Raw genomic sequence first — 72089 nt, 5'->3', positions numbered from 1 at the left:
AACTCCTTGAAAAACAGCCAGCTAATCTGTATCCTGATAAAGAAAGCCTCTGAATTGTCAAATTATTTAAGTGGTGCTTTGATCAGAAATTTCTTCCTCAAATTAAGGCCTACGTTTGATACTAGTAGACTTGTCTTGACCAGAAATGATTTTTCTTCCAGTGCTAGTCTGCTTTTGATGTCCTTACTTCATCCGTCATTGGTTATTTTACTGCCCACGTAGGAGAATTCCTGAACTTTGTCAACATCATTACCATCAATCCTGATATTAAGTTTCTCGCTGTTCTCATTTCTGCTACTTCTCATTATTTTCGTCTTTCTTAAAAAAAATGGTTCAAATGGCTCTGAGCACTATGGGACGTAATTTCTAAGGTCATCTGTCCCCTAGAACGTAGAACTACTTATACCTAACTAACCTAAGGACATCACACACATCCATGCCCGAGGCAGGATTCGAACCTGCAACCGCGGCGGTCGCGCGGTTCCAGACTGAAGCGCATAGAACCGCTCGTCCACCCCTGCCGCCCGTCTTTCTTAAATTTGCTCTCAATCCACATTCTGTACTCATTACATTGTTCATTCCATTCAGCAGATCATGTAATTCTTCTTCACTTTCACTCAGTATAGCAATCTCATCACTAGACCGCGGATTTATAGGTCGTAAAAAAGTGTGTTTTAGACACCTAAAATGGGCTCCTTCAGTAGTTCATTTAGGCTATATAAAACCTAAAATAGGCTCTAATTAAAATGATGCAGAGAAAATAAAAATAAATTAAAATACACAGTTGTTGACAGTATGAACATCTTATTAGTCATTAAAACAAGGAGAATGAATATTTACACAGTTACAGAGCACAGCAATCTACAAGATTAATGTTGAACATAACTCCAATCATTTTTGAGTTCCTGCAAGATAATGATCTCCTTTAAAAATATGTGCCAATGGTTTCATTAACACATTCGTAGTTTCACATATTCTGACCACAGTTGGCTTCACAATAAATAACCAAAATATTTTCTTGTTTTTCTAGTCAAAAACTGTGGCGCTTGTCAGTCTGAATCAGTTTATAAGCTGAAAAAGAACGTTGTACATCAATAGATGTGACAGGGGCGTTCTTCATTTTCGGCACATGTTGGACAGGAAAGCTGCAGTCAGGAGTGCTGGATTTTCCACTAAGTATGTCGGCAGCTGCACACAACTCCTTCAGGCCAGTGTTCTTCTGCAAAACCGTTTGCAGTTTTGCCCGTACTTTCTCCCCTTCTTCGCCTGGCGCCTCATTAATTTTCATTTTGACTTCTTCAAGCAAAGAAATATTGTCGTAGATAGGTCTCCCTGAGCCTTCTAATTGTGAAATTATTCTTGCCATAAATGTGTAGTGGGCCCTAATGTAAAATAAGTCCCGTTTTAAAGAAGAATCTTTGAGTAACTTCGTTGCTGTAGTTACGGATGCAGCATCCTCCGGTATATTTTCAAGTACCTTCTGGACAGCTGAGAGATGCGTACTACAGTATTCTGCTGCTATCAGCCACGTGCCCCAGCGGGTGACAACAGGCTCTGGCGGCAATGGGACATCTGGAAGCTGTTCTTTGAATGCCTGTATTCTTGATGGTGCCTTAACAAAAATTTTCTTCACCATAGATATTACATTTTTGCAAGCTGTTTTGAGTAAATCAACTGAGCCCTGGATGGAGCATCTGGATCTAGCTTGCCAATAATCAGGTTTGCAATGTAATGGCCAATACTGTCAGTAGTTTCATCCACAGAAATCCATATACAAGATCCTCCAACATCTTCTCGTGTTCTGTGCAATTCAGCATTGTAAGCTGAATCCACGTAATTCTTACGTAAAGTTGACTCTGCAGGAATAGACTGAAGGCAGTACTTCTAAAGAAAACCTCTGAAAATAGGGGTTCTATTTTCCGAAAGGGGATGTTTGCTGCCACAAGTGCATAACACTAATCATTGCAGAACTTGTTTTTTTCGGAGGATTCACCAGATTTATTGGTTAAAAGTGTTTGCTTCAATTTTGACTTTCGCTCAACATTAGCTTTACGTGCGATTCCATCTGCATGCTGAGTTAACATCGAAACCTAATACGAGAGAAAAGGGAAATGCAGTTTAGAATCGCATATAAAGAGTATCTCGTATTACTAAAGGATAGCGATAAAAAAGAATCCTAAGTGGCAGGAAAATAAGAAGTCTAAGAAAAACGTCAACTAACCTCCTTGTTGCATGCTTGGCGGAAAATAATTTTCCCATCTATTGTATAATGCGGAAAATCTTGCAGCCACTGCCTTATATGAGCTGACATTGAACTAGCTGTTTTCGGCATGGCGTAGCATTCTTACACAGAAACTAGAATTTATTTTGCACTTAGAACGTCAGTAACACTTAACACGTCGGTCGCTACACAATGTACTGTTTTGTTTTCGCTGGGAAAAAGTGAACGATGACCTATTTTTTTTTCTTTTTGTTTCCTTTTACTGGGGTGCATGGGGAAGTACCGTACTCGTTGCTGGACATATGGCACCTGACAGATGGCCGCCCCTTCTGAACAAGCGAATGGAATCTACCGGTGCTTCAGATTGAAACATCTCACTACTGGCAAATTATTTTTCGAACCGGAAAATTCACGTATAATACCTTTCACGAAACAGTAGTTTGATAGGGCTGCCTGTAGACAGCAGCGAGAAAATGCGCGAAGGGCCGTAATTTAGCTATAGAGGGCGTCTACGATTAACATTGTGATTTTTTAATCCGTGCTCAGCTTAAGGCCTATGAAACCGTTTCTTTGGGAAAATTCACAGCTGGCCAGAATCCTACGAACGAAATATTTTCAAATATAACATTTACTACTACTACGTTCGATTCTAATGTGTAACTCAAATCTTTGACCGGTTCCCATTCGCTCACCGAAGTTAAGCACTGTCGCCGTCGGCGCGTATTTGAATGGATGACCATTCAACCGTGCCGAGTGCTGTTGGTAGTAAGGCAAGCAAAGGAATTGTAAACAGTTTCTAACGACCTTCGCCTTCGACGAGACGTACTGCCCTAAGTTTACTTCCATTTTATAATCTTTGAAAACACAGGAACTCTATGTCAGATTAACGAAATAGGTACTTTTTAGGATTTTGATGCCGAAATAGGCTAAAATTAGGCGTCAACGTCGAAATACGCAATTTTAAGTCCTATAGAATTAACGGTATTCAGTTTAGTTAGTCATGAAACGCATAAGTACCAACTTATATGCAAATTGGAGCTTAGGAAAAAAAATAGTTTTTAACCTAAAGATCCGTGATCTATTTTTTACATATGAATAACAAAACACCTATAAAGAGTATTTGGTATTAACAGGGATAGCGATATAAAAAAATAAAAAAAGACCGAAGTGTTAGGCAAATACGAAGCATGAGCGCATATCAACCAGCCACCGCCGGCCACGGTGGCCGTGCGGTTCTGGCGCTGCAGTCCGGAACCGCGAGGCTGCTACGGTCGCAGGTTCGAATCCTGCCTCGGGCATGGGTGTGTGTGACGTTCTTAGGTTAGTTAGGTTTAAGTAGTTCTAAGTTCTAGGGGACTTATGACATAAGATGTTGAGTCCCATAGTGCTCAGAGCCATTTGAACCATTTTTTGAACTAGCCACCTTGCTGCACGCTGGGCAGAAAATATTTTTGTCCATCTGTCGTGTAGTGTGGAAAAACTTGGAGCCACTGTCTTATATGATGAAATAGGCGCTTTTTAGGATATTAAAGCCTAAATAGGCAAAAATAGGCACTAACGTCGAAATAGTCTTTTTTAGGTCCTACAGAATTAACGCTATTAAGTGTAAATAGTCATGAAACGATTAAGTGCAAATTTTTATGCAAATAGGAACTCAGGAACAAAATAGGTTTTTACCTAAAATCCGCGGTCTACTCATTACCTTTCTTTTATTTCCATCATTGCTTCTTCGATGTACAGATTGAACAGTAGAGACGAAAGACTACATCCCTGTCTTACACCATTTTTAATCCGAGTATTCGATCTTGGTCGTCCATTCTTATTATTCCCTCTTGGCTCTTGTACGTATTGTATACTAACCTTCTCTCCCTATAGGTTTCACATATTTGTCTCAGAATTTCTAACATCTTGCGCCATTTTATATTGTCAAATGCTTTTTCTAGATCGACAAATCCTATGAATGGGTCTTGATTTTTCTTTAGTCTTGCTTCCATTATCAACCGCAACGTTAGATTGCCTCTCTGGTCTTTCCCAAAGCCAAACCGATCGTCATCTAACACATCCTAAATTTTCTTTTCGAGGCTTCTGTATATGACTCTTGTCAGTAACTTTGATGGGTGAGCAGTTCAGCTGATTGTGCGATAATTCTCGCACTTGTCAGCTCCAGCAGTCTTCGGAATTGTGTGGATGATATTTTTCCGAAAGTGAGACGGTATATGGCCACACTCATACATTCTACACACCAACATGAATAGTCGTTTTGTTTCCGGTTCCCCTAATGATTTTAGAAATTCTGATGAAATGTTATCGATCCATTCTGCCTTATTTTATCTTAAGCCCCCCAAAGCCCTCTTAAATTCTGATTCTAATACTGGATCCACTGTCTAAATCGACTCCTGTGTCGTCTTCTATCACATCAGACAAATCTTCCCCCTCTTAGAGGCCTTCAATGGACCCATTACACCTATCCACTCTCTCCTCTGCATTTAACGGTGGAGTTCCCGCTGCATTACCTATGTTACGAACCTTGTTTTTAATTTCACCGAAGGTTGTTTTGACTTTGGCGTGTGCCGAGTCTGTCCTTCCGACAATCATTTCTTTTTCGATGTCTTCACATTTTTCCTGCAGCCATTTCGTCTTAGCTTCCCTGAACTTCCTATTTATTTCATTCCTCAGCGACTTGTATTTCTCTATTCCTGAGTCTGCCGGAATATTTTTGTACATGTTCCTTCCATCGATCAGTTGAAGTATTTCTTCTGTTACCCATGGTTTCTTCGCATTTACCTTCCTTGTAGCTATATTTTCCTTCCCAAATCATTTGATGGCCCTTTTAAGAGATTTCCATTCCTCTTGAACTGTACTGCCTACTGAGATATTGATTATTGTTGTATCTATAGCCTTAGAGAACAACCGTATCCCGTAATTCCTTACTACTTCCGTATCCTACTTCTTTGCGTACAGATTCTTCCTGACTAATGTCTTAAACTTCAGCCTATTCTTCATCACTACATCATTGTGATATGAGTCCATATTTGCTCCTTGGTACGCCTTACAATCCAGAAACTGATTTCGGAATCTCTGTCTGAATATGAAGCAAACTAACTGAAATCTTCCCGTATCACCGGGCCTTTTTCAAGTATACCTCCCCGTCTTGTGATTCTTAAACAGAGTATTCGCTATTACTAACTGAAATTTATTACGGACCTCTATTAGACTTTCTCCTCTCTCCTTCCTTGTCCCAAGCCCATATTCTCCTCTAACCTTTTCTTCTACTGCTTCCCCGACAACTTCGTTCCAGTCCCCCCTGACTATTAGATTTTCATATCCCTTTACATACTGTATTGCCCTTTCAATATCCTCATTCACTGTCTCTGTCCCTTCATCTTCAGCTTGCGATGTCGACATGTGTACCTAACTATCGTTGTCGGTGTTGGTTTGCTGTCGATTCTGATAAGAACAACCCCTTCACTGAACTGATCTCAGTAACACACTCTCTCCCCTACCTTCCTATTCGTAACGAAACCTACTCCCGTTATATCATTTTCTGCTGCTGTTGATGTTACCCTATACTCATCTGACCAGAATTCCTTGTCTTCTTTCCACTTCACTTCACTGGCCCGTACTATATCTAGATTGACCTTTTGCATTTCCCTTTTCAGGTTTTCTAGTTTACCTACCACGTTCAAGCTTCTGACATTCTACGCCCCGACTTTTAGAACGTCATCCATTCGTTGGTTATTCATTCTTTTTTCTCATGGCCATCCCCCCCCCTACGCAGTCATGTCCTGTGGATACCCTTCATGTGTCTTTATGCAGTGGTTTCCATTGCCTTCTGCATCGTCATGCCGTTGATCATTGCTGATTCTTCCGTCCTTAGGGGTAGTTTCCCACTCCTAAGACAAGAGAGTGCCCTGAACTGTGATAAGGCCGTTGGCAGAATGAGGGTGACAGTTGTAGATTGCAAAACAAAAGCCTAAGTTTTAAATTTCACTTTCAATAAATCGTTCATACAGGAGAATCGTACAAATTCAGCGTCATTTGACCATCGGACAGACTCCCATATGGACGACATAGTAATAAACACCACTGGCGTCGTGAAACATATTTGGAAGTAAATAGATCACCAGGCGCGGATACAATTCCATTGCGATTTTACGAGGAGTACACTACGGTTGTTTGCTGATGATGCCGTGGTGTACGATAAGGTGTCGAATTTGCGTGACTGCCGGAAGATACGAGGCGGCTTAGACATAACTTCCAGTTGGTGTGATGAATGGCAGCTGGCCCTAAATGTCGACAAATGTAAGTTAATGCGGATGAGTAGGAAGACCAAAGCAGTAATTTTGGCGTACAGTATTGCTGGTGTCCTGCTTGACACAGGCAAGTCGTTTAAATATCTGGGCATAACGTTGCAAAGCGGGATGAAGTGGAAGGAGCATGTGAGAACTGTGGTAGGGAAGGCGAATCGTCGACTTCGGTTGATTGGGAAAATATTAGGAAATAGTGGTTCACCTGTGTAGGAGACTGCATATAGGAAGCTGATGCGACCTGTTTTTGAGTACTGCTTGAGTGATTGCGATCCGTACCAGGTCAGTTTGAAGGAAGACTTCGAAGCAAATCAGAGGCGGGCTGCTAGATTTGTTACCGGTAGGTTTGAACAACACGTAAGTGTTACGGAAGTGCTTCAGGAAGTCAAATGGGAGTCACTGGAGGGAAGTCAACTTTGTTTTCCAGAAACATTGTGAGAAAATTTAGAGAACCGGCATTTTAATCTCACTGCCGAACGATTCTCCTGCCACCAACATACATTACGTGTAAGGACCAAGAAGATAAGATACGATAAACTAGGGCTCATATGAAAGAATATAGACAGTCGTTTTCCTTCGCTCTATTTGCGAGTGAAACAAGAAAGGAAATGAGTTAGAGTGGAGCAGGATACCCTCATCAACACACCGTGCTGTGGCTTGCAGAGTGTTCATGTAGTTGTAGATGTGGGAGATTTCTGTGATGTGAAGCAGAAATAGTAGTCGATTTAGAAGAGCTGAGGATCCAGTATTGGAATCAGAATTTAAAAGAGCTTTGGAAGACTTAAGATCAAAAAAGGCAGAAGGGATACATAATATCCGATTAGAGTTTCTAAAATCATTGGGGAAAGCGTCGACAAAACAACTATTCACGTTGCTTTTTGAGAATATATGAGTATCGCGACATACCATCTGACTCAGAAAAATGTCATCCATACGATTCCGAAGACCAAAACGGCTGACAAATCGAGAATTATCGCACAGTCAGCTTAACAGCACATGCATCGATGTTGCGGACAAGTATCATATACAGAACAATGGAAAAGTAAAGTGAAAATGTGTTAGCTGACAATCTGTTTGACTTTAGGAAAGATAAAGCCACCAGAGAGGCAATTCTGACGTTGTGGTTGGTGATGGAAGCAAGGCTACAGGAAAATACGTCCATCGGGTTTGTCTACTTGGAAAAGGCGTTAGATAAGGTCAAATGGTGGAAGACTTTTGAAATTCTGAGAAAAATATGGGTAAGCTATAGGGACAGGCGGATAACATACAACATGTATAAGGGCGAAAAGGGAATAACAAGGCTGGAAGGACGAGAACGAAGCACTGGGATTAAAAAGGGTGTAACATAGAGACGTAGTCTTTCGCGCCTACCGTTCAGTCTGTACGTCGAAGAAGCATTGATGGATATAAAAAAAGCTTCAGGAGTGGAATTAAAGTTCAAGGTGAAAGGATATCAATGACATGATTCGAAAATGATATAGCTGTACTCCTTGAAAGTGAATAAGATTTACATGATATTCTGAGAGGAATGAATAGTCTAATGAGTATCGAATTTAGATTAAGAGTAAAAGGAGGAAAGACGAAAGTAAAGAGAAGCAGCAGAAATGATAACAGCGAGAGACTTAACATCATGATTGACAGTCAAGAAGCAGATGTAGTTAAAGAATTTTACTACCTAGGCAGCAAAATAATCAACGACAAACGAAGCAAGGAGGACATCAAAAGGATACTAGTACTGGAAAAAAGGGCATTTCTGGCTAAGAGAAGTCTGCTAGTATGAAACATAGGCCTTTATTTGAGGAAGTAATTTCTGAGAGTTTACGTTTTGAGCTGAGCATTGTGTGGTAGTGAAACTGGATTTTGGGAAAACCTGAACAGAAGTGAATCGAAGCATTTGAGATGTCGCCCTATAAAGGAATATTAAAAAAATTTGTTGGACTGATAAGGTATGGAAAAGGGAGATTCTGGACAGATATCGGGGAGAAAAGCAATATTTGGGAAACACTGAAAACAAGAAAGAACGACAGGACGTTTGTTATGACATCAGGGAGTAATTGCCAGGGGACTGGAGGGAGCGATAGGGTGCAAACTACAGAGGAAGATAGAGATGGCAATACATCCAGTTAATGGTTGAGGACGTAGATTGCAAATGCTGCTCTAAGATAAAGAGGTTGGAACAGAACAGTAATTCGTCGCGAGGCGCATCAAACAGGAGACTGATGACTCAGAAAAATAGAAGGTTAGTACGCGATCTTGCTGCTGTAAAGTAGCACTGACAAGGTGGAATGAGTGGTAATCGGAAGCAGAGGGCCTTCACCACGCTGTGTTTTGAGAGAATGTGGAGAGTGTAAGAAGAAAATTAATTGATGCAGAGTGCACTACTGCAAATGTGTCCCGCCAGTGGAGCGGTGATACCTGGAATAAATGTTATAAGTTTCACGCTTTAGCGCAAGCTTCGGGTAAGAACATACAGATGTTTTCCAATGCAAACAATATCGTTCTACTCTAGCTGATTCCACTTCCACCATGAGAAAACATGCCGGTACGTGCTGCGTGAAACGAAAACAGGACAGAACGACGTCACTGTTATATCCGGCCGACAAAAATGCGCGCTCTATCTGTAATCATTTCGTTATTACGACCTGCTTCTATGGTATTACAGCGAGTTGTGTATCTTATCATTCATTTGTGTAATTAGTCAAGACTGAAGTGGTCAGGGGGAAGACTGCGGTCTTAATGCGGTTTATTGAATACCTCTTTTTCTTTTTGTTTAAAGCATAAGCTTTTAACGCCTAGACCACAGTTTTTCTGTCACAATTAAAAGTTAGATAACTGTTTTCGGTTGCTATGTGCAACCATCTTCATATCGTTCAAAACGTGAAAAGACGATGAATAAGCATTGGAAAGCATCAGTAGCTCTAATCATGAAACAACATGCATTCCTAAACACCAAAACAACAACAGTAATCAGTTGAAAACGTCACCGTGAGAAATCTGCGTTGTAGACGGTAATTTCGCAGGTTGGGGGTCATATAGGATATTGTGCAGTTGCATGAGTAGACGTTGGATCAAAAGCTCAAGTTATGAGCTCGACGTTTAATCGTGATAGGTAAATAGCGGTCTAGACATTAAAAGTTTTTACTTTAGAAAAATATTGTTTAATAAATTTGTGTAATTTATTTTAATAATCAGTCACCATTTAGAGATTGTACTTCATCCTCAAGTTATGTTGTCTGGTTCTGTTGTTACAGACTCGGCACCGCTTTGAAAGTTTTTTATGTCAATTTAACTGTCAGACGTTCTCTGAATTGATATTGAATATTAAAATAAATTTACAACAGTCTTCAAAAAGTATGTATGAACAGAACAATATCCAATGCTAATCGATCATCGTTCTATTGATATACAACTTGCTTCCGTCATTTAGGCAGGTCGGACTTTTTGTGACACTTCAGCTTGCCTTTGAGAATAGCTATAAAGCCGAAATCATGATTGTGTGAAATGAATTAATAATAAGTTACAGTTAAATGGCGGAAATTTCTTTCAAAATGTATGGATATGTAGCGGGAATACCGCATGTACGCAGTTATACTCGCGAACTCGTGTTCTCTCTCTCCTTGCTGAACGAGTCGAATCAACTGGTATCCAACAACAGACTCGAGTGACAAAGTGACTAGCGGTCAGCGGAGGAGACTCACTAATAGTGTCTACGCGGTCCGCAACTCGTGGTCTAGGGGCTAGCGTTGCTGCCTCTGGATCACGGGGTCCCGGGTATGATTCCCGGCTGGGTTGGGGATTTTCTCTGCCCGGGGACTGGGTGCTTGTGTTGTCCTCATCATTTCACCACCATAGCGAGAGTGACTAGATTTGATTCTGGGAAACAAAATGGACTGTGTGAAAATTGGGACTTCCTACGGGCGCTGGTGACTGCGCAGTTGAGCGCTCCACAAACCAAACATCATCATCATCTAGTCTACGGACACACGGAGATGGTGAGTTGGGAGATGGAAATGTCGTGTGGCCTCCCGTCGGGTAGACCGTTCGCCTGGTGCAGGTCTTTCGATTTGACGCCACTTCGGCGACCTGCGCGTCGATGGGGATGAAATGATGATGATTAGGACAACACAACACCCAGTCCCTGAGGGGAGAAAATCTCCGACCCAGCCGGGAATCGAACCCGGACCCTTAGGATTGACAGTCTGTCACGCTGACCACTCAGCTACCAGGGCGGACAGTTGGGAGATAACGTCACACGACTCGGTGGAGAATTTCGAACGAGTGTACGGAGCTCATTTCTGATCTCTAGATTGGATACAGTAGCGTTCTTACAAATCCAAATACACCTGTTGCGCAAGAACTTTCTCACAGCTTGCGTATGTCACTGTACACCTAATAGATGTCGTCTCTTAGAATGAGAAAGGAGTTTGTGGAACCAGACCACGCAGTCGCATAAGCTGAGTGCACAACATGTAGCGGCGTACAACCCCTTAAGCGACAGTTTTCACGGCACCATGCAGGGTAAAATGAGCCTCGTCCGTCAGAAGAACATCACCCGGTCATATGTCATCCATCTTCATGCAGGCCAAAAAACGAAAGGCAATGTCACGACGTTGTAGCCTATCTTGTGGCTTTATTTAGTGCACATTCTGAGTCTTACAAAGTTAAATGCGCCGCAAAACCTTTTCAGGTGTTGACCAGAAGAGAGACAATTCCCATGGCAAAGAATGAGCACTGGCTGCAAAATTTGAGGCATATGACGCGTGGTTGGTTATAGTTACAGGAACTTTATCAAAACGGACACAGTAATGGGTCTGCTTAAAAACCTAATTCACCTCTTTCTCCAGATTTGTATAGTCAGTTTATTGACATGGGGTCTCTTCGCAGCTGTTTCTGTCGCCTATGTTCCCGCAATGCATCGCTGCTACTGCTGCCGTTCGGTAAAACAGCAGTACACCCCTATCGTCTGAATAGCTGTTGCGTTTGGTAAGAAAACTTCAACTTTCTTAAGCCTTTACACCAAGTCAACTCACAAAAGAAATAAACAGGTAAATTTTCACTTTTGGCTGCTGCAGCACCATATTTTCACCTGGTGGCAAAAAGTGTAACTATTATTTTTTCAGGGTATTCCACAAGGAATTGGGCATCTCACATCATACTCTTCGGAGAGTATTTCCAGCTGACGTGAAGTTATTCCCATAAAAACTGAAAGTATTGAACAAACTAATGGAAAATGACAAGGTGGAACGATTACAGGTTGCGACTTGGGCTCTTTCAAATGATGATGCCATGATTCATAACACATGGGTCTCTTATGAGATGTACGTTCATCTGAACGGTAGCTTCAATAGGCAGAATATCATATTTTGGGCACGAGGAGACAATGATGCATACGAGATTGAATATTATGGAATAACAGTGAGTGTATTGGACACCAGTCCCAGGAATGGAAGCATTGGCCCAATATTTTTGAACGGTACAGTTAAAAGTGCGCGCTACTTGGAAATGGTGCAAAACAGTTTCCTTTAGCAACTTTATGCAACAGGGTTACCGATGGAGACCCAGTGTAAGACTAAGCTCGCTCTCATACAGTAAATTTATTCTGAATTTCCTGCTCTAACATTTCGGGAACCGTGTCATGTCCTATCGATATCCAGAACATTTTCGAAGGATTTCAATGTGGATGCCACATACCCTGCATATTGATCACTATTATTATTTCTTATGTCAAAATTTTTAGGAGACAGTTTACTGCAAAAAACCACGTTATCTAACTATGAACGCTTCTCACAACAGTTCTCCAGAGTACCACAGAAGGTGTATGTCTTGGGGTAGCCGGAAACATTTTTCTTGCAGTTAATGGAAATCAGAAAAACTGACTTATTTTGTTTATTAAAGCTTGTTTTAACAATATTCAATATATGACATTTCGCACGACATCCTGTACGACAGACGAAGCAAGATGGACACAAAAAGCAGACTAGCACAGGAAAGAGTAGATTCCTGCCGAAAATAAGTCTGTTAGCATCAAACATTGGCTTTAATCAGAAGGAGAAAGTTCTGAGAATGTATTTCTGGAGTACAGCAGTGGGTGAAAGTGGGGGAACCTGGCGTAAAGACAATCAAAACATTTCATTTGCGGTGCAGGCATAGAAGACATAGAGAATCTGTTGGACTGGTAAGGTAATGAATGAGGAGATTCTCTGCAGAATCAGCGGGGTTCGAGGATAGCAATATGTGGAAAACACCGACAGGAAAACGTGGCAGGGAGTTAGGATAATTGACTTCTTTTTATCAAAGAAGAGAGAGAGAGAGAGAGAGCGAGCGAGAGAGAGAGAGAGAGAGAGAGAGAGAGAGAAAGAAGTGCTTTGAGAAGGGAGTGAGACACGGTGGCAGAGTTAAATCATGGCTCCAGTGTCACTTGACCTATACATTGAGCAAGAAGAAATTTGGAAAGGGAATATTGTTACTAAGGACGTTTCAGAACAATAGTCATAATCAGGTATCGATTCTGCACTAAAACTACACTCCTTAGATTGTAAACAATTCACGGCAAAATGTTCTAGCTACTCGGCTGTGAAGGAATTATAGTTATCTTACAGATAATACGAGCTTAAAAGCAGTTTCCCGCCCTTAAACAGTCAAGTCAGCAGTGGTTATCTGCTCTCATCAGATCTTTAAAGGGAGTGCATACGCAGGTAGCGCCAATTGTGGCGACCATGAGCTCCATTCTGTCTGTCCTGTTACGTGGATGGAGACGTCCGTAGTTTCCATTCCTTTCTTCGTCGAAATTTACATAATTAAAGAACAAGTTGAAACTATGCTCCTCGTCAAACGGCTGTACTGAGAAACAGGTAGCCACCTTTCGTTCTTCTTATTACCGAAACTACGCAATATCCATGTCTCCAGCATACCACTGCACCTAGAGACTCCTGAACAGCTTCGAGGACTGTAAATGTGGCTTCAGATCTCAACCTTGTCCCTTTGCCCAGTCTGCCTTCCCTCTCATATTGCATAACGATTCTTCTTCTTATTTTTATTTTGCTTTTCCCCGTATCTCTATAGGGATCGGCATCATTATGTATCGGTTTTGGAAGTGTTAAAGGCAATTGGTGGCCGAATGTCCTTCCTGAAACCAGCATTCTCCCTGGGAAGGAATGTAATAAGCTCAGCTGTCTGAGTCTAGAGTAGATTTCATACTCCAGTATGGTAACGTTTTATAAATGTTGGCTTATTGTGAAACTGAGGCAGGACGTGGGCACCAGCACGGTATTTAACTCTCTGGATGTGAGAAACCACCTAAAAACCATATACAAGCTGGCCAGATCACCAACCTTAGCCATAACTACGAGAGCAGATTCGATCCGTGACCTGCTCACCTCCCTGTGTCCCAGAAACGTGAGCATGGCGGGTGTAATGCTGTACAATGACAATCAATCAATAAGGACAAGAGTGGTTTACCCTGACGCTGAAACTGGTGATAGGAACAGTCCTCTTGTATTTTAGTTTTACATCGGAATGTGGCATAGACTGGCCGCAACTACTCATAATAGGTAAGTAAGAAGTCAGCTACACTCGTTTGTTCTTCAAATGTGGTGCTCTTCATACGAGTAGCAATCACAGTATACAGTAATGTTCATATTTTAAAGATACAGGCAGAAGAACGCGCTTTCATACTTTGATTAAAATTGTGACAGCTACATTACGAAGTCATGCAAACTATGTGATCAAAAGTATACGGACCCTGGCTGAAAATGACTTACAAGTTCGTGGCGCCCTCCATCGGTAATGCTGGAATTCAATAAAGTGTTGGCCCACCCTTAGTCTTGATGACAGCTTCCTCTTTCGCAGGCATAGGTTCAGTCAGGTGCCTGGAAGGTTTCTTCGGGAATGGTAGCCCATTCTTCATGGAGTGCTGCACTGAGGAGAGGTATCGATGTCGGTTGGTGAGGCCTGGCACGAAGTGGGCGATCCAGACCATCCCAAAGGTGGTCTATAGGATTCAGGTCAGGATTCTGTGCAGTCGAGTGCATTACAGGGATATTATTGTCGTGTTACCACTCCGCCAGAGGCCGTGCATTATGAACAGGTGCTCGATCGTAATGAAAGATGCAATCGCCATCCCCGAATTGCTCATCAACAGTAGGACGCAAGAAGGTACTTAATACATCAAGGTAAGCCTGTGCTGTGATAGCGCCACGCAAAACAACAAGGGGTGCAAGCCGCCTCCATGATAAACACGACCACATCGTAACACCACCGCCTCCGAATTTTACTGTTGGCACTACACACGCTGGCAGAGGACGTTCACTGGGGATTCACCATACCCACACCCTGCCATAGGATCGCAACATTGTGCACCGTGATTCGTCAGTCCACACAACGTTTTTCCACTTTTCGATCGTCCGATGTTTACGCTCCTTACAAGAAGCGAGGCGTAGTTTGGCATTTACCGGCGTGATGTGTGACTTATGAGCAGCCGCTCGACCATGAAATCCAAATTTTCTCACGTCTCGCCTAACTGTCGTAGTACTTGCGGTGGGTCCTGATGCAGTTTGGAATTTCAGTGTGATGGTATGGATAGATGTCTGCCTATTAGACATTACGACCCTCTTCAACTGTCGGCGGTCTCAGTCAGTCAACAGACGAGGTAGGCCTGTACGCTTCTGTGCTGTAGGTGTCCCTCCACGTTTCACTTGACTATCACACCGGGAACAGTAGACCTAGGGATGTTTAGGAGTGTGGAAATCTGCCGTACAGACGTATGACACAAGTCACACCCAATTACCTGACCACGTCCGAGCTCCGTGAGTTTCGCGGAGCGCCCCATTTTGCTCCCTCACGATATCTAATGACTACGGAGATCTCTGATATGGAGTACCTGGCAGTAGGTGGCAGCATAATGCACCTAATACGAAAAACGTATGTTTTTGGGGGTGTCCGGATACTTTTGATCACACAGTGTAGGTATGTAGAAGGAGGAGGAGGGGCGGGAGGTCAAGCCGTACAGAATGTTCCACCCTCTTGCCACGTACGCAAATCTGGGAGACCGGCTTGCCTTATATGAAATATTATTATTTTTCCCTCTAAATAGGATCAAATAAATGAATAATGATTCTTCCACAAACTAGGCATAATGCTTATGGGGAACAGAGTGACTGCCGTATAATGAAGAATCTTTCTTTGTATTTCACAGCCTTGAGTCACACAAATAGTACATTATCAGACGTTTTGTATATTTTTTTTTTATTTATTCAATTACCAGTCTTCTGAGTTGCTCGATGCGGCCCATCTCTTCATCTCAGAGTAAAATTGCAACTTACACCCTCAATTACTCGCCGGATGCATTCCAGTCTGTGTTTACCACTACAGTTCTTACCCTCATCACCTCCGCCAATCTCTTCATCTCAGAGTAAAATTGCCACTTACATCCTCAATTACTCGCCAGATGCATTCCAGTCTGTGTTTACCACTACAGTTCTTACCCTCATCACCTCCGCGTAGTACTTGGGAAAATACGCACAGGCGTCGTATCGTGTGTCCTGCTAATATTTCCCAACACCGGATCAGTGTTTTCAGACTGTTCCTTTCTCCGTCAATTTTTTGGAAAGCCTTCTCTTCCCTTACCGAACAAGTCCACATAATTTTCAACATCCTTCAATACCACCACATCTAAAACACTTCCATTATCTTCATTTCCGGTTTGCCACAGGCCATGATTCGCTGGCATACAATGTTGTACTCCAAACGCACGTACTCAGAAATTTCTTCCTCAAATGGAGATCTATGTTTGATACCTGTAGGTCTGTCTTCGCAGAAATGCTCTCCGTACCTTTGCTACTCTGCTGTTTATGCCAGTCTCGCTTCGTCAGTCATGCGTTATTTTCCTTGCAAGGTAGCCCAATCGCTTAACTTCGTCTACTTCGTGATCACAATTTCGATATTAAATTTACTGCTAATCCCATTTCTGTTACTCCTCATTCTATACTGTGTCCTTATTACTCTTTTCATTTCATCCCGTAATTCTCCTTCACTTTCACCGAGAACAAGCATGTCATCAGCGAAACTTGTAATTGATATCCTTTCACTCTGAATATTAAGCCAACTCTTGAACCTTTCTTTTATTTCCGTCGATGCTTCTTAGATATATAGAGTGAACATTAGGGGTGAAAGATCGCATCTGTGTCTAACGTCCCTTTTTGTTAGAGCATTTTTTGCTGTCTTGCATTCCCTTTTGATTCCTGTGCACATTTTGTATTATCCATCTCTCCCCATAGCTTAATCATATTTTACTCAGAATTTTGAACAGTTATCCCCATTTTACATTGTCGAACGCTTTTCATGGGCCTATAAATCATCTAAACGTATTTTGATTTTACTTCAGTCTGTCTTCCATTACGAAGCGGAGCGTTAGAACTGCCTCTTGCTCATTTACGAGAACCTTTCCGGAAGACAAACTGATCGTCATCTACCAAAACTTTTGTTTTCTATTCCATTCTTCTGCATGCTATCATCATTAGAATTTGGATGCATAAGCCGTTAAGTTGATTGTGCGACAGTTCACGCAATTATCTATCTTTGTCACCTGGGGACATTTTTCCGAATGTCTGATAGTATGTCTCTGCCCCCAGACCCTACATACTTACTTAAACAGACTCTTGGTATTGTAACAGATTTCAAAATCTGAAAATGAGGGACTGAGAGTTCGTAACTGATACTTGTTGTGTGATCCGCGGCTACGCAATACAGTAAAAGAAATCGTCCTTCATTCGTTACTATAAGCTGTTTAGAGTAGTATTGAGAAACTTAAAGGAGAGTACTTCAGTCAAGTGATTTTTTAAAATGTGTTTACCTAAGAGCAACTGTATTTTAACGGTAATTTTTGTTTAGCAGCAATACCAATATTTCTCCAGTTTTACTGCAGTGAAGCAACGTAAATTAGCTTTGCAACCAGTAACGAGAGCGCCTGTTATGCCAACGGCGACGAATTTCCTTAGCTTATGTCTGTGTATGTCAAATATTATTTCCTTCTTTCGGTGTCATCATCGTTGCTCCACAGTGACACACCTTACGTGCATTGTTTTACATATTTGAGCTTAATTATTTTGATTTAGTTTGATTTCTTCTGTTATCCACAGGCAACATTTAATAGATTATGGAGCAAATAAAGAGAGTAAACGGCATTTGCTCTTGTTGCTGTACTGTTAGCTGGTTGTCGATTTTCCTTCCTGTATGTTCGGTTTATTGTATTATTGTGTATTATGAAAGTAATTTATAACTTGCAACGACCTGTTAGTTGGCAGGAGATGAGCTTTTTGCAGCCACACCAGCACCGATGCAATAAATCAGGCTTCACGCTTTGTGTCTGTAACATCGATGACGGAAGACTGGTAAAGTGAAATTTAAATTGGTATTTAGGGTGGTAAAACTGCGCAAAATGAAGTTCTAAAACTGTTTTGTGCTGTATTGGTTTTATGCGTGCCCTTTTGGTTCAATTTGGGAACTCATATTCATTAACTTTCTGAAGCCGCGAACTTTGTACCGCAAGCGCAAAGCGATATTCAAGGCACCTCCGAGTTCCACGCAGCAACTAACTTGCCCTCGCGGTCTATTCAGCACCCATCTCCCGCCGTCTGCCAAGTGCATTGTTTCTTAGTTGCAGCTTCAGGAGTGTGCGCCTGAAACATGAGCAGTAGATCCGCAGAAGTGACTTTGTATCTATAATGTTGTAGTATCCATTTCGACGCGCTTAATTTTGCTCACGAAAATTGTATTACGAAACTGTATTCACTACGAAATTATATCTCTGTAATTAACGGCGTGAGTCATGCCGACAAAGATATATTGTTGGAGTCCATCCATTTCCTGGGGCTTGTTTTATATTCGTTATTATCAATCATCTAGATGGTATGGTGAGAAGGTTACGAATTCCGGTTGCTACTCCTGGAACGGCTGTTTTATTATATCGAAGAGATAGTGGGTCGATGACTCAGTACTTGAGCATTCAAACATATTTAAATCGCCACGCCAAATCACGATAATAAAACAAAAGTACTGAACTGTGGGTGTCGTACTTATTCGTATCGTCGACCAGTATTTTGCTTTCAAGGCTAGCGTCGGACTTCAACTCACTTACGTTGTCAAAAAATATTTTTTTCTCTATACTTCAGTCTTTTGGACGGTTTCATACGGCCGTTGCGAATTCCTCACCTGTCATAACCTCTTCACCTCAGAACAGCACCTACAACCTACGTTCTCAGTTATTTGTGGATGTTTCGCTCAACTGCTTCTATCCCCTACAGCTCCCTCTAGTACCATGAAAGTTATTCCTTGATCTCTTAATACACGTCATATCATCATGTCCCTTCTTTTTGTCTGTTTTCCATATGTTCCATTTTTCGCCGGTTCTGCGGAGAACCTCCTCATTCCTTAACTAATCAGTTCACCTAATTTTCAACTTTCATCTGTAGCGCTGCATCTCAAATGCTCTGATTCTCTTCTGTTCCTGTTTTCACCACAGTCCATGATTCACTACCATACAATGCTGAGTTCCAAACGTACATCCACAGAAATGTTTTCCTCAAACTAGGGCCCATCTTCAATACTAATAGACTTCTCTTGGCAAGAAATGTCCTTTTTGTCAGTGCTACTCGTCGTTTTATGTCCTCCTTGCTCTGTCCATTGTGAGTCATATTGCATCCAAGGTAGGAGAATTACTTAATTTCGTCAACTTCATGATTACTAATTTTGATGTTAACTTTCCCGAAATTCTAATGTCCGCTATTTATCACTAGTTTCATCTATTTGAGATATAATCTCAGTCCATATTCTCTACCCATTAGACTACCATTCAACAGGTCCTGCGTGCAGTTCTTCATCTTCACTGGGGATAGCAATGTCAACAACGAATCTTATCATTGATTTCCTTTCGCTCTGAATCTTATTCCTACTCTTGATATTTTCTTTCTTTTAAAGAGGTTACAATACAGAGAATTACCGTTGCCAGAGATATTATACATTGTGAGTGAAATGTAAACACAGAGTCAATTTCGTTTTTGACAGTGCAATCGTAACACTACTGAAAACGTTAAATAAACCTAAGGTAAACAAATCAGAAAGTTGAAAAACAACATAAAATACTACACAGCAGTTTAAATTAATTTGACTGTTACAATAAAATACAATTAGTACAAGAGAAGAGTACTGCCGATTGAATGGGTGCTCCTGAAACAGTGTAAAAGATGTAACTGCCCAGTGTAAATTAAATTATATATCAGCAGTATGATAATTTATCCCTTACTGTAGGGAAATAGATCATAAGAATACGTTGAGTACAAAGACAAACACATTACAATAAATAAATATAGTGAAAAACTGGAGGGGTAAAATGGAAAAGACGGTGTGGGAAGAATTTGAGAAATGGTGGGTTTAAGTGAAGTGTAGTAGAGGAAGTGCTGAGCTGTGTTTGCTTGTATAATGTGAACTATATGCTAGTTGTTTATGGATTTCCAGTGCTTCGACAAGGTGAATTTCTTAGATTTTATTTGCTAAGTGTATGGCGTGTGACTGACGCTGGTAGCTGTGACTGTTGTCTTGTATTAATTTTGTTTCATTGTGAACGGTAATTTAATTTCAATATTTGTGTAGAATAATATGGCTCTGAATGGCTCTGAGCACTATGCAACTTAACTTCTGAGGTCATCAGTCGCCTAGAACTTAGAACTAATTAAACCTAACTAACCTAGGAACATCATACACATCCATGTCCGAGGCAGGATTCGAACCTGCGACCGTAGCGGTCGCTCGGCTCCAGACTGTAGCGCCTAGAACCACACGGCCACTCCGACCGGCGTAGAATAATTATTTTATCATATTCACGCAGACTCGAGCACACATACATACACTGTTTTTATCTTAATGTTTTTCTGGTTTGTTCGCTTGCCATGTATTTAATGCTTATTTCAAAGTTTCAAGTTATTTTATCATTACACTGTTAAAGAAGTTATCAACAGTTGATAAAACGGTTCATGCTGTTACCCGGTGGCCGAGTGGATTTCACATTAAAACGCAACATTTCGTCCCAACCTAAAATTTCGTCCCCACCTGCCGAGAACATTTTCAGGTGGGATCGTAGGTTCTTGGAATGTCCGATCCACACCCTGGGAGCCAGAAGCGAGCCAGGAAGTGAATCGGACATTCAAAGAAGCTACGATCCCCCTTGAAAATGTCCTCCGCATATGGGGACGAATTGTTAGGTTTGAAAGTGAAATCCATTCGACCACGGCATATGATAGCCCAAAACATTTTATTAACTGTGACATTTCCGGCCGTGAAAGTTTACGTTCTACAAAAATGAAATTTAGCCTATGTCTATATGTCACGCTACTTGTGTAATATCTTTAGCAATGACGTGTACCTTTATTGTATCCTATTTGACTACGACAGCTTAAGATTGATGATAGCCTTATAACGAAAAAAAAGAAGGAATTAACCTAATAACAGGGATTTTCAGACAGGTGTAAGCGCCCCACTGGTGGTACGCAAGGACATTTAAGGTGGCACGCGTACAAACAAACAAAACGCATACCGATACAAGTAAAATAATTATCTTACGTTACTTTATTTTTGAACTAAACTGATAGTTAGAAAACTGAATGGAGGAGCATGTATATGATGTTAAAGTAAATGGATGTATGGATGTACCGCAGAATGTTTGTTTCTAACTGTACGAAGAAAGGTCGGATTATACACTCTCCACCCCCCCCTCCCCCCCTTCATTAGTCGTCGCTACCTTGCCTGAGAATAATTAATCTTGTTTTCGTGCCGCTACAGAACTGCTGCCAACTTATACGGAATTCCAATGCATGGTGCTCCGGTAGTCATTACGCAGTGAACGGTTTATTGTTATTATTATCGCTTTGTTAGGTGCTACATTAAATGACATCGTGATGCGAAGAAAGGTTGCGTCTCCACCGGAGTGTGCGTATTACAACATGCAGCCCAGGGTGCGTTAAAAAGTGAACACGCTGTAGTGGTACAGCCATATTTCTAAAACTCAAGAAGTCTGAGTACTTCTACTAGAGAACATCCACAATTTAGTAGTTTTTATGTATAATTGTGAATCTGATATACCAAGAAGCGACGGAACTGAAATATGTAAAATGACATAAAGGTGTGAAACCTTCTGGCACATTAAAACTTTGTTCCTGATCGAGACAGGAACTTGGGACCTTTGCCTTTCGCGGGAAAGTGCTTTACCAGCTTAGCTACCCAAGCACGACCCACGATAGGTTCTCACAGCTTTACTTCTGCCAGTACCTCGTCTCCTACCTTCCAGACTTCGTAGGAGCTCTCTGTGAACCTTGCAAGGCTTGTAATCCTGAGAGAAAGGATTTTGCGGAGACATTGCTTAGCCACAGCCTGGAGGATCTTCCCAGAATGAAATTTTCACTCTACACCGGAATGTGCGCTGATATGAAACTTCCTGGCAAATTAATACTATGTACTGGACCGAGACTCGAACTTTGAACCTTTGCCCCCCTCGCGGGCAAGTACTGTACCACACAATTTTAATCTGCTAGGAAATTTCCTATCAGCGCACTTTCTGCTGCAGAATGAAAATTCTGGGAAGACCCCCAGGCTGTAGCTAAGCGAGGTTTACAAGACAGCTCCTGTGAAGTTTGGAACGTAAGAGACGAAGTGCTGGAGAACAAGCTGTGAGGACGGGTCGTGAGTCGTGGTTGGGTAGTTCAGTTGGTAGAGCACTTGCTCGCAAAGGCAAAGGCCCCTAGTTCGAATCTTGGTCAGGCATGTGGCTTTAATATGCCAGGAAGTTTCACATCAGCGCACACTTCGCTGCAAAGTGAAAATTTCATTCTGGTGACTTTGTGATGTTGAAAGTGCCTTATTTGTTTGAGTGTTCAATAAGTAACTATGCAAATGAAACTTCTTGGCAGATTAAAACTGTGTGCTGGACCGAGACTCGAACTCGGGATCTTTGCCTTTCGCGGGCAGAGCACTAGCCCGCGAAAGGCAAAGGTCCCGAGTTCGAGTCTCGGTCCATCACACAGTTTTAATCTGCCAGGAAGTTTCATATCAGCGCACACTCCGCTGCAGAGTGAAAATCTCATTCTGAAGTAACTATGCAGTTCATAACTTTCTGTATTAAAGTCATTGAAATTATAAGAGATGCTGAAAGTGACCCCCTTGAACACGTTTCTACATGTCCTTGAAGACATTGTGCAGCACAACGGGAGTGATGTTCCGAATGTGACGATCAGTGCAGCTAGGAGTTATTGTATGGTGTGCGGATTGCCTTCACCGGCCTTTCCCTTCAACGTACTCCATAGAAAGTAAGCCGGGGAGCGAAGTAGGGTGAACGAAGGGGCCAGAGTCCTCGAGAGATGTTGCTCTCACCGAAGAATTCCTATAAAAAGTTGATAGCCTTGTGGGTGGTACGTGCAGTCGCCCCATCCTGTTTGAACCAGGCATTCTCAATTGCGTTCTCAGTCAGTTCACCTACGAAGGGTTCCAGAATGCAGGCGCAGTACCGTTCTGCATTTATGGTGTCCTGAAAGAAGATCGCCCCAATGATGCGTTTACGAGTCACGGCGCACCAAACACCAACCTTTCGATCATGCAGTGGCGACACCTTAAATTCACACGAATTCTCCGTAGTCCACAGACGACTATTGTGGCTATTCACGTAACCAAAGAGGTGAAACCATGTCTCATCCGTTGAAAACGTTGTGTTAATAATCCCTTCGCCATTGTCCTGCAAGGAGGACAGAAACCAGTTGCAAAAGTTCACACGCGCCGAGCGATCGGTGTCTCTCAGTTCATGCACGACCGACATTTGGTACGGATACATGGACAGTGACATCCGGAACACATTGTGAGTGGAACCCACGGACACGAGGGCCTGCTGAACTAGTTTTCTAACCGATTTCTTTGACCTTTGCAGTATCCTGTCTTGCACCTCTGCACACCTTCTCTTCGGATATGGATGTGGGTGGCCTGCCAGATTTTGGGACATTATGAACGCTTCCGTTTATTCTTAACTTGGTGATGAGGTTCCGCACAGCATTGCGGTTAGGCACCTTCACTCCTGGAAACTTTGCTGCAAATGTAGCTTCTCTTACTGAGGTAAACTTGTCTCCATTGCGGAACACATGAACCACAAGAAACACTCTTTGCTCAATCGTCAGCATGATGACTTGGATCACAATGATGTCACACACAACGTTGGACTTCAATCAAACCGGAGCTGCCAACGAATACAAATAGCTGGTCAAATATCGTCCAAATATATTAAACAATGAAAAATGTTGTATTGATAATTGGCAGTCATATCAGTCATTACTTACTACACAACAACATGGCACTGCATAGTTACTTTCTGAATACCCGGTATATCTTTGTGAAGCCTTGTAGTGCATAAAGCAAAGCTGAAGATGGCAACTGCTTGCCGAAACCGGTAATGTATTTTATTTCATATCCAAGCGATCATGACGTAATAATTTTTTTCACACATTTAGAAACTTCGCATACCTCGAATTGGAAATACTCCAATTGTTAAGGAACGGAAGTCGCCGTTTTCGACTGTCTGATGGTTAGATATGTCAAACTGCCAATTAGTGGCGTTACGTTATTCTCAGGAAAATGTTCTCTAGGATTAGGATCCAGTGACTTTCCACGTCACTCAGGCTATGATAGGAATGCTTATCAAACCAGGAGCGTAGGAGAAAGACAGGAGAGACCATAGCATGCGCATCTTGAAGACTGAAGATTTAGAAGACATGACAATATTTTTTAACCGAAAATTTTGAAATAAATATCCTGGTTCATGTTCTCGTGAGCCAGAATGAAGGGGTGCATGTCATGATATGAAAAACATCGGCAGAAATGACACAACTATCTCTCGTCTTAACTGCACCCTCTACACAATGTGAGTTAAACGGCTCATTGGACCATTGGAATTTCCCATTGACAAACAAATCATGCACATTCAAACATGGTAGTTCCAACTTCCTTTTATCACCTCCATGTCGATCCATCTTCCTCCCCTTCTGCCATAGCTTACACTTACCCCAAGAGTAGGGGGTCATACGGTTGCCTGGTAACAGTCCTACAACAACTTCAGCGCTCCAAAGCGACTATAGTGGCCTTTTTGATAAGGTTACTATAATTTTGTTTGTTGATCTTACAAGCCACTACTCTGTTAGCTAATTATTGTTCCATAGTTGAATTGAACAATTCTTTTACCGAAACAATGTGGAACTAATCACTTTAAAGGATATGTGATTAGTATTAACATTAATGAACACATTATTACATGTTGTCCTACGCATGCAGCTTTACTTATTTCGTTTATTTTCTTTGTTTTTTTATTGGTTATAGTTTTAAGGAGAACTTCCTCAGAAGGAAGGAAGGCGCTGTCCACGAGAAAAGCTTGCTTCGCTACTTGCAACACATCTTACTTACTAGGATTCTGAGCGACCAATAGCTTCAACAATGGGTAATAAAGGTCACTTTTCCCTCTAGTGTTTTAGGTATGGACCTCATATTGGAATGGTTTATTTATAACGAATTTCATTAACGAATATACGTATTGTGGCGACTCAGTTAAAATACCTAGCTCCTTGAGGAGTTAACCTACATTACGACTGTGGGAACGCCACATGTCATTCTTACTGCTCCCTTTTGTGTAGTAAAACTTTCCTTCTCAGAGATGAGTTTCACCAGAAAATTATTCCATAAGAAATTATTGAATGGAAATGCGCAAAATTTGTCAGGAATTTGATACATTTGTTTCCAAAATCATCAATAATACGAAGAACAAAAATAGCTGAACTTAATTGTTTGAGAGGCTTAGTAATATGCTTTATGCAGTTCCAGTTTTCAGCAGTATTATATACTCCCAAATATTTGTACCATTCTGTCCTATTTACTGACTCCTGATCATGTGCTACATCACTTGTTGGTATGGCTACCTGTTGTACAGATCTGAATGCAGTGTGTTTTTCCCAAAATGTAGGGTGAGCCCATTTTTCAGAGAACGAAATAATTCTTTGAAAATATAATTTACCAATTCTTCTGCTGCTTTCTTTCTAATGGTATTTATCGTAATACTAGTGCCTTCTGCAAAAAAGACAAAATTTCTTGCTAAAGGATAAGTGGAAGATCATTCACGTTTAAAAGGAATAGAAGTGAAAATTGAATCCTGTGGGACTCCCTTGGCGATTTTGTGTCCCGATCGCCAAAATTTTCTATCTTTCAGACTTTGTCTGAACTATTCAGCACAATTTTTTGCATTCTGTTTGTTAGGGGTAATTCAAACCAGCTGTCATGAAACCAAAAGCTATATAAAACACGAGTTTTTCTAAGGCAGTATCTTGATCTACAGAATCGAATGCCTTGGAAACATCACAATAAATACCAACAGGCCATATATCATTGTTTAATTCTTGAACTATCTGAGGAGTTAATGTATAAATAACTTTCTCAGTCGAGCAAGCCTTCTGGAATAGAAACTGTGGTAATCTACATAAATTGTATACGATTAAGTGTGTGACTACGCTGGAGTACGTTCCTTTCCCGAAGATTTCGGAAAAATATCTCAGTAAGTAGAGTGGAAGATAATTGTTTAAGTCTGTCCGGTAACCTTTCTTACGAAGTAGTTTAACAACTGCATATTTTAACCTGTCTGAAAAAATTAGCTGTGTCGTTCATATATTCCATATAACACTAACCACATTACTTATTAAGATGGAACAGCTTCCCAGAACTCTGTCTGAAATTGCGTCAACCCCACACGAGCTATTATTTTTTAAATTATTGTAATTGTATTAATTTCAGTGAAATATTTTGGCGCTACTTCTAGTTGGCTAAAGTTTTGTGGACTCACATTTTTAAGATATTCTGCTCCTTCTTCAGCTGAATCGTTTAATCCTATATTTACTGCTATGTTTAGAAAGTGGTCGTTAAAAGCACTTGCAGCTTCTGAATTATCAGTCACAACATTGTCATTTAGTTTAATTGCCGGCCGGTGTGGCCGAGTGGTTCTAGGCGCTTCAGTCTGGAACCGAGCGACCGCTACGGTCGCAGGTTCGAATCCTGCCTCGGGCATGGATGTGTGTGATGTCCTTAGGTTAGTTAGGTTTAAGTAGTTGATACTGAAGGAATTAGCTTAGGGAATGAGACACTTAAAGTAGTAAACGAGTTTTGCTATTTGGGGAGCAAAATAAATGACGATGGTCGCAGTAGAGAGGATATAAAATGTAGAGTGGCAATGGCAAGGAAAGCGTTTCTGAAAAAGAGAAATTTGTTAACATCGAGTATAGATTTAAGTGTCAGGAAGTCGTTTCTGAGAGTATTTGTATGGAGTGTAGCCATGTATGGAAGTGAAACATGCACGATAAATAGTTTGAACAAGAAGAGAATAGAAGCTTACGAAATGTGGTGCTACAGAAGAATGCTGAAGATTAGATGGGTGGATCATATAACTATTGAGGAGGTATTGAATAGAATTGGGGAGAAGAGGAGTTTGTGGCACAACTTGACAAGAAGAAGGGACCGGTTGGTAGGACATGTTCTGAGGCATCAAGAAATCACAAATTTAGCATTGGAGGGCATTGTGGAGGGCAAAAATCGTTTAGGGAGACCAAGAGATGAATACACTAAGCAGATTCTGAAGGATGTAGGCTGCAGTACGTACTGGGAGATGAAGCAGCTCGCACAGGAGAGAGTAGCATGGGGAGCTGCATCAAACCAGTCTCATGACTGAAAACCAAAACAACAACAACAAGTTCTAGGGGACTGATGACCTCAGATGTTAAGTGCCATAGTGCTCAGGGCGATTTGAACCATTTTTTAAAATTGTTATTGAGTCTTTTACACTTGTCTCCCATTTGACAATTTCGCATATAGTTTGACTCTTATTATCTGCATTATTTGTCATGACATTATAAAATAAATAAAATAAATAAAATATTATTTATTGTATATGTATGATAGTGATTGGTTGTAATTAATATTTGCTTATCTGGAACGTGGACGTTTAATTATTTGGTATGAGACGCTTGACAATGGCTTTTTCGTAAATGCAATGTTATTCGTAGTTGACCGTGAAATGTGATTCAAATAATCGGACTTCGTATTTAAATCGTTTCCAAAGGCTGCTGCGGTAGGTGTGGACTCAAAATCTAAATCCCAATATTAGAATAATTTGCCAGCCATGTCAATACGTCGTACAGAGGTGACTGCTACTAAACATAAAAAACTTTATACAGTTAGTTAAATCAGATATATTCAACGAATAAGCCTACAGTTAAATAATTCTACTTACTTTCATAAATATAAATTCTTTACAGAATCGAGTGCCTAGTAAGATTGCAACTCGCAGTGTTCTTATATAACTTCAAATACGGCGGTGTGCCAGTTAATAAAATATACGTGCTTCCCGCCTCAGCTGTTCTGCCAGACCTCCCGTTTCTTAATCAAACATAAGAGTGTCTTCATTGTATTTTGTTTTATCAGCGACATAGCGCTGCAGTTCTGTGCAATAGGCTTTATTTATTTGTCAGAGATTAATTATTTAATTAAGATTTCGCGTTTCCGGGGAAACTCACGCACGGCATGCAAATGTGCCTTTATATTGCCCCCTGAATTGCGAGGCGAAAGGACACACTTGCAGGCGAGCAATTCAGCTAAAGGCACAAGAAAATCTAAGTTATCTACTACTATTTACATGACTTACATTATACAGTATATTATATACAAAATTTGAATGACGCGCGTGCGCCGTAAAAGTTCTTATGTTGGCAAAATAGAGTGCGCGCACGCGCAGAAGCGTCTGTGTGACTCCGGTACTGCCGTTATATCGTAAATTTAGATCACGCGGCACAGTATTGCAGTTCATATTGCTCGTGTGCGCGCGCATTTCTTAGTCGTTGCACAAAGAACATATTCCACCAAGATTACATATGAATAGTACATTCTATGAGAGATAACTTAGTTTTAAAATTACAATATTTGTTATAATACAAGACAACTTTAGATTGTTGAATGTTCTTAGTTACATAGTATTGCATTGAAATGCTTCAAAGAAAAATGTCTTTTTGTTTCAGGTGCGTTGACCTATGCACATCATGTCGTTATTACAGTTCATACTCATCTGCTGCACAATAATTTTTCACAGGTTAGTGTCGTCGTGGTAAAGTTTTTTGATCACAGTAACATCGCCATATAACAACGTAATTGATACATAAGCATGTCCATTTCCTATTTTCATTATAGTCGTTGTGATGCAGTTCGTTGTGACAAAAAGCATTGTTTATTACAGATCAGACGTGACCCGTCGTGTAATTGGTCCATATGCATTTCGTTTTCGATATTTCGTGGAAGCTTGGTTGCAGAACCTCGGACGGCACATAGCTGGCGTCGATCCTTGGACAGTCCAGCTTAGTGTGTCCGTCACATTTCGAGAACATTCCATTCCCTGAAGTTCCAACCAAAATTCTTCCACTCGTCGTGTTGTTTTGTTCTTGTGTGTTTGTCGTGTGCGGTATGTGTGCGTCATACTCGAATGTATATTGGTTTCTGAACTGTACATTTTGACTGATACTTTCGTTACATTCAGACTGTGGTTGATCGGTGAATTGTCTCATGGGTGCAGTGACGGATTGTACTGCGTCACTAATCAGCTGTTTGTTATTAGTGATGTATTCCGCTACGGAGTCGTGCACAATTGTTGGTAAATTTTCACGTATGCATCTATCAAAATGTTTGTCTTTGCTCTCTACCCAATCATGAAATTCTTTATTAGTATTTTGAAAATGAGCTGTGGCATCAGATTGTAATCTGTCAGTCAGTTGTTGTTCAACATCGCCAAATTTATTCTGCACGCCAGTAATTCGTTTTGCAAGGTTGTCATGTACTGAAGGATATGTTTGAATTTGTTCAGTAAGAGCTTCACACGTGACATTAAGGTTTTTTACTTGTGTCTGTAAAAGTGCCACGTCATTTGTAGTCTTTTCTTGTCTCGTATTAACCTTGGAAAATTTTGTACTGAGTTCAGTCATCTATTTGGTCAGTGTGGCGTCTATAAGTTCCACACGTTTACATAAAGTGTCATTACATGCCTTGATTGCTATGAGGTCAGATTTAATTTCGTCATTTTGTGTCTTTAACTGTTCATTTTGTGTCTTTAAGGTTGTCAGGTTTTCCGCGTTCTGCATCCTTAAGGTTGCCATATTTTCTGCGTTTTGTTTCATTAGCATTTGTAATATGTTGGCAATGTTTACTGTTTGCAAGGTCTCTGCCCCCGCCGCGTCATTAGACGTGACGTCATGTATTAACATGGGCTCTGACTGAGACTTTGAAATTTTTGTGGTGGACGGCCTATTGTCAAAATTTCAGTTAACACTTGCGTCAATATTTGATGAATCGTCACAACCGGTTACTGTCGTAAAGTCATTTTCTAACATTTGTCTCTCGTCCGAGTCGGATTGCGTCTGAATAGTATGTCTTTGCTGTTCCATCTTTGCGTATTGTTTTCTAGTTATGACCATGCCACACGTATGGTATGCTTCAAGAAAATAAAGTTTGACACTGGTTTTAAAATAAAATGCAGTTGAATATGAATCGCTCGTAGCAACAATGGCTGTTTGTTAATTTAAAAATGTAAACTGAATATCGGATTGTTCTTAATGACTGCTGGCCATGTTACAACGTATCGTACAGAAGTCGGCCATATTGTACACTCGTGTATTGGTATTGTTGCAGAAGTTATTGTTTAAGGAAAAGCACTGAGAATGAAATTTATCACTGAAAGCTGCTACGTGTGAAAGAAATACTACAGAATCTACTGGAGAGCTATTACACTGAATTATGCGTCTGGTCAAGCCTGCCAATGCAAAGATGCTGCGTCTTACCTTATTTTGCTGGAAGCTTCGTTGCGTCTTCCCGCAAAATTTTAGAATTGGAAAATATCTTCAGATTTTTGTTATTTCTCGTACATTCACGTCTAGGTCCAGAAAGTTGATTTTTCACATGAAACAAAGAGAACAATGTAACAAATGACAAAATAACAAGTCCGACACGCAGTCGCCAATATAAAATAAATAAAATATTATTTATTGTATATGTATGATAGTGATTGGTTGTAATTAATATTTGCTTATCTGGAACGTGGACGTTTAATTATTTGGTATCAGACGCTTGACAATGGCTTTTTCGTAAATGCAATGTTATTCGTAGTTGACCGTGAAATAAGACTCAAATAATCGGACTTCGTATTTAAATCGTTTCCAAAGACTGCTGCGGTAGGTGCGAACTCAAAATCTAAATCCCAATATTAGAATAATTTGCCAGTCATGTCAATATGTCGTACAGAGGTGACTGTCTACTAAACATAAAAAAGTTTACACAGTTAGTTAAATCAGATATATTCAACGAATAAGCCTACAGTTACATAATTCTACTTACTTTCATAAATATAAATTCTTTACAGAATCGAGTGCCTAGTATGATTGCAACTCGCAGTGTTCTTATATAACTTCAAATATGGCGGTGTGCCAGTTAATAAAATATACGTGCTTCCCGCACCAGTTGTTCTGCCAGACCTCCCGTTTCTTAATCAAACAAAAGAGTGTCTTCATTGTATTTTGTTTTATCAGCGACATAGCGCTTCAGTTCTGTGCCATAGGCTTTATTTATTTGTCAGAAATTAGTTATTTAATTAAGATTTCGCGTTTCCGAGGAAACTCACGCACGGCATGCAAATGTGCCTTTATAACATGCATACTTCTGGACAGTTTAGCAACACTTTGTAGTATGCATGTAATGCCGGATCCTGACTTTCTCTGGCCTTTACATATACTTCTGTCTGCTTCTTACATGAGATTACAGTTCCCTTATGTATCCGTAGCTTACCTTTTCTTTTCTTTTTTATTAATATTGTAAATCTTCTGGATAATTTTTGAGGAAACTAACTTTCAAATAATAACACTTAATATGTAATAAGTTGAATTTGGCATTAATATCTCTTTGTGCACATACCTCATCACACAGCATCTCTTTTTGTTTACTCTTAAAACATTGAATCTGTTTCTCAATAATTAGCCTCACTTCTTTGTAGGAACCTCCCTCGTGGTTGTAAGGAGCCATGCTGCTTTTTCCCATTAATTGTGCATCATAATCATATAGCCCATTAGCTCATGGACACTCATTTTTTCAGCCTGTGCGCTCTCTATAAAGATGTTATCAATCTGTATCCAACTATTTTGCTGCTCACGAGTTGAAAAATTTACTCATAAAGTTAGAATGGACCACCCAAGTAATAATCGTTGTTTATTTTTCCTGCTCGTATATTTTACGGAATATACATACAAATCTTCACAAACTACTAACGGTTTCTTCTTGTCTAACAGGTAGCTCAATACTGCATCTACATTCCTGACAAACGTCCGCCCCCGGTAGCTGAATGGTCAGTGTGACGGATTATCAATCCTCTGGGCCCGGCTTCGATTCCCGGTTGTCTCGGGGAATTTTCTCCGCCCAGGGGCTGGGTGTTGTGCTGTCATCATCGTCTGCAGGTTACCGAAGTGGCGTTGAATTGAAAGACCGGCACCCTGCGTACGGTCTGAACGACGGGGGGCTCTGGCTATACAATTAAATAAATAAAATTTCTCATAAACAGCTGAAAATGGCTCTGAGCACTATGGGACTCAACTGCTGAGGTCATTAGTCCCCTAGAACGTAGAACTAGTTAAACCTAACCAACCTAAGGACATCACAAACATCCATACCCGAGGCAGGATTCGAACCTGCGACCGTAGCGGTCTTGCGGTTCCAGACTGCAGCGCCTTTAACCGCACGGCCACTTCGGCCGGCTAAACAGCTGAAAGTTTCCTAGAGGTGATCTGTAGACTGTTACCATTATCAGAGAAGTATTCTACACTAACAATTCACAAGCACATGCTTCTAGGTTCTGATCAATGCTATAATTATTTGTTTCAGTATTTTCGACTTTGTGTCCAACTTTTTTTGCTTATGTCAAGTTCGAGTGCACTTATTTGTTGTCATCCTACATAAGCACTTATTTCACTTTCAGTATTTATGTGAAACTCATGAAGACACATTAACGATAGGCGTGGTTACCATGCATGAGACCGAGTTGGAACTTGAACCGGGGTCCCCTGGAGTACTAGGGAGCGTCGGTACGTCATGAGCGACTGGTTGAATTTACACATAAGTTGAAAAGGATGGTAAGACCAGGAAGTTCGAGAAACAAGAGTAGCAAGCATGATACCCTGGAGTCTGCTCCCTTCCCTAGCGTACGGAGTACGCGTAGCGATGCGTAGGGTGAATGAAAGGAAATCCGCGTAGCTGCTCGTGGGCTATTGAGCGCAGCCTCCAAGTACAGCCAGTAGCGCAGTGTTGCGGGCTTTTTTAAAGTTCTTCAGCGGCAAGTGCTGTTCCAGATTTACGAGACCCATTTCACGGCGTTCCCCCCCCTCTCACATATAAATAAGCAGACTCGCCTGGGAGAAAGCCAAATTGCGACTCATAGATAAATAAAAGAGCAGCGACTGCATTTAAATTCGCTTTAAGCCCGCCGCTGTTATTTTAAGTGGGATGCTCGCATCCGGCAGCGGAGCGTCCGGCGATGCGAGGGGAGGCATTTACATAGAGCAGCGCCCGGCCGGGAGCGCGCCGACCAGCCAGCCGCCGGGGCGGGCGAAACTGTTCGCGCTGCTCGCATCTTCCCCTCCTTCTTTTCATGGCGCGAACGAGCAAGTATTCACGCTTTCCTTAACTATGCATATTAGAGAACGACCCGCGCATTTTTAGTGACACTTCATTCTTCTCTACTCTACTCCAGGACACTTCTTAGCAGGGTGCTGGAGAAGCGCGATTCTGAAAGCAATACTGCTTTTCCGTTGGTCTAGCTGTCACTAACTGCAAAGTTCGGCGACGGGCGATAGCAGCGTCTATGAGTTAACGAAACTTTGTACGAGGAGATTCTGGTTAATTACCAGAGCTAGGACTCCCTGAAAGAGACGCTCATTAGGCTATACACTGAGCCAACTTGCAGCAGGAGAGGCACCACAGGACATTTTATTTTCTACTGTCTATACTTTTACAAATAAATTCCTAAAACCTTGTCACCATGACCAGGAAGGATTCAGGATTCACACTCATAGCAGTGGAAGTGCAAAGACGTAACAAATTAATTTTTTTTTTTTAGATATGAAATTTCATCATTTTTTCACTTACTGTTGGCTGCATTTGTTGCTATAGGTACATTTTTCTTCAAGAGTAAGAGAGATTCTTTGATGAATTTTGCACAGCATACAAACCATACTTACAGGTGTATGGAACTCTAGAATTTTCCAAATCTATTAAAAACTGTGGTAAAATTTGATTTTTTCTAAACATAAAGTTTAAAACGTAACAGCTCATTCATTTCTTTCATAAATTAAATAGATTCTAGAGTTTCAGACACCTGTAAGTATGGTTTGTATGCTGTGCAAAATTCATCGAACAGTCTATCTTACTTACGAAGAAAAATGTACCTATAGCAACAAATGCAGCCAACAGTAAGTGAAAGATCATGAAATTTAACAAGTAAAAAAATTATTTTGTTATGTTTTTGAACTTTCGCTGCAACGAGTGTGAATCCTGAATCATTCCAGGTCATGCTTACAAAGTTTTATGAATTTACTTGTAAAAGCATAGACAGTGGAAATTAAAATGTCCTCTGGTGGTGCCTCTCCTGCTCTAAGTCAGCCCCTTTGACGTCCTACCCCCCTTAAGTCTTGGGAGAGCGATGTGCACATTTACAGGTGGCAGTAGACCCACGTATATTAGGTGCAAAAGAGCAAGGCATGCGTCGAGCTGTCTTTTGTACTCTCGTGATTCACGTTGAGCTGGTTGCGTTTCTGGCGCCAGTTGCCAACGATTCTATTTTCATCTTTAACTTCGATGTTGATTGCTCTTCTTCCTATCGTTGGCGGCAGGCATTTAACTGCAGCGCGTGTGCTTTGCTCGGACTCTTGTGTGTGGATCCGCAGTATGGGGTGCAGTAACGTGGGGCTGTGGACATGGGCAGCACGTGGAGAGGCCGAGTCGGCACGACGAAGTAGCGTGGCAAGCCGCTACGGGGTGTTGAATCGTGCATCACCGATACATTGCCCATGGTGATTTGGTTTCCCTAGGTGTTGGAAGGACAAGTTCCTTCGAGTCTGTTAAAAGCTACACAGTCCGAATGAATTGGAGTTGTCGAGTTGCTTCGGTTGGTTGCGTACATCTTATCTGAACACGCCAGTGTACTAAAAATTTTTTGGAATTGTTCTAGTTAACATGAAATGAACACCGTTAGCTGCTTACAGGCGTTGACATACGTCAACGGGGACAGATGAAAATGTGTGCCCCGACCGGGACTCGAACCCGGGATCTCCTGGTTACATGGCAGACGCTCTATCCATCTTTTTTTCTTTAATCTCATTTTGTTCGCTTTTGTTCGTTGCATCTGCTCGGGGCGTACATCGTAAGATATCTGTTTAAGTTCGTTGTGATCGATTAACTCAGTTTTTTCTTATTACAGAGGGCAGCTAACCTTCTTTTCTATATAAATGAGGCACAAACCTCATTTAGATGTGCCTCTGTCAAAAATTTCTCAATATATCAATATGCGCTCTGTCTGAGCCACCGAGGACACAGAGGATAGCGCAACTGCAGCGATATATCTCTGGCACGCTTCCAGCGAAACCCACATTCTCAACGTATTGTCCCGCACTACATTCGTAGTGCCCCCGCCCATTATACTCATTACTCGTTGTGCGTTGCCGATTCCCGTAAGAGTTCGGGGCCTGTTTGTGGTTCAAAATGGTTCAAGTGGCTCTGAGCAGTATGGGACTTAACTTCTGAGGTCATCAGTCCCCTAGAACTACTTAAACCTAACCTAAGGACACCACACACATCCATGCCCGAGGCAGGATTCGAAACTGCGACCGTAGCCGTCGCGCGGTTCCTGACTGCAGCGCCTACAACCACTCGTCCACTCCGGCCGGCGCCTGTTTGTGCATTCGCACAAAAGAGGAAGATAGTCAAGTGGCCGGTGCGCCTTAGCTATATATATATATATATATATATATATATATATATATATATATATATATATATATATATATATATATATATATATACTAAGAGGGTATCTGTTCTTTCCGACATGTCCGATACCATCATAGTATATATATTGTTCTAGTTGCTTATCACGCAACTCGGTGTCGTGACTTGATACTTGACGGCAGTTAAGGAAGTGTGACTACGTCCAACCGACCGACATGAAGCACGGCTAAATCCGTAGCTAGAAGTGCAACGAGTAGTGTCTAAGTCGGCTGCTGGCATTCCAAAGCCATACTGAGATATTTCTTCCATTCTATCTTGTAGTTCATTATTGTAGTTTGGGGTTTAAATGTGTGTCAAGATAATTCTTGTCATTTTAACATTAGGACATTATTTTAGTGGTCCTTTTGCGAATTGGTTAGCCAAATTTTAAGGGCCGTGACTGGCCAAGAAGCTCACGGAGACTGATTTCATTGAAAGTATTGATCACCTGTTCTCTAGACAAGATTGTGTATGTCTTGCCTCAGAATATTGTCCGCCGCTGATGTGTTTTGTGTTGCAGATAATTGGCAGTGGTCGACGTATGGAAACTGGGAGCAGAGTACCACGGTGGCAGAGTGATATTTAAGGCCCTGCTCCCCGCTTTCCATCTCAGTTTATGTTGTTACTGTCTTGTGATTCCATCCTTTCAGTGAAGAGTTATGGTGTCCGAAGTTCAACTGCAGCGCAAAGTTGAATACATTTCTATTTCATTTGCTGTCTCGTGGATCTCTTGTATTGATTAAACTCCTTTGGTGTGCTCGCGTCTTTCACTAATTCATAGGCAGTACTGAAGCGGCCTCATTTAAGGTGCTAGTGTCATAAGGTGATATGGTCTAGTAGTAATGATTTTACCAACATTGTTGATTATTCAACTGATTTAAGTAAGCTTGAAAATTTGTTTGGTCAAATTAAAGCACTTCCTTAGTCGTGGAAGTGATTTTTATTGTAATAATGCTTTTAGGAATAGTGTTTTATTTAGGAAAGTTAGCTAGCCAATTCTTACAAGATCTGTGTTCTGGTACTTAATGTATTCTTTAGCTGATTGGAGGTAATTAGAGTTCTGGCAGGAATCGTGTGGATAGTAGTTCCATCTAAGTAATGAAGTTTATCTGAGTTAGTTTAACTAGTTATATTCTATTTTCAAGATTTATGGGTCTTGTTCTAGTTAAAGAAATGTGTTCGTCATTTATCCAAGTGATCTGGCTTTATGAGGCAATCGCCTTTGTTGTTGTGATTGTGATTTCATAATGCTTTATGACTGAATAAAGAAGTGCGAGGCAACTACAGTGGATTACTATTGTGATTTCGGTATGTCCTTATGATCCACACCCCACATGTGAATAGGTTTCCGACGTAATTAAAGCCGTACGACGGGATTAACGGACTATAAATGCGGAATGGTGATTGAAGCAAGACACATGGTACGTTCCATCCGGAAATTGTTAGGCAATTAACTATTCTGAGAGCCACAGAGTTCAGAGAGTGCTGAGAATAAAAAAATTCAGGAATTACCTCTCAACCCGGACAATGAAACGCCGACGGTCTTTACTTGAAGACCAAGATCATCTAACATTCTGCATGGTGTCTGTTTGTTCTGTATCGTGTCTCCCTGCCGCTTTCGCGCAACGACGCTCTGAGCGTGTTTTTTAGGGAATTGACTAGTTTGAACCTGGGACCTGTTGCTGGTAAGGAGACGTCAGACCACACATGACGTGTGGAGTTCAGAAGAGTTCAGTGAGACTAGCGATGATATAACCAAATACTTAATGATTTCAGCGCCAGGTCCGCTGCACTCCATGTAAAAGAATCTTAATACTAACTAAATTTAGTGGAAGGGGTTCAAGGCTTTCCTATTTTTAACTAGCTGGGAAAATAACGTCGAAAAAGCAGTTAAGTTTACCATTGGGAATTTTATTCTGCTCACAAAACATTGTTTATAAATTGCACTATTGATAAAAGGAAATGTTTTAATACGGGATGGTAAAAACCAACTGCGTTCAACAAAAATGTGAACGAATATTCCCTGAATGGGTTTCCAAGTTCTACAATGAATCGAAGGATGACCTATGCCATATCACATCTATAATCTAGGTTCAAATTAAGTTTCACAAAAGATAAAACTATCAAAATGGTCTACAGTGACCCTCAATTATCTTTAATTACTTATCTAACTTGTCGTAAAATACAGTGGCTGATGTGGCTTCTCAATAACTACATAACAGAAAAATCATCACGTTTCAGATTTTTACTTCAAGTGGCAAATGTGAACACCATGAGCCTTAATTGACGATCGACGCTAGTAATACGCAAAAAGGGGGTGTAACAGATGAGACTTCTGCAGTTCTGAGTGAAGCTTTATGCGCTGTTATGCGGCATCGCGTGCGTTCATTACATTGTCGGTGTTCGTCAGGGGGCGGCAGACACCACAGGTCCACTGACCTCGCCGTCTCTGAAGCAACTCTCTCCTAACTTCTCCTTACTACGATTTACCGAAGTTTGTTTAAAAAAACTATCTGGCTGTGTTTTCATCTGACCAATCACGGTCTCAATGTTAACCTTAAGCTCCACCTCAAAAAATTCTGTCCATCCAATGAGAAACGTTATACTTTTCGTGGTGGGGCAATGTTTTTAAAGTTTGCAACATAACAGAGACGCGAAAAAATCTCACGCTAAAACTTGCAGCTGGTGTGGTCCTTTTAGTGTTATCGTAAGATCTGTACTGTTCTTCTGGAGGGCTCTAGCTTTTAACATGGGCTGGGGGTGGTCCTAGCGGTTAGCTGGCGTTGTGGGTGTCCGTCCCTTATTGTAGGGCCTTCCAGCTTAACATGGTTCTGCAGTCGGCTTCTGTTCTCGTTTCTCCCCTCGGCATTGCGTCTGTCTCACGGTGGGAAGGTATGACATGCATTTAGGCATTCTTGTGTTAGTCTGTGATATTCCATTTGCTCACTCGTTACTCGTATTACTTTGGTTAATTTAATGTCACAATTTATTCGGAGCTATGTGACATATTACTGGATTCGCTTATCATGTCAGGGTTTTCATGGAAGGTGTTGGATTTGCCTGACACCTTACATATCACCACCCTTCGAACTTAATTTTTGCACTGAAGTTAGGCAACGATTGAATCGTTGTCTAAATCAGTCAAAAATTATTCCGTTATCTAAATTTTGTTGCCCACTGTTCAGCGACGTAATTCTGTTCTATGCTAGTTTGTATTACTAATTTATATTCTTATATTCTTCCACACTATTATCAAAATATGTTTGTATTGACAAGGGAAGAATATTTTTATTCTATTATAATTATTATTTTTTAAATACTTTCTTTGTTTATTTAATTGTGAATATTGTTTTTTAAGAAGTTTGATATCGAAAGTGAGGAGTCTTTCACATCGATTTTCTTAGAAATATTGTTTTTATAAATGTAGTAATTAAGTAAAATCTATTTCTAACACATTTTCTAAATGTCATGTACAAGTAAAATGTTTTTGTTTCTAGACACTCATTGCAACATTGTTACATTAACAAATAAGAATTATTTCCAAGAAATGCTTTCACAAAGAAATATACATACACAAGTATTGAGATATTATCTTAACAAATGGTACAAATGTTAAAAAAAGGGAAAACATCCAAAAAGATAATTTTTTATTCTTTGCTTTTATAAGGAGAAAATAAGTAAAATACAGCTATTCCTTTATTTTTATAAGGAGAAAATAAGTGGCATATAGTTTTAGTGTTTATTTTGCCTTGCTTTTGTTCTCTATATACTGTCCATTTCAGAACTAATGACTTATTTTTATCGATAGTCCATTTTTTACTTAAGTCTATAGTCAATAACTGTTATTTTGCAGTTTATCAGCTGTCTGGTGTGCTTAACTTATTTAGTTTTTCACACGTTTCTTTTGCACAATTCCTACATCACATAATTTGGTTTCACACATTCATACAATCCTAAGAATGTTTAAGCATGAATTTGGCGAATGTTTTTGCACGAAGATGATGGACTTGAGCAAGATGGATGCAGGCAAGTATTTGATGTACAGCTTCGTTCGTCGTTCCTTGTTGGTTTTGCAAGCGTGTGTTGCTGTTGTGGAGGTCCCATAATGGAATGCAGCTGTGAGTGCAGATTCTCGTGGTTTACTGGATTTGTATGTGTGAAAGTCATCGTTATGTGTCGTTGAAAGCGGTCGTTTTTCGTTGTAATACTTCGCAGACGACTAGTTTACAAAAGGATAGGGATTTGGGAAGGTATGTCGTCTATTCTTCACCCATCTTCTTTCTTGGTCTCAATCTTGCGAATCTTCAACTTCTGTTCTTCCTGCTTTTTCTCTGCTTCTTACTTGCTTCTTGGTTCTTCTCTGGGCAGGATATGGAAATATTTATTGATAACTAGTCGCTTTGAAGTTCTCCTCTTAGTAACAGTTTGATAAATGGTTTGGATATGTCATTTCTACTTTGTGGACGTTGTCTTCAGTTTCGTGCATCAGCGTGCTGTTTAACAGCGGTAGTGTGACTTGTCACATATTTTTTGCCAGTGGTGGCTTGCCCAAGCTTTCTTCTTGTCGGGCCGTTTTTTACTCGCCACGCTGAGTCGGGGCATCCCAGGGTTCACGAGCGGTGGAAGTCCAGTGTTTGCTTGTCAGTCTCTGCACCGGTCCCTTCCATGTTCCGCCACTCTGTGGTTCTGTGTTCTGTCCCAGCAGGGTTCTGCCACCCCGTGGTTCAGCAGATATACAGCCCACTTCAGCTTCAAGGGCCTTCTGTTGGTCTCGCTGTCCTTTCCCTTCTCTCGATGCTTCTGCTTTGTAGGTATCGTGTCTTGCTAATTACGTCCTTCTCTTTCTTGATACTTCTCGCATTGCAACTTGTGGGTCGTTGCATCGGGTCTTTGCTGGAGTTTTTACAATGGTTCTTACAAAAAGTTTTACTTATAACCATATAACATATGTCTAGTACCTACATTGTTTTATGCCTTCTTAAAAAGCTTTACAAATTTCGGTGCCCTTTCCATGTTACAATTCTAAGATATTTTGAGTCTTAACTTCTAGAAGAATCCTCAAATTCATTTTTTATTTTTATGTAGTGTCGTGGTGTACAGCATTTTAGTATTTCACGCTGTTAGACTATCTACGCTTTATCCCTTCACCTTAATCTATGGATTTATTTTTGTTTTTGTTTTTATTGAAACTACTTTCTTTTTCCCACCTTCCTCTCTCTTCATTCTTCTTTCTCCTGACGATCTTATCTGCAACATAATCTGGAAATATAGTGCTGATTATTTACCAGTAACAAAATTAATTTTCAAACTTTTTGATATGGCTCACATGGTGAAGTCCTAAGGTTTTGCCTGTTTTTGGGTTCATTAGTTCCACAGCATTATCATGAGCAATTCAGCTAATTATGACAGGTCCTTTGTATGTAGCGTAAAACTTATGTATTTTGTGTTTCTCTTTGCTGGAGATATGGTGTGTTTTTACAAATACTTTCTGGCCTACTGAGAATGTTCTTTTACTTGCTGTTCTATCTCCTCTTTCTTTTCTTTCAATGGCTGCCTTTATGATGTTAGAGAGTGCTGTTGCTATGACTTGTTTGTGCTGTCTACGTTGTACAATAGGAAATCTAACATTTTATCTGGTTATGTTTGGGAGTTCAATATTTTTAAGTATAGTAACTGAAAGTAGTAGTGTAGTGCTATGTCGCATTTCATTTATTACTTCTTGAAAATCTTTAAGGTATATATCCCAAGTGTTGTGTCTTTTGCCTGCATATAATTGGCATAAAGTGCCTATGTCCTTCATAGATCGTTCTGCTGGATTTATGCTAGGTTTGTACTTAGATATGTAGATGGGTTTTATTTTGTGTTGTTTTAACGTGTTCTGGCATTGTACTGATTTGTGTTGTAGGCCGTTATCAGAAATTATTTGTTCCACTTGACCTACTTGTCTGAGAAAATCTTGTCTAAATGCTTTACTTATAGTAAGACCTGTTGCCCGTTTTAATGGTGTCAAGGTAACATATTCAGAAGTAAGTTCCAAAACGACAAATATGAAAATATATCCACTTTTTGTGTGTGGGAGGGGCCCCATCAAATCTGTTGCAGCTATTTGTTTTAATCTTTTAGGGATTATTGGAAACATAGGTGGTTTGGTTTGGAAAGTGACGTGTTTAGTCCTCATACATTTCTTGCATTTGACTAATACTGTTCTAATTTGTCTTTCCATATTAGGAAAATGGCTTGTTTGTTTTATTTTTAAAAACCATTTCTTTGGTCCAAAGTGGCCATTACTTAAATGTGTAAAGCATATGTGCTTATTAATTATTTCATCTGGGATATAAATTAACCATTCATTCGTTGCAACATTTCGTCTAAAAAATAAAACATTGTTTTTTACGAGATAGTGCTGTCGAATGTCTGGAAAATCCTAACTTCTCCACTTGTGTTTGATTTCTAGTATTTCGGGATCCTTGTCCTATTCTTTGCCTATGTTTTTCAATGCTGTCTTAATGTAGTTTTCGAAAGGTACTTGTTTCATACAGTACATTGTAAACTGGTCTTCTGCTGCTTCCAAACCGATGTTACTGGATGCACCCTGTCGGCATCGTGATAAAGCATCTGCTAATACATTCGCTGGTCCTGGTATGTGTGTAATAGTGAAGTCAAATTCTTGTAGTATTAACATCCCATGAGTTAGTTTGGCGGATAACAGAAATTCTAATGCTTTGTGGTCAGTGTATACCTTTGTTTTTCTTCCGAATAGGAAGTATCGAAAACTTTGGAAGCCCCATACAATGGCCAATGCTTCCAGCTCCGTGACTGAATAGTTTTTCTCGCTTTTTGTGAGTACCCGACTGGCAAATGAAATTGTTCTATATGATCTTAGCTCTGCCTGTTCGTATTCTTGGAATAAAACAACTCCTAAACCTGTTTTCACGCTATCAGTGGCCATACAAAAATTTTGTGTTAGATCAGGATGTGCTAAAATCGGTGCTGTTGTTAGTGCGTTTTTCACTTTTAAAAACTCTTCATTGGCTTCTTGATCCCATACCCACGGGGTGTTTTTTTCCAGTCAATGCACATAGGCGTGATGTTGCGAGATAGTCGTTCCAAATAAATTTTTTATAGAATCCGGTGAGACCTAGAAATCCTCTGAGAATTTTCTTATTATATGGAGTACAGAATTCTTTGATTGCCGTTAGTTTTTCTGGGTCGGGCATTACCCCTTTTTGTGCATACCATTCTAATTCTTCATCCTCTTTATCTCGCGTCATTCTTAATTGTTTGTTTATAACTGGTATTTCTTCTAATTTTAGCTTTTGCTCAAAGAGAAGTGTGACATTCCCGAATGTTACGCTACCTTTACCCATATCTATTATCGCTCGTCTCTCATTTAAAAAATCTGCACCTATAATCAAATCTACAGTTAGTTTAGGTATAATCACGAAGATGGCTTCGATCTTTTGACCTTGACACGAAAGAGTTAACCTTGTTTGTTCCGTAACTTCCGCAGCATTGTTTCTAATAAGACCTCTTACTTTAATCTTATGTCTTTTCAGATTTGGCAATTCCTCATTGGCATTACACTGCATGAATAAATTTTCTGAGATCGCAGTCAGTTCACTACCGCTATCAATTACAATATTGACTGGGATATGCTTTACCATGGCCTTCGCAATTGGTTGAATTTGAAAGGGTTGGTTCTGTTCTTCTTCGTCTTGCATCAACGAAGCCTTGACTGAATCATACATGAGTCTTTTTAGGAATTTCCCTTGTGAATTCGAACTTTCTGTAGGATAAGCTTCGACTGCTACATCTCTCTCTTTTATTTCCTCTTCTCTATTTCTTCCTTCATTTACGCTTTCTTCAACATCCTCTACTTTTTCCTCATCCTCATCTATCTTCTCCGTCACTACTTCCACATAATCGCATCTAAATGCTCTAATTATCGCTTCATAACTTCCTTCATTATATACATTGGGTTGTGTGCACACTCGTAACTTATTTTAAACTTCTGTCGACTGCGCATTATCCTCATTGAATTCGCTTTCCCTGGTTTCCATCTCAAATAGCTCTGCAATACTCATTACTTCGTCCTTTCCTCCTACATTCGTTGTGCATGCCTCTAGTAATTCATCATCCTCGCCAGTATTCTCCCAATTAATTTCGTCCCCACGCGATATTGTTATTTTCTTGTCCTCGTTTTCATCTGGTCCCTGTCAATTTGTTTCTTCCTTCTTCTCTTCTCGTGATAAAATTTTTACTTCTCTGTTCAAGGTGCTGCAATTGTCCTGGGTCGGCGCGTCATTCTCTTTGGCATGGGCGCTTAGCTGTCAATTCGAACGCTTATAGGGGTTTGATGGTCTTACCTCCACCTCTTCTATCTTTATTCTTTTTTCTTGTTCAGCTTGTTGATAGTGGTTTCTTTGTTGATAATTTGTCGGTCTATTGGTTCTCCAGTACCCGTTCCGGTTGTCGTTATTCCTTCTGTAATAGTTGTTGCCGTTCCTGGGTGAATTATAGTTATTGCCATATTCTCTTCCAAATCCACAACCGGTTCTGTGTTGAAATCTATTGTCGTTTCTTGGTGTGAAGTTATCACATGGCTCGTAATTATTGTTCCTTCGTACTGTGTCTTGTGGATTCCACTGTTTTTTGCTTTCGTTTTCACGTGCGCTTCGTCTTCTTCTTGCGTCATCTTCCGAAAATATGAACTCTAGTTCCCTTAGAATGCCTTTAAATGCTTCGACGTCATTGCCTCCGCGACCTACTAATGATTGCTGGTATTTCAATGGTAGCTTCATCGCGCATAATTTAATTAACTCTCCGCCACTGTATGGTACATCTAAGCATTGATTTTTCTTTGCCATTAATTCGAAAAATTTCACGGGACTCTTCTCTCCTGAATTTTCAAAATATGGGTTCTGTAATAATTCGTACGTCACTCTGTTCTGTGCTTCGCTGGACCAATATCGTGAGAGAAATTTCTCTCTGAAATCTTCGTACGATCGGCATGTCGTTGCAACATTCTGCATGGTTTCTGCGACTGTTCCTGACATGTGTGCATATATAAAGTCTAATTTGTGTGCTAGCGTCCAGTGTTCTGGTAATCCTACTCGGAATTGATCAATAAAAGTTCGTGGATGTAATGAGTTTCCTTCTCGAAAGTGTTGAAATTTTCTGACTGTGAGGAAATGATCGTTGTCGTACTTCGTCATAGTTCCATATGAAATTCGCGATTCTTCGCCACTTTTGTTTGTGATCATTTCTCGCGTCGTTCTTTCCGGTTGTGGTAGATCCATTGGATATTGTCCACCGTAACTTTCGCCTACCCTTGCGTAGTATCGTTGGAGTGGTACGCAATAATTTTCTTCCATCGGTAGCTGAATGCATTGCACTGTACTCTTCGCGACCTGGCTTTCCATTGTCAGGTCTGGCTAACCTTGCTGCTTCATTGCACGATCCAGACTGTCTTGAAACATACATTTGTGGTTCCGCATGTGTTTGTGATGACGTTTGTTCATCAAGAATTTCGAAACGTGTTTGTTGCTGTGCAGGCTGTCTGATTTCACGTGTGTTACTTTCCGCCTGTGATTGGAATCGCAAATGCGTAATATCTTCGTTAACTGCTTGTTTTTCAGGTGCTGTTACAGACACGGATGTGGTTGCAGACTCTGTGCTTGTTCCATCCTGTTCACTACGCTATTCAGTGATTTGCAACAACTCTGTTCGCAATTCCTGAAATTGTCGCTTCGTTTGCGCTTCTATTTTGACTATGCGGTTATCATATGTTTTCAGCGCTGCTTTTGTGATACGTTTGTGTAACACACTGTTTTCAACACCTTCACGCGCTGTGCCTGCTGCTTGTCTAGTAATTTCGTTTATCTGTTCCTCTAGTTTCTTGACCTCTCCCTGGGTGTTGTTACGTAATGTTTTGATCTCGTCCTGAATGTCATTACGCAATGTTTGTACGTCCACTTGTACCTTGTCAATGTCTGTTCTCAATTGATTATGACCTGTTATTAAGTTTCCTATCACTTCTCGAGATTCTTTTGCCTCGTCTTCAATATGACTTGGGTGTAACTGAATTTTTTTGTTTTGTTCTTTAATCTCATGCATTTGTCTCGTGATTTCTGCAATTTGGTTCGTCGTTTCTGCATTTTGAATTTTAATTTGGTTCGCAATTTCTTTATTTTTACTTGTCATGGTTTCCATCATTAATTATAATAATTCTGCCAGATTGATGGGTCCTATTTCGTTTTCTTCCGACGTCCTACGCTCTGTGTCTTCGCCGAAGTGTTGGTTTGCAACAGATTGCATTGAACTGTGCTGTGACACGTTTCTGCTCGCATTCCTTGTACTCTGTGGTGAGGGAGCTCTGATTACTTGTACTATGGGTTCTACATATTCAATACGCAAGCTAGAATCGTCATCGACTGTCTCTCTACTTTCCTACTCCTCTGTCGTATGCTGACTTATGTTTTCTATGCCTTGACGTACATTATCCTCGTTATGGTGCGTTATATGTCCTATTTCTCGCGATACTGCATCGTCTGTTGTACTGTCCTCTATTCTCTGTCCATTTTCATGCTGGGTTTCTACCTCAATTCGGCCATTGCTAATCTTTCCGAAATCCTTATTTTCTGTTTTAAAAGCAATTCACGCGCCCTACTTCGCGTCAACATGCGCTCATACGATCTCACGCGTTTCATAAACTTTTTGTTTGCATGAATTGACACTTATTATACCCAAGACTGACAATCGATTCACTTACTTGTTGGGTCAGAACCATCTTGTCAACGATGTATCCGCCACCTGTGCTCTTGCATTGCGGAGAAGACTTAATTCTAAAAATTTTTTAAATTCATAACTTATTTATGCTATTGTCTCTGCTAGAACGTCTCACTATCTATCGCTGCAGCTACTGTTTTCTACTATTTATGCCTTTCAAAAAAAAATTTTTTTTATTATGAATATTTTTAACAGGAGATTTTTCTGACCTAGTTAGGCATGTGGTCGACCTTCAATCATGGTATTTTACCATCCTGGCAGGGTCGCCATTTTCTAACATTATGCGTGGTGTCTGAACCTGGGACCTGTTGCTGGTAAGAAGATCAGACCACACATGACATGTAGAGTTCAGAAGAGTTCAGTGAGACTAGCGATGTTATAACCAAATACTTAATGATTTCAGCATCAGCTCCACTGCACTCCCTGTAAAAGAATCTTAATACTAACTAAAGGGGTTCCAGGCTTTCCTATTTTTAGTTAGCTGGTAAAATAACGTCGAGAAAGCAGTTAAGTTTACCATTGGAAATTTTTATCTACTCACAAAACATTGTTTATAAATTGCACTATTGATAAAAGGAAATGTTTTAATACAGGATGGTAAAAACCAACTGCGTTCAACAAAAATGTGAACGAATATTCCCTGAATGGGTTTCCAAGTTCTACAATGAATCGAAGGATGACCTATGCCATACCACATCTATCATCTAGGTTTGAATTAAGTTTCACAAAAGAGATAACTATCAAAATGGTCTATAGTGACCCTCAATTATCTTTAATTACTTATCTAACTTGTCGTAAATTACAGTGGCTGATGTGGCTTCTCAATAACTATATAACAGAAAAATCATCGCGTTTCAGATTTTTACTTCAAGTGGCAAATGTGAACACCATGAGCTTTAATTGACGATCGACACTAGTATTACGCTAAAAGGGGGTGTAACAGATGAGACTTCTGCAGTTCTGAGTGAAGCTTTATGCGCTGTTATGCGGCATCGCGTGCGTTCATTACCTTGTCGGTGTTCATCAGGGGGCGGCGGACACCACAGCTACGCTCACCTCGCCGTCTCGGAAGCAACTCTCTCCTAACTTCTCCTTGCTACGATTTACCGAAGTTGGCTGTGTTTTCATCAGACCAATCAGGGTCTCAATGTTAACCTTACACTCTGCGTACAAAAATTCTGTCCATCCAATGAGAAACGTTATACTTTTTGTGGTGGGGCAATGTTTTTAAAGTTTGCAACGTAACAGAGACGCGAAAAACTCTCACGCTAAAACTTGCAGCTGGTGTGTTCCTTTTAGTGTTATCGTAAGATCTATGTTGTTCTTCTGGAGGGGTCTATCTTTCAATATGGGCTGGGGGGTGGTCCTGACGTAACAGAGACGCGAAAAAGAATCACGCTAAAACTTGCGGCTGGGTGTTGCCCTTTTTGTGTTATTGTATGATCTATACTGTTCTTCTGGAGGGCTCTAGCTTTTAACATGGGCTGGGGGATGGTCCTAGCGCTTAGCTGGCGACGTGGGTGTCCGTCCCTTATTGTAGGGCCTTCCAGCTTAACATGGTTTTGCAGTCAGCTTCTGTTCTCGTTTCTCCCCTCGGAACTGCGTCTGTCTCACGGTGGGATGGTATGACATGCATTTAGGCATTCTTGTCTTAGTCTGTGGTATTCCATTTGCTCACTCGCTACTCGTATTACGTTGGTTAATATAATGTCACGATTTATTCGGAGCTGTGTGACATACTACTGGATTTGCTTATCATGTCAGGGTTTTCATGGAAGGTGTTGGATTTGCCTGACACCTTACAGTCAGCGATATTTGCTTAGAGTTGTCGGTGCTAACAGACAAGCAGCACTGTGTGAAATAACGGTGGGAGAACGTACGAGGAACATATCCATCAGGACAATGGGGAGAAATTCGGCGTTAGTTGCTATGGCAGCGGACGACGGACGTGAGTGCCTTTGCTAGCAGCCTCTCCTGGGATCATGACCATATCGGTTGGACCCTAGACGACAGAAAACCGTGACTTGGTCAGAAGTGTTCCGATTTCAGATGGTAAGGGCTGATGGCAGGGTTCGAGTGTGGCGCTGAGCCCACGAAGCCATATACGCAGGTCATGATAAAGGCACTGTGCAAGCTGCTGGTGGCTCCATAATGGCTCTGTTTACATGCAATGGACTGGGTCCTCTGGTGCAACTGAACTGTCGACTAGAAATGGTTATACTTGGCTACTTGGAGACCACTTGCAACCATTAATGGATGTCAATGCCCCATGTCACCAGCCCACTATTGTTAGAGATGGGTTTGAAGAACGTTCTGGACAGTTCGAATGAATGATTTGGCCACGCAGATTGCCCGACATGAATCCCATCGAAGTTTTATGTGACACAGTTCAGACGTCATTTCGCGCACGAACTCCTGCACTGGTGAACACTTTCATAAGTATGGATAGCTATAGACGCAGCATGGGTCAGTATTTCTGTCTTCCAAGGACTTGTTGAGACCATGCCAAGTCGACGTGCTGTACTCCTCCAGGCGAAAGAAAGTCTGACACCATATTAGGAAGTATCGCATGACATTTGTCACCTCAGTGTAATTCAAGAAGTGGAAAAGTTAAAGGAAATTTATATTGAAAAAATGGTGTCTTCGAAGGTCGAGGTGCTAGGCAAGGTTGATAATTCGCGAGGAAACCAGAGCCATACGCAGCGACGAAAGAGCGGTCTCTTCGCAAACAAACCACGGAGCGTTTCCATCTGCCACCGCATCAGCTCGAGTAGTTACATCTGCGTACACTGCCGCTCAGCCCATTCAGCAATCATCGTCGGAGACGACACCATCGTCAGCCTTCCGAGCCAGCAGTGCGATACTTGTATTAGACAGAACTCTGCATAAGTGTTTATCGTCAATTGGGCTGATAACAATAAAGGCCTAAAGCGCACCATCGTCGATTTTGAGATTGTAGCTTGTATGCATGCTATTGTCATCTGTTCATGTTACGTTGCACTAGCTTTAGCAGTACTATATCCCTACACTGTACAAATGAGCATTTTCGAATAGCTGTCTCACCGATTTCTCTGATGTTCACTTCCACGTAGGCCCAAAACAAAATTTTCATTCCGGCAGATTACGCTGGATAGCTACATTGACGCCGGTTTCATCAAAGAAGGTTGAAGGTCTAGAAGAAATGCCCCACTGTAATCTCACGTTCTATTGTTTCGGCATTCCAGTCTGTGAAACGGACGCTGAGGATTTCAGAACGTTGAAGAATGTGACCAACCTTACCATCAAATTAAACGTTGATGTTTGTGGTAAAAAATGTACATTTCAGAAATTATTCTAATGACGTATTTTTCAAGTGGTTACCATGAACTTTTGTTTAAAGTGACAAATTCTTCCTTGGAGTCGTGAATGGTCACCATTTTCTTAAAGTCTCTTAGAGGGAGACCATAGTTTGTTCTAGATTCCCTGGAAACTCTAGTGTCCAAATAAATAAGTGGAAGGCAATTATCAACCCTGAAACACAAAAACTTAATGAAACACTACTACATTTCATGCCGAAAGAGAAGAGACAGAGTTTTCTGAATCTCCAGCCAAAGAATATGCTTAATGTAAAAGATATTACCGAGGACCATGTTGAGTTGGCATAGTTAGTAATTATGTGTGTGGTGCATTTAGTTCAAATGGTTCTGATCACTATGGGACTTAACATCTGTGGTCACCAGTCCCCTAGAACTTAGAACTACTTAAACCTAACTAACCTAAGGACATCACACACATCCATGCCCAAGGCAGGATTCGAACCTGCGACCGGAGCGGTCACGCGGTTCCAGACTAAAGCGCCTTTATCCGCACGGCCACACCGGCCGGCGGTGCATTTAGTATCTGGTATTTATGTCCTGCTTCTAGTTCCACGTTAATTACAAACTACTCAGCATTCGAGAATACACTATTGCCGCTAACATATATATTTAAATTCTGTGGATTAACATTAGTAACAGTAATATTAAATATTAATTAAAATTTCGTAACGTAAAACGTGTTCAGTATTGCTCATAGGACATATGGAATATGAGACTTGATTAAAAAAACAAATGAAGCCTCTGATGTTGGTAGTTTGCCTACATATCTCATTTTTATAAACATCTATTTTCTCAAAAGTTTGTCAGTGCCCTTTTGGTTCTTGGTGCCTGAATTGTAATTTGTTAGAAGATATTAGTAACTTGTTCTGTAACAAGTGATACGTTAATGTTGAATGACAGAAATAAATTCTCTTCACTCTCTTGTGGACATGGATTGTTAGAAGTGATTTAATATTTTGTTTGTTTTAGTATGAAATCGGCCTCCAAGAGCAAAGCTAAGGACACAGCACTGTACCGACGAGTGCTATTTCGTCCGCTACAACAGAAACAACAGCTTTGTATTACTTCCCCCACATAATCACGATTCATATCTATGCAGTAGCATACATCTACATCAGTACTCCACAAGGCACCTGACGGCGTGTGGCGGAGGGTATTTCTGGTACCACCAACTCATCACCCGTTCCCTGCTCTAATTACGAATGGCGTTTGAGAATAATGTTTGTCGGGAAGCCTGCTTATTAGTTCCGGTTTCTCTCATTTGCTCTCTGTGGTCGCTAGAAGTATGTGGTTTGAATCGAAGTAATATGTTGTCCGACTCTTTTCGGAAAGTATTCTCTCGAAATTTAAATAGTACACCCCTCAGTGATGCACATCGCCTCTCTTGTAGCGTCTGCCATAGGATTTTGTTAAGCGTCTTTGGCATGCTCTCGTGAGGTGTGAACGGTAACGTTTCGAAACGCACTTCTCTTCGTTGGGTCTTCTGTATCTCTTCTATCAGCTCATCCTGGTGAGGGTCCCAGGTTGATGAACAACACTCAAAAAATTTATGGAAGTCCATCGTTCTAACGGAGTTGGGACGGCGACTGACGATATAATTGGTCAAACAAGCGCCTTCTTTAGTGGTTGAAATACATTTCTGTTTTATGTTTCCTATGACTCTCAATCTGGAAAATTAATTTACTACTATTTGTTTTATGTGGTCATTCCCCTTAAGGTTACTCCGAGTACGTGCTTCGTGATATTTTACAGTAGTTACTGTTTCCCACAGTTTGTGATCAATTGCTTAGTTTACAGCAGTGGAATTGTTTTCCTGTGTATACGCAATATGTTATACGCACAGTGATGTGCCAAAACATGCACCTGCTTAATAGCTTGATTGGCGACTTTAGAACGAAATACATCAGTGATTCGGCGTATCAGTTTTCCGGCAGTCTGTTGCTAGGTTTGCGGAGGCATGCCTCATTGCTGCGCACAGGTAATGTAATTCACGTAAATAATGGGCAGCTTATTTGCGTGCGCGGCGATGGCGCCCGACAGCGACTCAGATGGCTTCTATAGGATTTACGTCAGGCGAATTTAGTCGCCGAAACAGCAACGTGAGTTCATTTTAATGGTCCTCAAACCACTGTAGCACGGTTCTGGCCCCGAGACACGGACAGTTATATTACTGAAAGATGATATTAGCGTTGGCGGAGTCATCAAGCATGAAGGATTGTAGGTGGTTCGCAGCCGTCAGTGTGTCTTCGTTTACTACCACAGGTTCCACGCAAACGCAGGAGAACGTTTCCCATAGCCAACTACTGCTTCCACTAACCTGCCTGCGTCCGTGAGGTTCTGCACGTTCCGAGCCACCGTTCATCTCGATGACGGCGCTTGTTTAGGCGACCGTAGACCTAGAGTATCAAAAGTATGACTCACCCGAAGGGATAAACTTTTCCATTGAGCGACAGTCGAATCCCGATCGCCCTGTGACCACTGCAGCCGTAACTGACGATGTCGTTGGGTCAGTGTGTGAACATGTAGGGGTGGTCCGTTACGAATCTCCATGTTCGACAATGAACGATGAACAGCTTGCACCGAAACGGGTGTGCGTGCACCAGTTTTGCGTTCTTTCAGCGGAGACGCCACAAATCACCTTCTATCGTGCTTTAAAGAGCAGACAAGCCTCCGAACCTTTTAGGGTCGAGGGATAGTTTCACTGTTCTCCGCCCTCTTTCAGTAGATACCCACGAAAGTAACATCTCAACATTCGACTAGCTTCGCTGTTTCCGAGATGCTCGTCCACAGACTATGCATAATACTAACCTGCCCTTTGTCAATGTCGCTTATCTCAATGGATTTTCCTATTTGCAGCCCATGTCTTCGCTAGGGTGATCCCCGTCCGTGTCTGCTCCGCTTACATATGCAAGTTACAGCGTCAAGTACTCACAACGCCGCCAGGCGGCATCCAACTTCGTGGTGGGCAGTGGTCATTAATGTCTTGGTTTATCAGTGTATATCCTTTGAAAAATTCCCTCACCAAACAAATCATCGCTTGATAGTTTCGGAATTATTTCTCATCTTTGTTTATGAGCAGTTCAAATGGCTCCAAGCACTATGGGACTTAACATCTGAGGTCATCGGTCCCCTAGACTTAGAACTACCGAAACCTAAATAACCTAATCACATCACACACATCCATGACCGACGGCGGATTCGAACCTGCGACCGTAACAGCAGCGCGGTTCCGGACTAAAGCGCCTAGAACCGTTCGGCCACAGCGCCCGGCTTTATGAGCAGCCCTTTGGCTTATTCCATGCGGTACGTCGTCACAAATTCCTCTTCTGTGCCAGACTCTTCATGTCAGAGTATTGCCTACAGCCAAGTCCTCGATTACTTGTTGGATACATCACAGTCTTCCCCTACAGATTTTGCTACTTAATGTCTCTCTCTAGTAAGTGGAAGGTATTCCCTGCTGTCTTAACACATGTGTAGTTGTTCTGTCCCATCTCCGAGTTTCCCAAATATTCCCTTCGTCAACGATTCTGCAGACGACTTCTTCATCCCTTCTACTATGAATCCATCTAATTTTCAACATCCTTCGGTAACACCAGTTTCAGTTCTCGATTTTCCTTTTTGTGGCCTTCGCATTATCTCTATTCATTTCTACAAGATGGAGAAAAATGGTGTCACGAAATTTTAACCCTGGATAGCTGATGCCAGTAGGAACCAATATTACTAGTATTGTGCAGGTCGACAACACACCATTTCGAAACTACGGAAACCTGGCGCCACGCACTCCGATTGGCTGTGGAATTGCCCTGTTGCCAATCGTCGATTGATAGGCAGCTCTGTAGCTGTCGGTTCACCCATACAAACGTCCCTCGCCCCGAATTAATGGATCGCATTCAACATGCCGCCAATCACATCAGGGAAATGCCAGAAATCCTTGAAAGAGTTCGACGAAGCACCGTTCGACGTCACCAAGCTTGTGTCGTGGCAGAGGGTCACCAATTGGAGCACTTGCTGTTGGTAAACAATCCCCTAGCTACAAAAAAGGCCTCTTCAGGGCCGACACAATTTGTAAGAGACTTCGTGTACGTGAACTAACAACTGTTGACGGCTTTGTTTACTGTACGTCTTATCATGAAACTGCAATGGATGTGTCGGGACCCCAGCGGATTCGCCCCCTGGCCCCAAGACTGGAAGACTGGCGCCCTACCACCGAGCGTGCGGGCCGTCTTGGATACACCGTGATATCCGGCAGGCATTGTCCAGAGCATCCGGCAATAGTTTCCGTAGTTTAAAAATTGTACATTGTCCACCTACACAACATAAGTAAGCTTGGTTCCTACTGGCATCAGCTTTCCAGGGTTAAAATTTCGTGCCACAATTCTTCTACACCCTGTATATACTGCTGCAGATATTTCTTCCTCACGTTAAGGCCTATTTTTCACACTGGTGTCATTTTTTATTTTAACCATGACGAGTCTCTTTTCCCGTTTAATCTGTAATATATATCCTTCCTTCATCCGTCAAGAGTTATTTCGTTTCTAATGAAGCAGAATTCTTTCATTTCACCTGCTGCCTGGTCGCGAATTCTGCCCTGAAGCTTATCACCATTCTGATTTATTTTCTTGTAATTAAGTCCGTCATCCTTTGGTTTTCACTCAGTCTGTTTTATGCACCCATTATACTGCTCACTCTATTCAGCGTTTCCTATAATTCCTCCTCTCTTTCACAGTGAACAGCCACGGTATCATCGAATCTTGAGTCTGATATCCTTTCACCATGATTTCACCAAGACTTAATTCCACTCTCGAGAGATTTTTTAAATATATTTTCGTCATTGTTTCTTCGTTGTGTATGTTGATTAATAGCTTTTTCTAGTACGTGTTCTACGTTCTTGGTTTACCATTATTGTTGTTACTGTTGTTCTTGTGCATATTGTACTGCCGTCTTTCGCTACAGATTGTACTTATTTACAGTAACACACTCTCTGCCCTACCCTCCCATTCATAGCGAATCCTACTCAAGTTACACCATTTTACGCTGCTTTTGATATTAACTTGTATTCAATACAGTGTCTTGAATCTCTGTCCGCTCCTCCGTCCTCTTTGACAAGGCCGTAGGCAGAATGAGGGAGAGTTCTTATGGCGGGAGTATTTGGCCGCCAATACTCATTATTACTCAAAATTTAAGGAGTAGTGGGGTTCGAACACGGGATCGATGACTAATGATTAATCAAAGACGCTACACCTGGACCTTCTAAGATTCGCGAAACGGTCTCATTGGCACACAACAGTTTCACACGTAAGTCAACCAATTTCGGTATTCCAACATTCCCGATATTTCTGCTTGATCTCACACTGAGTACATACGCTACAAATCACTTCCCTCCTGTTTCTAGTCTTGCCACTTTCCCTCAGAATATGCATTTCAATAGCGTTTAACATTAAGGGTTTTGACACCACTATGTACAATTTCATCGCCAGCTCTTTCCTCACATTTTGCCCTATTTAAACAATCATTCGCCATACTGTATTTGTGCACGTTTTTCTCTAACTTTTTGCTGGAGTGAGAAGGCATTACATATCAAAGTGCAGGGATTTCATGTACGACACAAGCTATGTCACCGCGGTTGTCCGATAAGCGACGCCCCAGTAAAAGGCTCTCGTGCCGAATAGACGATCCCTATACGAAACCTGCTGCCATTCGTTGCACATTCTCTCCCCATTCCGTTGTTCCTACTTGGTGAGAGTCCCATAATGATGGACAATACTCAAAATCAGGTCAAACGAGAGTTTTGTAAGTCGCTACTGCCTCGCATGAATTACAGGAAAACTGCATCGTCCCCTTTCGGCAAGGCCCTAGCGCAGGTATTTTGTCGTTGCCCTCCTCCGACCTGTTATGAAGAGTGACGTGTATATCTTTATTGTATGGATGACTGTGATGAGTGCTTTTACAGTGTAGTGATGAATTTATGATGTGATTAATTAAGGGAAGTGAAACCCGATGCCGGCACATTGCCTGCTCGTCACGAACAGCACCAATGAGGCCGGCAAGGTAACGTCCCCTTCCGACCGACGGATCATCATCGTGTCAAGTAAACTCTTAACATCAGAAGTCTGGAATTTAACCCAGGACTTTGCACGAAGTCTAGTGATCAGGAGCTTTATGCCACCATCTCTCATCGGGTTTAAGCGAGGATAAATGAGATGAGTCAGAAGCAGGCCTAAACGATATCCGAAAAAATCGTTGCTCCATTCAGCACTTCAAACCGGTGTGTTAGCAGCATCTGCTCATAGATATACACACGATCTCAAACTTAAACTTTACAAAGTAAACGTAGTGGGCAGTGCGACGACTGACCAATTCAGATACTATTGCACGATGACAGTACTACGACTTGCGACATCGATTTTGTGAACTTGCAGAGGAATCTACTTTGAAGTTCTAAAAACTCTTCATCAATTCCGGGGATCATTCGATAAAAAACCGGTATTTTAAAGAATCTATTCCAAAATGAAATAGAACATTTATTTATTTAGGTTCTGTGAATTTTATTCCAGGGCTGGAAAAGCTTATCAATTCCACGTGTAAAGAGTTACTGGCGCTTTGTGCGTAACAAGCTATTCTCTGCTGTCCGGACTTCATCATCGGCGAGCCTCTAAGGGCTCTTCCTTCAGTGCGTTAAAGATGTAAAAATCTGAAGATGCCAGATTCGGTGAATACAGGATGATGGAGGGGGGGGGGGGAGGAGGTCCAAGCAAAAACTTCGTTTCTCCGTGCAGGCATCTATGCGCCTTACTTTCATTTCTGATGTTACATGTTGGATCCCACCTCACACACACTTTTTGTGGAACATCAGTACATCATGAACAATATGGTAGGCTGATTCGACAATAACGATCATCATTGCTGCAATATCACTCATCGTAAACCGCCCTTTTCCTCGCATCAACTCATAACTCTCGCAATGTTGTTCTCCGCGACTGCACAGGCGATTCTTCAACACTTGTTACACTAGGTTTGAACTTATCTGCCCGCTCGTACACTTGTGTTCGACTCAAACAACTTCCACCACTTTGCACTGCCAACTGATGGTGAATTTCGATTGGTTTCATTGAATTTCGATTGGCTTCAACCTTCATGTAACAGAATTCTAATGACTCTCCGCTGCTCCATGTTCGTGCAAACCTGAAACGGTGCCGCCATCTTGTTTCAATGATTTCCAGCATTCTGTTGGCGAGGCAGGCTTGTCACCCCTGTCTGATAATAGTTCTCGGACACCATCAAAAAATAATAAAGAAGTACAAAATTTGTCAAATTTTGGTATGTTTTATGGTTCTTTCCCAGTTATTTATTAAATTGGCCTCGTACATCAGGTGACTGTGGATGATGTGAAGTGAGTGGTCTGCAGTTAGTGCAACAAGAATTAGTGGACTGATATTACTTACACTAAATCAAAAAACCTGATAGATTCGTCAATAACTCAAGGCCAAATTTCTTCACTGTACTAACAATTAAGGAACAGACGAACAGTTATTTCACATAGAGTATTTCAAGAGTACACCAATTTGTTTATGACAGTTTTACCATGTCTATTTGTTGCTACAAACTGTCCTATTGTCACTTTTGCTTCGTCTAGCTTTCGTTTATCAATAAGGCTATATTTTGCGTAAATCTGTAATGATGCTCTCTTTGCAACTTTCTGATGCGGCTATTGAACCAGTGTGGGTCTTCCCCGTCCCGTCTTTTCCATCCCATTTTTTTAAAGTCCTCAAAACATTGCTTCGAACATAATGCGTCAATCCTATTTTACTACTACAAAATCGAGAAAAATTGCTGATAACTAGGTAGCATGAGCTCGCTTATCAGTATGACGTTGCACCCTCCTGGCCGTCATAGATACGCTGATTTGGCTGGGAAGGGTGTCATAAAACCATTGTATCCTCACTTGAGGCAAGCTGGCCCACAAATATAGTAACAGGTGCTTGATATCCTGGACGGAGTTGACGTTCGAGCTCGTCCAAAACTTTTACAGGGAACAGATCTGGTACTCTTACTAACTAATGGAGTACTTTAGCATCACGCACAGTGCCATGTATGAACGAGCCTTCTGCTATTGAATAACTAGCTCACGATACCGTGTCAAGAAAGGTAAAATGTGAGGGCGCAGGATGTCCATGACATACAGTTGTGCCGTCAGAGTTTCCTCAATCACTAAGAATCGATACAATGAAATGAATACCCTTAGCTGCATACAGGGGTTATTATATGTCATCGAGGACAGTTTAAAATGTGTGCTCCTACCGGGACACGAACCTGGGATCTCCTGCATGAATGGCAGACGCTCGATCCATCTTCCTTTTCTTTTTCTTTTTTTAAATCTCATTTTGTTCTATATTGTTCGTTGACTTTGTTTGTGGCGGACGTCCGATGACACTCGTTCAGGGTGTTCATTGATCCGTTCACTCAGTTTTTTATCACAGAGGGTAACTAAACCCTCCGGCCGAACACGCTGAGCTAGCGTGCCGGCATCCATCTGACTCACCGAGGACACAGAAGATAGTGCCACTGCAGAGAATTATCTCTGACACGCCTCCCGTGAGACCCACATTTTCAACTTATTGTCCCGCACCATATTCATGGTGCCCCTGGCCATCATACTCATTACTCAGCGCTTTACTGCCGATTCCAGTAAGAGTTCGGGCACTGTTTGCGCATCCTCACACAAGAAGATGGTCAAATGGACGGTGAGCCTTGACTATATATATATATATATATATATATATATATATATATATATATATATATATATACTCCTGGAAATGGAAATAAGAACACCGTGAATTCATTGTCCCAGGAAGGGGAAACTTTATTGACACATTCCTGGGGTCAGATACATCACATGATCACACTGACAGAACCACAGGCACATAGACACAGGCAACAGAGCATGCACAATGTCGGCACTAGTACAGTGTATATCCACCTTTCGCAGCAATGCAGGCTGCTATTCTCCCATGGAGACGATCGTAGAGATGCTGGATGTAGTCCTGTGGAACGGCTTGCCATGCCATTTCCACCTGGCGCCTCAGTTGGACCAGCGTTCGTGCTGGACGTGCAGACCGCGTGAGACGACGCTTCATCCAGTCCCAAACATGCTCAATGGGGGACAGATCCGGAGATCTTGCTGGCCAGGGTAGTTGACTTACACCTTCTAGAGCACGTTGGGTGGCACGGGATACATGCGGACGTGCATTGTCCTGTTGGAACAGCAAGTTCCCTTGCCGGTCTAGGAATGGTAGAACGATGGGTTCGATGACGGTTTGGATGTACCGTGCACTATTCAGTGTCCCCTCGACGATCACCAGTGGTGTACGGCCAGTGTAGGAGATCGCTCCCCACACCATGATGCCGGGTGTTGGCCCTGTGTGCCTCGGTCGTATGCAGTCCTGATTGTGGCGCTCACCTGCACGGCGCCAAACACGCATACGACCATCATTGGCACCAAGGCAGAAGCGACTCTCATCGCTGAAGACGACACGTCTCCATTCGTCCCTCCATTCACGCCTGTCGCGACACCACTGGAGGCGGGCTGCACGATGTTGGGGCGTGAGCGGAAGACGCCCTAACGGTGTGCGGGACCGTAGCCCAGCTTCATGGAGACGGTTGCGAATGGTCCTCGCCGATACCTCAGGAGCAACAGTGTCCCTAATTTGCTGGGAAGTGGCGGTGCGGTCCCCTACGGCACTGCGTAGGATCCTACGGTATTGGCGTGCATCCGTGCGTCGCTGCGGTGCGGTCCCAGGTCGACGGGCACGTGCACCTTCCGCCGACCACTGGCGACAACATCGATGTACTGTGGAGACCTCACGCCCCACGTGTTGAGCAATTCGGCGGTACGTCCACCCGGCCTCCCGCATGCCCACTATACGCCCTCGCTCAAAGTCCGTCAACTGCACATACGGTTCACGTCCACGCTGTCGCGGCATGCTACCAGTGTTAAAGAGTGCGATGGAGCTGCGTATGCCACGGCAAACTGGCTGACACTGACGGCGGCGGTGCACAAATGCTGTGCAGCTAGCGCCATTCGACGGCCAACACCGCGGTTCCTGGTGTGTCCGCTGTGCCGTGCGTGTGATCATTGCTTGTACAGCCCTCTCGCAGTGTCCGGAGCAAGTATGGTGTGTCTGACACACCGGTGTCAATGTGTTCTTTTTTCCATTTCCAGGAGTGTATGAAGATGGGTTATTTCTGACATGTCTGAAAGAACATATACCATCTTCATATATACTAATAATCGTGACTATGAGTCTCATCCAATTGTTCGTCACACTGTGACTGCAGTAGTAACAACGCTGGGCCTCCCCAAAGCATTGGAAGAAAGGGTCGTTGCCATATTCGCAGACGATAGTCATCTGCGTTACTGCAGAACCGTAATTCATGGCCGAATACAATGCATCGAAATTCATCGGCAGTTCATGCTTCCCGGTCACGGCACCATTGCAGACGCCGGCATTTGTGTGTTGTGGTGTAAACAGCAGCCCACGTATCGGACCGCAGCTCCCTAGTGCGTTGGCTGCTAGTCTCTCACCTGCGCTGCTGGATGACGCAGAATGTTGCAGGGGGCCCTGTACGTTTTCTCGAATGGCAGGCGAAGTTGTGAAGGAGTTTGTGAGTGGTGCGCAAGATAGCGATCCTCCCTTACGGTGGTCAGACGCGTTCGATCGGAATCAACGACGGGTAGGTTTGCCCTCATAGTCCTATGCAGTCCAGCATCCGGGAACTATCACATACCAGTACCCCACAAATTAGGACACCGCATGATTTGACCGTCCGGCCAAATTAGGACCCACAATGACGCCCTTTCTAATAGCTCTCAGGTGCTGATAACTATGTCTCACACGAGTACAGTCCATTTCAACATCTTGCGCATTTGACTTCCCTTATATACCGTACCAGGTCTGATAACCACATCAGACATGAACAACGCGAATGGTCTCTAGTGCTCATTATATCTGACACAAAAAAATAAAAAATTGCAGCTGTAGTCATTCAAACAGTCTCCGACAGTGCGTTATGGACGAAGTTGCATTGCCCCATGACCGTATCCTCTCTGTGATCGACCTCTTATGTCAGACAGCGTATGTTGCAGATCAAGCAGATTCACGGTCATCTTCGTTCCGATTCGAAAGAGATATGTTTGTGGCATCGCACTGTAGACAAATTAAATAACAGTTGGCCAAGTGCGAGTAGGACTCGCACACTGAGGGCTCCGTGCAAACTTAATTAGATCTGTACATAGAATTCATCCATCCTGAGAATCGAGAATCTCAATGGTTTCTGCTTCTTTTCGATTTAGATACATATCGGTTCCAGCAAATACGAAGACTTCTTGAAGGAAAAACAGCTCACAGTTGCCCTAATTATGTTTATTTTAAACCTTGACCATGGTTTCTACTATAATAATATGGCCTTCTTCAGAAGTCATAAGCTTTTAAAAATGAAAAATGTCTTAGCGAAGCGGCTGCGCCAAGATCAATAAAATAAAATAATGTCTGTTGAAGTTATTTTATTTTATTGATCTTGGCGCAGCCGCTTGACTAAGACATCTTTCATTTTTAAAAACTTAAGACTTCCGAAGAAAGCAGAAACCATGGTCAAGGTTTAAAATAAACATAATTAGTGCAACTGTGGGCTGTTATTATTTCGAGACCATTTCATAACGGTAATGAAAATAATGAAATACGAAGACCGTATCAAAATCTCTACAGTAGTTCTTCAGATATCAAACATACAGAAAGCAGTGAGCAGGAGACTTTAGTTTGTATATGACCTACTAAAACATAACTACATTTTATCTTTGATGTTAGTCTGTCATGCATTTGAGAGATGATGAATGCAATGTATTTTGTAATGGCAAAACGATACCTTTTATGTGATATAATTACAATTTAACAATTTTCATATTTTTATTCCTTTAGTTGTGCTCTGAAATCTTGAATGTTGCCGAATTTCGTAATTCTACGTCAACAGGAAGTAACCTACGGCTTTTGATAAGCGAGTTTGCCAATTTCAAAACACGTGACGTAAATGGCAAAACCTTTTGATGACACACATATGCTAAAAATGTTTTACACCGCCAAGGGACCATAAGTCCTAGTACGCGGCACAAATTTGATTTAGACACGCCAAACTGTTCAAGACAGAAAGGGGTCTTAACAGACGAACAGATACTCAAACACAGCCATGAAAAATGAGAAAAAATAATTTTTTATTGTTATATACTTACAAATTAGCAATTATAGGATTTTTTCTTTACTTGCTTCTTGATAAATTTTATGCTTCTAGGTCAACGGGAATTACGTTACACGTTTTGATGAATGAGTTTCCGAGTATCAAAACACATTACACAAATGGCTTTATCTTTTGATTAAATTTACTTAGAACCTTCAATCTTTTACACAACCAAGAAAACGTAGACCTTGACATGTGACATAAACCTGGACTTGGTACGTCCACCCATTCTTGAGAAAAAAGGTTCCTAACAGCTGGACGGACAGACAGGCAGACGGACGGAAAACAAATCAATGTTTTTACAGACTGAGACATGGAACCCTAAAAATCAGTATATGAAAACACGGTTCTGTTCCAGGTTTTCAACTTACACCCGTGCCGTTTGCACAGCTAAATAACACAGTGTTACAAACCAGTAATTCACCACACAGCTGCTCTAAGAAAATCAACCATGCACTTTAATTAGAGCCTTTCCACACCGAAGTGACGTCCACCGTGCACCCTATAATAGGAACCGAAGTGTTCACATTTGTGCAGTGAAACGCGATTTATAGAGCGCAAATTGGCCCTTTCAAAATTAATTCCGGCTTATAAGTACACGGTACGTCGTAGTGTCGAGCGTTCACCACAGTGGCAGAGGAGAAAAACGTGTCAATGAAATGTCGATTGCGTTAAACGAGAGGAATCGATATCACTGGGGACTTTTGGATGCATCTGGCAGGGCGATGAACAACAAGCGTAGGGGACCCGAAGTCCCCGCGGTCTGGCCAGCTGCTGGAGTCGGGGCTGAATTACCAGCCGCCAGCAAGTTGTTTGAGAGCTCTTTATCAAACAGAGAATCGCCGCAGCGTTGAGTGCCGGAAGCGAACTTCCGTGACGTGGCGTACTAATTGCTAATTTCTGCCGACCACAGTTGGATAAAGCAGCAGCGTGCGAACTTGGGAGCGACTATTGACAATGGCATCTGACAGCCACTGGACTCCATCTTGGGCGCTTCTCTTTACCAAGCTACGAGTGCTGAAACGCTAACTTCGCCAACATACAGGCCCTGTACTCGAAAATGAACAGGGTACATGCTGGAAAAAGCCACCGACACTTTCCATAAGCCGGCCGGAGTGGTCGTGCGGATCTAGGCGCTACAGTCTGGAGCCAAGCGACCGCTACGGTCGCAGGTTCGAATCCTGCCTCGGGCATGGATGTGTGTGATGTACTTAGGTTAGTTAGGTTTAATTAGTTCTGAGTTCTAGGCAACTGATGACCTCAGAAGTTAAGTCGCGTAGTGCTCAGAGCCATTTGAATCATTTTGAACTTTCCATAAAATACTTGTCGTGTTGTAAATAAAGTACACATCACCGGAGTAACGAAGACAAATATAAACAGTGATCAAAATATTGACTATTTTACATTACTTAGTCGCACACGTGCATCGCCACCAGTTCCTTTGCACGGACATGAATAGAGTACATGGAGACATTAATAAAATACTAGTCGTCATGTTGGTAAACACACATTGGCAGCGTAATGAAGATAATTTTAAAAAGTGCCCAGAATACTGGATATTTTGTAATGTTCTTTAAAAAACTAATAATCTTTACCATAACGTTGAATGGATGTCTGATCGGTGGAATGAGTACTGAAATCGAATTGCCGTGTTGCTTGTTGTAAGTGCAAGTGGTGCGCTTAATATATGTTATTGTTCGTAAAACTTTACACGAACTGCTTGGGCAATGCAACTCCCAATACCTGTAAAGAACTACAGTCTCTGAAAAATACATTCAGCCGCTTAGGAACTAAATCATCTGCCCCTGTTCAAAACTGTTAACTTTGGTCCCTGTGCACATAACAAATAAATTTAATTGTCTTACCTGTAGAGCAGCAGCGGTGGAACGCGATATATTACGGTCTCTCACAAAAATATAAATGTGCTAGCTACAGGCTCAGCAGTGTGCAGTGCTGGCCATAATACTTTGAAATGCGCATGGAATTTTATTGCAAGTTAAGTTTCTCTTTTCAAAAACATCTGGCAATTGAAGTTACATTACTCACAATTGAATCGCAAACAATGAGATATTAACAGCAAATATTATCTAACTACATTAATCCAAAATAAATGCAAATCATCAAATTACACATAGCACTGTTAACAAATTTTAGAAACATTACAAAGTGAAATATCTAACCAGCCTTTTTATCAAAACGGTTTACGTACATTATCGGGTTACTCAACAATTATATGATAACCATTCACACGTACACAGGCCGCACAACGGGTTGGCATACTCTGGATCAGGTGGTTGAGCAGCTGCTGGGGTATAGCCTCCCATTCTTGCACCATTGCCTGTCGGAGCTTCTGAAGTCTAGGGGTTTGAAGACATGCAGCGATACGCCGACCGAGAGCATTCCAGACATGCTCGATGGGTTTAGGTCTGGAGAACAGGCAGGCCACTCCATTCGCCTGATATTTTCTGTTTCAAGGCACTCCTCCACGATGGCAGCTCTGTGGGGCCGTGTATTATCATCCATCAAGAGGAAAGTGGGACCCACTGCACCATGAAAACGCAGACATATTGGTGCAAAATGACATCCCGATACATCTGACCTGATACAGATCCTCTGTCAAAGACATGCAGGGGTGTACGTGCACCAATCATAATCCCACCCCACACCATCAAACCACGACCTCCATACTGGTCCCTTTCAAGGACATTGAGGGGTTGGTGTCTGGTTCCTGGTTCACGCCAGATGGAAACCTGGCGAGAATCACTGTTCAGACTATACCTAGACTCGTCCGTGAACGCAACCTGGGACCACTGTTCCAATGACCATGTACTGTGTTCTTGACACCAGGCTTTACAGGCTCTCCTGTGACCAGGGGTCATTGTAATGCACCTTGCAGGTCACCGGGTGAATAAACCATGTCTGCTCAGTCGTCTGTAGACTGTGTGTCAGGAGACAACTGTTCCAGTGGTTGCAGTAAGGTCCCGAGCAAGGCTACCTGCAGTACTCCGTGGCCGTCTGCGGGCACTGATGGTGAGATATCGGTCTTATTGTGGTGTTGTACACTGTGGAAGTACCGTACTGTAGTGCCTGTACACGTTTCCTGTCTGCTGGAATCGTTGCCATTATCTTGAGATCACACTTTGTGGCACACGGAGGGCCAGTGCTACGACCTGCTGTGTTTGACCAGCCTCCAGTTGCCCTGGTATTCTACCCCTCATAACGTTATCAATATGTGTTCTTTGAGCCATTTTCAACACACAGTCACCATTAGCATGTCTGAAAACGTCTGCATACTTACTCGCTGCACCGTTCTCTGACAAGCACCAACACACCTCTGTGTATGTGGACTGCTGCCAGCGCCACCGTGCGACGACCGCAGGTCAAATGCACCGCATTATCATACCCCATGGTGATTTAAACCCGCAAACCTCCCACCTGAGCGTTGTTTCACCATGTATCAGCATTATCCTTAATTTATGAGCATGAGTGTAATATGTCTGGGTGTCCGATATAAAGGCTATCAAAGACATACATCGTTTATAACATCATATTCGGGTGCCACATACAAATGTGCCCCAGTATATTCCTTTCAGTTTTACAACTTTAATTGTTCATACAGGCTAATCTACAGAATAGCTTTAACAACTTAGCACTAATCAGCTTTCTACTTACATCAACCTATTTGGCGTTATGGTGAAAAATTGAGAACCAACTATTGAAACAAGCAAGGAAATTGATGACGGCAGTATATATAATCTCCTCACTTGGAAACATTACTTGGCATGAGTATTTAAACACTATTGAGGTCAAGTTATTGAAACACTCATGCCACGTTGAAGAAACTACGCAATGCTCTCAGAAGTGCAAACCAGAAATTCACTAAAGAGCATGCATCAGCTAATGTGTAGGCATGCTAGGTATGCGCAAAGTAGACGCAAATACTGTCACTCAGACATCTCATATAAGTGACAGACTCGCATAACGTTTGGATAATGTTAACTTATAGTCACCGAAAGTGCTACAGAAATAGTGTCGTACAAAATATTCCAAGAGGGAAGCGCTTGGACAGATAGGGGTAGTTGTATTAATCAGAAGGATACGCATCTATAAGCACAGTATAAATATCTGATGTTTCCGCAAGATTTCTAAGTAATTTTCGATGAATGGACGTATTCGTCCTTCAACAACGCGTTTGAGCAGGAAGACATAAGCAGACCAAGGTCATGGTAATGAGGGGCTACTTTTATGACTCATACTGCACCTCACACAGCGAATTCTTCCATGTTTCATGAGATATCTGACATCACATGTTTCCACAATTACTGAAATATGCAGTGTGATCAGACGAATTTGACGACGATAACATCAATGTGAAGTCCCCCAAAACCACTGCATCACAATTTGAACCTTACACAGCAGACGATTATAAGGTTGTATAAAGCACCCCACAACACAGTGAAGATGTATATTATTCAAAATGCAATGTTTATTAGTGTCAACCACTATAACAGCAATGTTTGTAGTAGGTAGCTGAAGGTGAAACTTAATTACGAACTGAAACATTTTACTTGCAGTCTGCGTCGGCGCCTAGTAGCTGAGACGTCTGTGTAGCGCCGTTGTAAAAGAAGTATATCCCAGGTCTTTAAGCAAGGATGACCGACGTGATGGTGATTATCTTCACTTATACACTTTTATAAGCAGTTCTACAGATACAGTTAACACCTAAAAAATCTGAAACATTTTCCACTAAAAATAGTGCTACAGATTGCATAGCAAACTCATGCGCAGTATGTCTTCGTTCACAGTCGTGATATAAAAAATTCACGAACACTCAGCAAGCTATGCCGCAATACTAGTGACGTCTTGGGCACCAAAACTAGCGGGTATATCAATTGTAGTCTGTTCTAGAACAGCTGATGGCTAAAATTAATAATTTATCAAATTGCGTTTTTCGTATTTCACGTGTTTCCAAAATATTGAAAGTTTATTATAAATAGAAAAACTTCGCAGTTATTTGCAATGTAAAAATTATTTATGAAAGTAACAAGATACGAGGGTTATTCCAAAAGTAAGGTCCGATTGATTGCCAAATTGAAGCCACAGTCAACATCAGAAATGTTTTACTTGTAACAATTAGCTACACCTTTCAGCTACTTCTCTACGTAGTCGCCGTTCTGACTTAGACTTTTGTCATAGCGTTGTACCAACTTTTCAATAGCCTCATCATAGAAGGCAGCCGCCAGTGCTTTCCGCCAATTCTCCACGCTGGCCTACACCTCGTTGTCTGTGTCAAAATGTTGTCTTCAAAGACAGCGGTTCATGTGACCAGAGATGAAACTCAGGGGGAGACAATTGCGGACTGTATTGTGGGTAATCTCACATTTCCATTTGAAAACGATGCAGGAGCATCTTCATTGCCCCTGCAGAATGCGGCTGAGAATTGTCGTGAAGACGAAACAGCACGACAGTTATGTAATGTTGGCTGCATAGCTTCAGGCGAAATTTCTCACCAGGCCCTCGTACTTGGCGGCAGACACTATTTTCTAGACATCTTTACGCACTCACTGCGAGCTCAGAAATGAGAAGAGCGACGTGATGCTAACTGGGGTTATACTAGAGACACTACCCAACACATCTGTGCAAAGCTTTATCGGGTTTTCATAGTCGTTTCCATTTCGCGACCGATCGGACCTTACTTTTGGAATAACCCTCGTAAATCACATAATCTTCAAAATTGCGAATTTTATGTTATGTCATTAGTTTGACACGATACCGATAATATCTATCGGTGAATTAATAAAAAAAGTAGTTGATATTTCTCATGAATGGTGTTAAAATGGTTTTACAAAACGAAAATAACGATGATTTGGTGTTTTACACGTTCCTATTGACTTTTATAGGAAAACTTAATTTCGTGGTGTAACTTGGTACCGTATGAAACTATCGATATGTAAACCAAAGCTTCGCCAGAGTGCAAATAAACTTTGTAAATGTCTAAGGATATGAATAAGGCACTTCAAAATCGAAAACAGATGTAAATATGGATAAAAAACAAGAGCTATTGTAGACTTCTCAAATCCGAAAAGACCCTGGCTTATTACAGTAACCCCCTCACAACATGTCGAACGTAGAACTTGTGCGAGATTGTGTAGCTTTCTAAAATACACATGGAAATTAGTTATCCCATAGAAATTTAGCTGACTGAGAACTTTTGGCTAACACTTGTATATAGGATATCGTCTCGTTTCGATATGTCTGTTAATGTCTGATAGCTTTCCTTCAAGGTTAACTGTGGCCTCTTTGTCCTCCAACCTGTTGTTTAGGTGAAAAGCCTTCTGTTTTAGCGACACTTGGTTCTGACTTCCTTTTTCGGATACATTCACCGTTAGTTATTAAATCATTAGTCAGTACAGACTCGGTAACTTCAAGATCTTTATGTCTCATAGCAATTGCCCAGTCGTCAGTATACCCAAACATTCTTGGTATAGTTTCAGGCATACCTGATTGTACAAACTGAACAGTGAGTACTTGTGGCAGTCCACTGTTTGGCTTCATTTGTGAACTGTGGTTGTCCCTTAGTACTTGAAACATTGGTTGCTGTGCATTTCATTGATTAGAGTGTCGTTTTGTAGGCTTGGAAAGAGTTGTAGAACATTGAGTATGATGCCTTGCCTCCAACAGTACATAGGCAGCGGTCAGATCAATTAGTGCGAGCAATGACTTCCCTTGATTCTGGAAGCCAGCCTCTATGGAGATTGTTAGGGACAGGACGTGACTGTTCACGTGCGTTTTGATCTGAATCCTACCTATTCAACCGGTTTATTTTCAATCTTGTGACGCATTTTATTGCACACCATTCTTTCCAGGAGGCTATACAGCATACTAATTTAAGGATACTGATCGATAATTTTCTAGCTTGTCATTTTGTTTCATTGTGGTTAGGACTTTTGCATCAGAGGGCCTGAGTTAAACACGACTCTAGTCCAGTTTCCATCTACTCCCCTAGAGTACAGTACGTTACAGGACTTGATTACCCGTCATGTAGAATTAATATGGCCCATTTCGTGGTGCCACTGCCACCTCATTAATATTTAAAACAAATGACTTCACCTTGGCAGTTTCATTCTCCTTTAACAATCCTACAAGTGGGATACGTTCCTCGTATAACGTTCATTTTACAGCCAATTCACAGGAACCATAGTCATTTACTTTACTTATTTAGAGTTGTTGTTATGTTGCTACTTGCTGTTCCATTAGTCCCACACTGTTATCCGTGATTAAGATCGGTAATTTCAAGCGGCGGTCGAGGTGCCATAAGATACCCGAGTAAGTGTCGAACGAGGAGCGCATGAGTGCAACCCTCTGAACACGGATGTTGTCATCTTGGAAGACGCCACTGTTCAGACCATACTCGAAGATGTAGAAGAAAGAAACACTCGGTGATCGAGAATGTTCAAATTAATGTCCTGTTTCATGTTTGCGGTAACCTAACTAAATGAGCCGGAGTGAAAGTGTAGAAGTTACCCCAAAACATCACCGAATCTCATCGGCCTGAACCAGACCGTTCACAAATTGCTGGTTAAACACCGCATTAGACTTTCACTGCAATGGACACGTTGCACCATTTGAGAAGTTGCAAAACCTCTACTCGTAGGATCACTAAACGTCTCCAGTCAACTGTTGTTCATATACTTTTTGGGTCATTGAGACTTGCAGGATCATGTGGGCTGTGAGCTATCACATATACTTGGAGATTGCGCTATTCCGTTTGACCATGAATGGCATCTGTGCAATGTGCTCAATACGTTGTAAATGTCAGTCGTATTACAGCGTTCTGTATAGTTGTGAGTGCATTTTGTCGTACCTCAGTGAATTCGAAGGTAGGTAAATTGTTCGTGCTCCTGCGGCGGGTGATCCCGTAACTATGGGAGCGGGAATGTTTGATGTTTCAAGACGCTCTTATCGAAGATTTATGCCGGGTACAGGGAAAGCGGAAAAACGTCACCCGTTAATTCATAACGCAGACGAAATTGTATGTTGAGTTACCTTGACACACGGTGACTGAAGAGGATTGTTATGCTTGTTGACGTTTCAAAGTTGGAGACAAGCGATTTGTCGTAATTTTTTATGTATTACGGATTTAATTTCCTCAAATTCAAGATTAAAAACGAATTTTTTTGTGATAACTAGTTTCAGCACCACGTGAGTAAGTTTGAAATAAAAACTGTCTTCATTAGAGTAATTCCCACAACGGTTTAACATATCGTCATAAAATTTTGATTACAGCATTCAGACAGAAAATTTGACATATCGTTCACGTAAAAACAATTCGAAAGAAGGTCATAAAACTAACGCATTATGTCGTTAGGCTTCAGGAACTGACACATGTAATCAGTATGATCTCTGCTATGAGACAACACAAATACTAGTTACATGTATCAGTTACTAATCTCTAACGAAATAATTCCTTGATTTCATGACCGTTCGTTCTAATTGATTATATATGAACGACAAGTCAAATTCCATCTCTACATTCTTTAAGAATGATGTCCCTCAGAATTTTATGACGATGTGTTAAGCTTTTAAGGTAATTAGTCTAACGAACACATTTTTTTAACTGAAGATGGTGCGTTTGTAGCTAAAATTAGTTATCCCAATAAAATTCGTTTGCGATCTTGACTTCGAGGATTTTTAATCTTTCGTATAAAAAAAAAAGAGATTGGGACGAAAAGTAAGAGGACGACAGCTCAGAAAGTCATTGCTGAAAAAAAATCTCATTCACAAATGCTTTCCATACTAGAACAACACGAAGACAGCTCCATTAGTAGGAATACGCAGGGTGAACTGGAATACCATAACAACTCATCAGCTATGCAAATGCCCATAAGAGAAATGTTTATTTAACACGACAATGGTGAAGCCAAAGTCACAGCACATGAATTTTTCTTTAAAAAAAAGGGATTCGGTCACTTTCAAATCTAAAACATCGTCTGGAAAATATATAATGGGATTGTGACCATACATCTGACAACAGTTACGATGGTCATAATTCCCATCACATATTCTCCAGTTGATGTTTTACATTTGAAAATCACGGCGTAGTTCGTTGAAAAGAAAAAAAAAATTAAGTTCAAAATTGTTCAAAATGTGTGTGAAATCTTATGGGACTTAACTGCTAATGTCATTAGTCACTAAGCTTACACACTACTTAGACTAAATTATCCTAAGGACAAACACACACAACCATGCCGGAGGGAGGACTCGAACCTCCACTGAGACCGGCCGCACAGTCCATGACTGCAGCGCCTGAGACCGCTCGGCTAATCCCGCGGGGCAAAAAATTAAGTACTGTGACTATGGCTTTAATTTTAGTGTCAAATAAATACCTAACTTACTTATATTACCGTCACACTCCTTTACGACAATTATGTGGGAATGTAGAAATGCCCATAACATGAAAACGTGGTGCCGAAGCCATAAACCACGACTATGAGGCAACGGAAGAAACTAATTTGGTCAGAAGAGTCTTTTTTCATACTGTTACGTCCCAAGAGTCAAACACAATGGGGATTCAGTGATGATTCGGGCAGCCATACCGTGGAATTACACGGGTCGTACGGTTACTCTGAAGGTCACATTACTGCCAAGGATTATGTGACGATTTGGGCTGATCAGGTCCATCCGAAGTACAATGCTTCTACCCCAATGGTGATGCCGATTTCGAAGACGGTAGGGTCCCAGTTCACACAATTCGCGTTCTCCAGGACTGGTTTTGTGAGCACGTGGATGAACGGTCGCCTCTCTCTTGGCCAGTGGATGAATTGTTGCATTACCCCTGACCACCAATCTCAATATTATTGAGCCTTTGTGGTCTGCTTTGGAGGGAAGAGTTCCGTGATCGCTGTCCACCTTCACCATCGTGACCTAAACTACTATTTTGCCTGAAGAATGGTACAA

The sequence above is a fragment of the Schistocerca serialis genome, chromosome 2 (assembly GCF_023864345.2).
Source record: "Schistocerca serialis cubense isolate TAMUIC-IGC-003099 chromosome 2, iqSchSeri2.2, whole genome shotgun sequence".
Lineage (NCBI taxonomy): Eukaryota > Metazoa > Arthropoda > Insecta > Orthoptera > Acrididae > Schistocerca > Schistocerca serialis.
Note: the sequence above shows the minus strand (reverse complement) of the source record.